This window comes from Garra rufa, chromosome 13, assembly GCF_049309525.1.
Source record: "Garra rufa chromosome 13, GarRuf1.0, whole genome shotgun sequence".
Classification (NCBI taxonomy): Eukaryota; Metazoa; Chordata; class Actinopteri; order Cypriniformes; family Cyprinidae; genus Garra; species Garra rufa.
In genome coordinates this window covers 25004046-25076134 of record NC_133373.1, presented here as the reverse complement: position 1 = coordinate 25076134, position 72089 = coordinate 25004046, and the positions used below count along the sequence as shown (strand labels likewise).

The following is a 72089-nucleotide window of genomic DNA, read 5'->3' as shown; positions in this document are numbered from 1 at the left end:
AAACGGTTAGTTGAAATCAGTTCTGAGCATAATGTCTGTAAACCCCTCCCATCCATACACCTACTCTGCTCTGATTGGTCAGCTGGCAAAGCCTGTTGTGACTGGCACAGAGAGGAGTACTTGAGCAAGTTAGCAAGCGCTACCAAGTCTGTGGTTGTTTTTGATGTCCGCGGGTTGAAGCAACCCGATAATGTCTTATTTAGCTCCTGGAATGCGAATTTCTCAGGGAAACCCTGACAAATGGGAATGCAAATGCGATTTTTTTATGGGGGACTCTCCTTGAAACACAATTGGGCTGCTTTTGAGTAGCAATTGGGTGGGTTTTGTTGTGAAAATGCATCTATTTTACACCCCAAAATCCGATTTTTGTTTTTACGTTGGACCCACGATTTGGCTAGTTGTGAAAACCTGACAACCCTGATGCACCTTTACATAAAAGCAATAATATAGTAGTGCTCCAATTCGTTCTTAAAATAATGACATAAAAACACTTTGTTTAACACTTATGCAAGTGAATCGTACCCACAGCTAAAGTTCAACTGCTAAACTGTAAACACATAACAAAACAATAATGGTGGATACGTTAGCCGAGTGCTAATGAAACAACACAGTTTGTAAACCAATATATGTCTAAGTTACATTCTTTATTATTAAACAAAGTAATTAGAACAATGACAGTCTACATTAATCAACATATTCTTAGGAAATAGTGGGTTCACAATGAATTATCAAAACTATTTTAGTAAAACAGTAACATTGTGGTTTACCTGGAAACCTAAAGCTGCACTAGGTATACATCAATAGCACAAAAAACTAGAAATTTTGAGCACTCACTTGAAAATGTACACATAACATATCAATTGTACTTACGGGTTGTGGTTCGGAGATACTTGTTAGTCCACATAAAGAAGATTAGAAGCCAAAGAAGATAAAAGCCAAGATTTGAGAAGTAGTTCTCTGTAAAGTGATGATCACACAACAAAAAGTTTGAATTGTATTGCTGTGGTATAGTGGAAAAAAATGTATTTTAACCTCTGATTCTTCACATCATCATCTTACGGCAATGAAAACAAAACAAACTTGCTTTCACAGCACAGAATACAGTGTCTTCTCGACATGAAAACACACTAACTAGCGGAAGTGTTTTTGGGCAGATCAGACTGTTCACATTTCGCGGGCAGGCGGGGATTATGCTAATGTGTTACCCAGTGATGTAGATCAGTAACAGACAGAAGATTTGAAAATATAACGACTCGTTAAAGCGATTCCTTGTCGACTTTTTCTTTTGAGAGACAATATCTTTATGTATAATGCACTTTTTTGATTAACAACTTTGCAGACTGTTTACATTGAAGGATAGCTATGTTACAAACTGCAAAAAAGCTTTTTTTTTGCTGCCCGGATCCAATATACTGTTACACAAATGTTTTCTTTCTCAGCTGTTTGCTTTCATTTAAAGGAATAGTTCACTTTCAGAACAAAAATTTACAGATAATGTACTCACCCCCTTGTCATCCAAGATGTTCATGTCTTTCTTTCTTCAGTCGTAGGGAAATTATGTTTTTGAGGAAAACATTTCAGGATTTCTCTCCATATAATGGATTTCTATGGTGCCTCCGAGTTTGAACTTCCAAAATGCAGCTTCAAAGGGTTCTAAAGGATCCCAGCCGAGGAAGAAGGGTCTTATCTAGCAAAACGATGGGTTATTTTCTAAAAACATTTACAACTTATATACTTTTTAGTCTCAAACGCTCGCCTTGCCGAGCTAGACAAAGACAAGCATTTGAGGTTAAAAAGTATATAAATTGTAACTTTTTTTTAGAAAATAACCCATCGTTTTGCTAGATAACACCCTTCTCTCCTTGGCTGTGATCGTTTAGAGCCCTTTGAAGCTGCATTTTGGAAGTTCAAACTCGGGGGCACAATAGAAGTCCATTGTATGGAGAGAAATCCTGAAATGTTTTACTCAAAAAAACATAATTTCCTGATGACTGAAGAAAGAAAGACATGAACATCTTGGATGACAAGGGGGTGAGTACATTATCTGTAAATTTTTGTTCTGAAAGTGAACTACTCCTTTAAGACCTAAATTACAGTAATTCTGAGGACAATTGCAAAGACAAGCATTTTGACACATACAAGCGTGTGTATTTAACCGTTCAAAGTCTACAATGTGGCAAAAAATAAATAAAAATCCTGCGCTCTGAGACAACGCTCAAAACTGTCTCTCAGACAGCATGCACATATAGCGAAATGAGTTCTCTTTTGCTGCTGATTTTTCATTTTCATTTCAACAGCTTAAAATCGCTTGTTTTTAAACAGTAATGCTTTAAAAACGCATGCGTTTTTGTGACACAGAATATGACTGCACTCGATAATGCATTATATTTTGTAAGTTGCATTAGATTGTGTAAATGAGAGAAAATAATGTAAAGCATGTCTGAGTCACCTCGCTTTGTACGCCAATGGAACGCTGGAGACGTAAAGTCCTTCACGATGGCCTTGACAAAGACTTTGGCAGTAACCCAATCTCAATGTCCTGACAACCACCGTGAGTGTATAAACTCCCAGATCATTGCTCCTGGCCTTGCTGTTTCTTGTTTCTCTTTGAAAAACATACAGACAGACTTATTCAGCATTCAGCAGCACCAGAACATCAGAGCTCAGCTACAAGAATATGATTAAGGTCAGTCCAATAACAATTGTAACAATTGACAGCACAGAAAAATAAAGTAAAAAAACAAACAAAAAAAAAAACGCATAGCCTACAATAATCCACAACTCTCTTCCTGCTAGTTTTGGTAAATTCTCAAATGTATTGATGAATTTAATATTTCTAAATATTCTACTATTGAAGTACTAGTTTGATTAAATGCACTGCTTTTGATGTCAACAACACAAGATGGGACTCTTTTTTCACCCTTCGCATTGATAATCTTGATTTGCCAGACAGAAATAAATAAAGCTGAACATGACTGCAGGTCTGAGCAGGTGAAACCCCATGACACCTAGAGTACATCTATCGCTGTCAAAGCTAAAATATTGATTTAGCCCTTTATTTGTAATACTGAACTTCTCTCCATCCACTCGATGTAATGTTACAAGCTGACATATTCTTTATTAGTAATCTTGCTTTGATTCAGTGGCTTGAAGGTCTGATCATCACAAAACGAAGACTGACGCAAAGATGGTAATGGACTTTTCAATATCTTAGTAAAGCTTACTTTTTAAATAGGTCGATAAAACCAAAGAGACTTCATTTGTGTTTTGGCTTGATAAAGCTCAGTGGGTGTGAATTGGCATTCAAGTCTAATTCCTTTCATGAGTGCTTAGAGTTAATGCGGCAGTCAAAGCATTAACTTTAAAAGAGACAGGCATTTAAAAGACCCATAATTATAACAAAACACTTTGTTCTACACATTGGCTCTTTGCATTATATGCTTTTTTGTTAAATCAAAATGTGGACTTTAAGTTCACAGACATGGAAAGCTGGATGAGTTCAGTTCCTTCTAACTTCGTGACAAACATGATGGTCTGTCCATTCCATTTTCCTTGTGCTTGTTGTCTGGCCAAATATACCTCAAATCCAATTGTTCTATTGTCACTGTAGATACAGGAGCAATTTAGACAAAACTGATAACAGTACTCTCTCTTGGCCATATGCACTTTGTAATAATCAAGTTTCTTTCATTTTAGATTGATCTTATGAATTATTAAAACAACCATTTCTACAGCTTATATATTTTTAATCGCGTCCAGATAAATTAATATTTTTTATTTTTATTTTACTTCAGTAGAAAGGTCTTAACCATCCACCCCTGTCCGTATGATAGAAAGAGTGTCATTTCTGCAATTGGAAAACTTAATTGCTCACTGATTAGCTTCACAGCTACATTTTTTCTTTAGGAACCTTGCTATTAGACTGACAGGATAATTAATTTAAAAAACCTTTTGATTATTAATAAAGAAAAGCAATGTTTTCTTGGTTATATTGTTAATATTCATCAATTATAATAACAGACATGTTGGGCAATTGGATATGCCTTGATGTGCCTAGATTATTAAGTACAATAATTAGCTGGTCTCCGATCAGAACAGGCTAATTTAACTATCCGTAAAATGCATAGAAGTCTATCATCATCATCATCAAGATTCTAGTCAGGTGATGTGAAATTAAGATATGAAATTAACTGTAGCATAAATTTTGAAGTGTTAGTGGCTTTAACCACCTTGACAAATGGTTTTCAATTTGGTTCAGCCAAAGAGAGGTTATTCCTATGGCAGATTAGCATAAAAACATTAAAAAATATATATGTTGCAAGGGACAGTTCACCCAAAATTGAATATTCTGTCTTTAATGCCACTGTAGACAAAAACACTTTTTTGATGCATCTGTCAAGTTTGAGATTTTGGGCTTTTTGGTTTTTCATAGAGTGTTTTTTCAGACTAGTGGAAAGAAAACATCCAAAAGATACTGTTAAGTACGGTGCCTGCCAGGGGACACCTTCGGTTCACTTATGTTTGTCGTGGCCACAAGATATTAATTATTATATAATAATATTATGTTGTGGGAACGTCATATTATGTCGTGGCCACGAGATCATCTTGTCGAGGTAACGACATCCTTATGTCGTGGCCACGACATAATATGACGTTCCCACGAGTTAATATGACGTTCCCACGAATTAATATCTCGTGGCCACGACATAACATCACGTTCCCACGAGTTTATATGTCGTGGCCACGACAAACATAAGTGAACCGAAGGTGTTTCTTTTATAGCACTTTATCTATTTGTGCCAACATATTTCAATTACAATAATTTTAAAGGCTGTTTTGTCAAAATTATTTTTTTTACTCCTACACTGAGCCATAAATGTCCACTTTAGTAGCACTTACACCAAACTTTATATTTTTATTTCTGTCTACATCCTAAAGGTTTTCACAAAGGGATGTGTTCATATGTAATTTGCTAGATTATATACAACATTTTATTCCCCCCAAAACTGATTAAAAATATATCGTGTCTGTGTTCTGTCTGTTCTAAGTATTTTCTGAATTATGGAGTGACAAAAACGATACCCACAATTCTCCCCCAAAAAATTTGACTGTAATATGTCAAAAAAATGAAACAAGAATTTTGAAACTGACTTTATTCAATGTTAGATTTTTTTAACTAGAAATGTATGTAAATTACTGTATATTTAATCAAATAATGCCTAATTTGCATATTTAAACCTAACGTTTTAGAAAACTAATACAAAAGTAATACAAATTTTTTTTTTGCAATTATCAATGTAACCAATCAACTGGGTAAGTAAGGCGTTAACTGTTAGTTAAAGGAGTAGTTCACTTTCAGAACAAAAATTTACAGATAATGTACTCACCCCCTTGTCATCCAAGATGTACATGTCTTTCTTTCTTCAGTCGTAAAGAAATTATGTTTTTTTGAAGAAAACTTTTCAGGATTTCTCTCCATATAATGGACTTCTATGGTGCCCCCGAGTTTGAACTTCCAAAATACAGTTTAAATGCAGCTTCAAAGGACACAAACGATCACAGCCGAGGAAGAAGGGTCTTATCTAGTGAAACGATCGGTTATTTTCTAAAAATATTTACAATTTATATACTTTTTAATCTCTACACAGAGTACACACAGAGCTAGACAAGATGAGCATTTGAGGTTAAAAAGTATATAAATTGTAATTTTTTTTTTTTTTTTTTTTTAGAAAATAACTGATCGTTTTGCTAGATGGGATCATTTAGACCCATTTGAAGCTGCATTTTGGAAGTTCAAACTCGGGGGCACCATAGGCGTCCATTATATGGAGAGAAATCCTGAAATGTTTTCCTCAAAAAACATAATTTCCTTACAACTAAAGAAAGAAAGACATGAACATCTTGGATGCAAAAATTTACAGAAAATGTACTCACCTCTTTGTCATCCAGGTTCATGTCTTTCTTTCTTCAGTCGTAAAGAAGTTATGTTTTTTGAGTAAAACATTTCAGGATTTCTCTCCATATAATGTACTTCTATGGTGCCCCAGAGTTTGAACTTCCAAAATGCAGTTTAAATACAGCTTCAAAGGACTCTAAACGATCACAGCCGAGGAAAGAAGGGTCTTATCTAGCAAAAAGATGTTTTTGTTTTCTAAAATAAATTACAATTTATATACTTTTTAACCTCAAATACTTGTCTTGTCTAGCTCGGCAAGGCGAGCGTTTGAGATTAAAAAGTATATAAGTTCTAAATGTTTTTAGAAAATAACCGATCGTTCGCTAGATAAGACCCTTCTTCCTCGGCTGGGGTTGTTTAGTGTCATTTGAAGCTGCATTTAAACTACATTTTGGAAGTTCAAACTCGGGGGCACCATAGAAGTACATTATATAGAGAGAAATCCTGAAATGTTTTCCTCAAATAACACCATTTCTTTATGACTGAAGAAAGAAAGACATGAACATTTTGGATGACAAGGGGGTGAGTACATTATCTGTAAATTTTTGTTCTGAAAATTAACTACTCCTTAAAGGTAGAAGCACTGATGTCACATGGACTATTTTAATGATTTCCTTACTACCTTTCTGAGCCTTGAACGTGTCAGTTGCTTTGCTGTCTACGCAGGGTCAGAAAGCTCTCAAATTTAATGAAAAATATCTTAATTTGTTTTCCGAAGATGAACAAAGGTCTTACAGGTTTGGAATGACATAAGGGTGAGTAATTAATGACACAATTTTTCACTATTGGGTGAACTATCCTTTTAAAATCTAAAATCTATTATTAAATGTATAATAGAATAAGTATATTGTATAATGGAATCAGTATATAATATATATATACAAAATTTAAGATCAAAACTGCTGAGAATTTCTGTACATTTAAAAGTTATCACAATTAACAGCATACAGAAAGAGGGAACTGCAAAAAGAAGTCTGTCGTTGTGTTACCAATAGCCTCCAGTATGAATGACTCTGTGCCAGTTGGTAGGGCATCATGGCATGAGCAACCAGCATAAAAGAAAAACGTTTGGAACTGCTGATGAAGAATATCTCCCTTCACCACGGGCTGTCCCTCAAAATGTGCTGGGTCTTTAAGTTTCATTTTTATTGCAAGAACAGTTTGTACATGTATTTATTTCAGCAGACATAATGAAAAATGAGTTCGAAAAGCCATTATTTAAGTGCACCTGAGGTCCTTTGACACTAGTTAAAGTGCATATTGCAGGTTAAAAAACAATTCGAGATAAACATATATTCGTGAATGAAAATACTATACGAACCGTTAATGCGCTATTTGAAAATATTTTACAAGACCTAAGGGCACAAATTTAGAAGACAAAGTGACGGTTTCCTTGACAGCTCTCAAAAACAGCTTTTTTTTCCACACCGCGTCATATGACGTCACGAGAGGGAGTCGTTCGCCTAGCTCTGATGCTATTCAGTAGGAGCAGTCTTGAGTTAGTGTGTTTTCGGTAGTTATTTTTAATTTTAATTGATCATCGTCATGGTAAATTATTGTATTTATGGAGGCTGCACAAACTCCAGCCTGTCAGGACATCGTGTCCACGGGTTACAATAAAAAGAACGGTGCTATCTTCTGTATATGGGTGCGTTTGTGCGGATGAAGTGACGGGCCTATACTAATGCATCTGCTTCGAAAAACGCGTTCACTTTACTCTGGAGGATTATCATCCCGGCGATATGATGCAGTTCAACATGAGATGCTGAAGCAAGAACCAAGTGAGGCTCAGAGCCGGTGCAGTTCCTTCGGTGCACAAAGCAGCTTCATCGGGTCCGCTGTCAGACTGTGGTTCGTCCGAAGCCGTCAGAGATGCAGCTCGACGAAAACGGGAACTGCACCGTAAGTTTTGTTTTTCTTCTCACAACTTCTCATAAATACCAAATCCGTGAACATACTGTATTTATTTAAATAATGAGACAACGAGATGTGTATACGTTTTTGTAAAGCACCGTAGCTAGCTTGTAAGCATTAGCAATATCATTTTAAGAACTGTGTAAAAACGGTACCATATAGGAGAAGGCATTACTGGTCAGTTATCCTCAGTTTGTTAATATTATAATCATCAAGTCTAGTTACAGCTTGTTCACATTGTTTGCACAGCTAATTTGTAATGTATTGTCATGTGTTGTGTTTATAGGGCTTTGGGAGACATTGCAAGACATGAGGCTGTGTGAAGATCTGAAGCAGTGGAGCCAGCTGTTATTAACCTTCACTAATGTCACACATTAGTGTGATACCCACACTGAAAATATTTTTCTTTCAGTAGTATATGTTTTGTACATCTACATGTATATATTAACAGTTGCAATGTTGTGTTTTAAGTTGGGTATTAACAGTACTATGAAATAATATTTATGATTTATTGCTGTATAAATTAAACTGAATTGAATTAGCCATAAATGCAGCTCTGCTTGATATATATGTTGTAAACTTCATAAAAAATGTATACAGTAAGACAATTTGTGATTGTGATTATTATTTATTGTTTGTCACCAAAATGGGGCCATTCAAAACCTTTATAAAGTAATCCTTCCTCTGTAAACTGTCTAATAGCTGACACAACACATGCAGGTAAGGGCTTCCTGATGAGCACACAACTTTATGCTGTCAATATTAAATGTCTTTTACCAATGGCATCAAAAAGTTTTACTTTACATGTATTTGTCACCTAAATATAGTCAAACTGTAATTGAGATAAAATGTTACTGTTTATTTGTACGTTTTTTATTTGTAAGTATTTAGCTCAGAGTAATAAATGATCTCTACCATAAGCTTACTCATGTCTGCTGGCCTGGAGATGCCCCTGCCTAAAATGCATTTAAGCTGTATGTAGAACCTATTTTGATTTCAGACAGCAAGCCTCAAAGCCTGGGTGCAGAGTCAGAGACAGCACATCAAGTTTGGGGGTATTTCCCATATAAGCATATAATAAAACAAAAAGGTGTTTATCTCTCTCGCGCGCGCGGTAATAAAAACCCGCTATATCACGTAACGTTTGCATCGGAAATTAATGAGTATGACACGCTTGATCGACAACGATCATTCGTTTGTGTTACTGGTAAGTAGAATCAATACTTTTAGATGACAAATGCTATGATTTTGCCCGATTAGATATCGTCAGCTAACACTGATCTCTCTCTCAGACACCTGCCCTGTTCTCCTCACACCACAACTTAATTTGTCTCCTCTGACCGCTGTTCTGTTTAATCCTGGCATGTCCCTGCTCTCTTGGCCACATAGCAGTCTCATATTTGTGTCTGTGGTTCGTCATACAAGTGTAAATAAACATTTTAAATGTTCTCTGCGTCCGAACAGTCATTGCGATCCATTGTTTTCCTATGGTTTACATTGACCGCTCTCCCTCTCGTTACGTCACTACCGGTTTGCCAGTTTTTCAGATGCGGAAGTAAAATTCTCTCACAAAAACGACTCTAGAAGCCTTAATAGCGTATTTTGAAGTATATTTTAAAGAAAATCTGGTTCCTACATTATTTTTCTATACATCAATTCACCGGAGTCTCTAACCTGCAATATGCACTTTAAAGGAGCAGGTTTGCATGCACACAGTGGAAGCACAAGGCTCATTCCCATGTGGCAGCACTCAAATGCATCCAGCAGAAACTTGCCTTTGAGCCGGCACTGTCCATCACCTCATCCACAGAAAGCAACCTTTAATCTGCCTCACCAACACATCTGTTTTTGAAGAAAAATTCTCGCTATGCCCGAAAGCACCTACCACTGCGGGTTCACCTGTAGGGTGACCCGTGTCAAATTCCACCTCATACCACCTCTTCTGCTGGGAGCCTCTGCTGAGCAGGGGGCAGGGTAAGTGGCAGAGATGCTATGTACTTGTATTTTTAGCCATGTCATGAATATGGATGATTTTTGGGAGCAAATGAGGAACAGAAGTTGGTAATAACACAGTAATCTGATGTGAGCTGTCACGTTATTTCAAACAGGATCTCTGAGAGGCCTAGTGTCTCTTCATTTCACAGAATCAAAGTTGTAATATAAGTAATTTATTCAGCTAAAGTTGTATATATAGCACATTCTCCCAAGTGCATGTGAATGAAGAGTGAATAATTTAACATTTTTCATTGAAGTAGGTATCAGGATCAAAATCTAAACACAGGAGCATGAGATAGGTTGCTGTTTATCAAAAGGGAAACAAATCATTTATGAATTTTACATCACAGGTTAAAACAAAGATCTTACAAAAATGCACTTTTTATAAATCAAATGCAAATTCATGTCCCAGTCACATTTTCTTGGTTAAATAAACATTACTTACACCACCTGAAAAAGAAGTAAATTTTTACATTAACAAATAATCCATATTCTGTTTATTAAAGCTAAGTATGAATCTCATCAAGTATTTTTAAGCATTTTACATAGCATTTATTCCAAAATAACTCAAGACAATGTATAGCTGTCAGGAATATGTCTGTGTTTTGTCCTGTTCTGTCATGTTTCCCCCCCATGTTTCTAATTCATTTGGTTTAGTCCTTGTTCTCCCCCTTTTGGTTTAGTCCTTTTGGTTTAGTCTTGCCCATATTTGTATTTCCCCCTCGTCATCTCGTTATCTTGTTTGTGACCACGCCCATGTTTCTGTGTATAAAGTCTGTGTCTGCTCACTCCCCAGTGTCCGTTGATGTATTGTTACATGCGTTCATTGCTTGCTCCCGGTTTTTGTTTGTTTGTATTGAGTTTCAGTGTTTTGTTTAAATAAACTGTTTATATTCATTTAATCCAGTTCTCCTGCTTCATCTCCACTCCTCCACTCAGCCAGATTGTGACAGATCGACAGACCAACAAGAAAATGAACTGGGCTGAGGACAAACTGTGGAACTTGCATCAAGGTGAGCGTTCGCTGGAGGAATATGTGGAGGAGTTTTTGAGCGTTTACCATCTGGTGGGATGGAGTGACAAGATGGTTAACGCATGTTTCCAGATGGGACTCAAAGATGATAGTTTGTTTAATTTGATTACTCCTAGTGATTGCTACCGTCCCGTAGCAGATTTTGTAAATTTTGTTCTTGATTTATGTGATTCCCCATTCCAAGTCATGGTGGAGGATGGTAATCCTCCTCCCATCTGGAAACATGCAGTCACCCCATCTCACCAAAAGCCAAACCCCTCCGCATATCACTCTAGCGACCTCACTCCCTTGTCCCCCACGTGTCCCCAAGTCCTCCTAAGCCCCACGATGGTCCTCAGCCCAGCACCTCAGGCTTCCTCTCCGCGCTCAAGCCCGTCAGCCGCTAAGCCAGCGTCAGCTCACAAGATGTCCGCCGTGTCAGCTCACAAAATGGCTGCCACGCCAGCCAGCAAGATGGCTGCAACACCAGAGTCTGCAAGCAAGTTGGCCGCCATGTTATTATCTGCTCTCAAGATGGCTACCACGCCAGAGTCTGCACGCAAGATGGCCTCCGTTCCTGAGTTCCCGGCCAAGATGGCCGCCGTTCCTGAGTTCCCGGCCACGATGGCCGTCGTTCCTGAGTTCCCGGCCAAGATGGCCGCCAAGCCTGAATCCCTGGCCAAGATGGCCACCAAGCCTGAGTCTCTGGCCAAGATGGCCGCCAAGCCTGAATCTGCACCCAAGATGGCTACCGTCAAGTCAGAATCTCCGCTGGTTCCGCCCAGTCTCCCAGAGTCTTCGCTGGTTCCGCCCAGCCCTCCAGTGACTGCGCCGCCAGAGCGCCCTCCAGTGACTGCTCGCCCAGAGCCTGCTCTTCCTGAGTCTCCGCTGGAGACGCCCAGCCCTCCAGAGTCTCCGCTGGGGTCGTCCAGTCCTCCAGAGCCCGCTCCTCAAGAGCGCCGTCCAGAGCCCGCTCAAGAGCCTGAGCGCCGTCCAGAGCCCGCTCCTCAAGAGCCTGAGCGCCGTCCAGAGCCCGCTCCTCAAGAGCCTGCGCGCCCTCCAGAGCCGGAGCTCTCTCCTGCGCGCCCCTCCGTGCTCTCCTGGGTGGACTATAGCCTAGGTTCCCCCAAGAGAATTCTTTGGGGGGGCTACTCCCCTGATCAGCCATGGCCACCTGGACTGTTGACCCGGCCTTGGCCACCTGGACTGTTGATCCGGCCATGGCCACCTGGACTGTTTACTCGGCCATGGCTTCCTGAGCCCCCAGATCCGCCATGGCCACCTGGACTGTTTACACGGCCATGGCCCCCTGAGCTCCCAGACCCACCATGGCCTCCGAGACGCACCTTCGGGGGAGGGGGGGGGGGGGTAATGTCAGGAATATGTCTGTGTTTTGTCCTGTTCTGTCATGGTTTTTTTTTTTTTTTCCCCCCATGTTTCTAGTTCATTTGGTTTAGTCCTTGTTCTCCCCCTTTTGGTTTAGTCTTGCCCATATTTGTATTTCCCCCTCGTTATCTTGTTTGTGACCACGCCCATGTTTCTGTGTATAAAGTCTGTGTCTGCTCACTCCCCAGTGTCCGTCGATGTATTGTTACATACGTCCATTGCTTGCTCCCGGTTTTTGTTTGTATTGAGTTTCAGTGTTTTGTTTAAATAAACTGTTTATATTCATTTAATCCAGTTCTCCTGCTTCATCTCCACTCAGCCAGAATGTGACAATAGCAATGTATTTTATTTGTGAACTTATGTTCAGCTATTGTTTTAATAGTTAACTTTTAAAAATTTTTGAAGTTTTGGATCATCAGTAATCAAAGCTTGGTAAATATTGGTCACAGAGACACAGACTGGGATTTACTTTCACCAATTTCATCAAGCCGATTACTCACTAAAAACTCCCACAGATCATGTTTTATGCATTTTAAAGGTGCCATAGAATGCATTGATACAATATTTTAAATTGTTCTCTGATATCTAAATAGAAGGTATATGGCTTAGATAAGGGCAAAAATTCTCCAGAAATCAGAATCAGAAAGAGCTTTATTGCCAAGTATGCTTGCGCATACAAGGAATTTGTTTCAGTGTTATTAGCTTCCAGTACACAGAGATGCACAGACAATAAAAATAAGAGAATAAGAAAAAATACACATATGTAAGCATAAATAGACCAAAAATAAAAATAGAAAATAATAATTTTTAAAAAATGGTTTTGCAAGTCCATTTACAACCCTAGGATTTGTCCCTAGAATGAAATGGTCTGTTATTACCTTATTTGGAAGGTTCATGAATAATAATGATGAGCTCTGCTTTGATTGGCTGTTTCACAGAGTGGCTCATTTAGCTCTCACAGCAGTAAGGAAACACATGGAGGAAAATATATATTTTAATTACAGAGCTCGAGCCGCTATTAATATGCAGGGCATTGAAACTGCCATTTTGGATACACGATAACTTTTTACTTTCACTTTTGAGATTTTCGAGATTTGCAATGCTCTGTATAACGTTAAACTACAGTGGCAGTATAGCACATTTGACAAGTTTAGATGCTGTCAGTGGTGATCAGGATCCACAAATCATTCACCATCGTCCACACAGTCATCTCTGCTTACTCTGTTTATGAGGTGAAATTATAGGTACTGCAATGTAACAGGCTAGTGCTAGCAAGAAGCTAACTGTGTCCCTTTAGTGGCCCGCCTTATTTTATCAGAACGCCTTATTTGTTTTCTGTACATTTCTGAGTATAGACACCAAATCATCCCTGCACTTAACATCTCCTGCACAACCTGGAACATAACATTTATTTCCGTGATCTGCCATTTTCGCTATTGTCCTAGTTTTTTTTTTTTTTTTTTTTTTTACAATAGCCTACCCGCAGAACTTCTGATGATTGGGCTATGCAAATGTTGGGGGCGTGACTATTAATGATCCAGATACTATAACGACATAGTCTTTTTCAGTATTCCTTTGCAAACACCAGATTTATATAAGAAGGAGCAAACGATGGTGTTTAAGACTCACGGTATGTCATGTCCATGTACAGAACTGTTATTATTCAACTATCCCAAGGTAAATACAGTTTTGCATTATATGGCACCTTTAAGTCTTATTTTGACATAACAAAGTGGTTATATCTAAGTGTGTGAGTTGTCTTCCCATTAACAGCATTATATTGTTAATTCAGACTGATTCGCAAATGCTGAAAGCACATGTCATGAAAACAACTTGTCAAATGGCAAAAGTGCATGTTTTTTTCTGCACCACAAGTCTACCAGTGGACCAAAACAGTTTGGTCACAGCTGGGAACTGGAGATATGCAGGAAAACACTTTCTGGTGTGACAGCCTCAAACCACTTTCACTTAAACCATGAGGTCTTTTATCCTTTAGCACATGCACGTGTTTGCCAGCTTCAAATAAGGATTCTGAGTTGGAAGTCTAAGGTGTTTTGTTGACTTTACATTCCTTGGTATGTTTCTTTTGATGAAATTCTTCGTGGCTTATCTTTCAAATGTTTCATTTAGGGACTAAAACAGAAAAACAAAATCGTCTGTGGGAATATGAAGTAAGGTTGTAATGTTTCTGCATATATAAACAGGAGTTAGAGATTGTAATACACATTTTTGTTTTTTAAAAGAACTTTTTCAATTATAATATCCCAGTCAAATGAGGAACAGTTTATGCTCAACCAACTATACTGCCATTCACATGTTTTTCTATAGTCATTGCATTGATTTTCCATTGCCCAAAACGGTCACAATGCACAGTAGCACATTTTATTTTGTGTGTATGAGGTCACTGCAAATCTTTCACTTTCTGCTATTCCCTCTTGAGTTTTTCCAAGCCCAAGGCTAACCATTTCATCCTGTCAGAAGGTTATACAATATGAATGTCAAGAGCAGTCTTGTTCAGGCCTAAGTTAGACGGGTCTTCAAGAGTCTGTCCAACTATAATGGCCTCTACAATGCGGAATCATTGCGTTTCCTTCTAACGTCTTCACAATAGTGTTTGTTGAGGCACAACTGACCATAGTTGCACATTTTTCTTAAAGATTCTCTATCTGTCTGATAGGCGTTTGCAGATGGACCCCATAGAATGTACCCCAAGGATATTCATTTGCAGCTCTAATGTTCTGTGGCAAAAGGACTGAAGTAATTTCAGCTGAAATAAATTGAATCTCGAGCTCATCCGAAGCTTAAGTCAAGCCCGCAGGTACAACCGCCTTCCTCTTTCCAAGCAAAATGGACACCAGGAGAAGGTCTGAAATCTCAAATAAATGATAACATAAACAGAAGGGAAAAGTGAAATGAGGCGCTGCCTCGCTCTGTGCAAGTTGAATGTGCTGTGGGAGACGTTGTGATTGATTTTAGTTTAAAGCATGTAGAGCAGCTGTTTGCTCTGAGCCTGTTTGTGAAGGGAAAAGCAAAGTGTGGACACATGCCACCACAAAAGGTAGCGGTCTATTAAATGCCATGCTTTTACCCAGGGCTTACTGGCTTCTAACCACTGAATCAGAACAGTCAGGTTTTATAACACACTGTGCCACAGACACATCCTCCTTTGCACTTTTAATTACGATCCCTCTGCAATCTATTCTGACCATGTTCTTACTCTCCCCAGAAATGATTCACTGAGCTGACATCGACTAGCCGTTCAGTCGGGTATCTTCATGTCACTGCTTTTTTTTGTCCTCCCCCCTGTTACAGGAATTTAAATTGTGATCCGGCGGAGCACATGAAAGGGGATTGTGAGGCACATCATTTCTGCACTCAGACACAGATACAACGGAGCATTTCCCTCCTGCTGTATCCCCATCTGAGTCATACTTTTTATAGAAATACAGCCTCCTTTATTTTTCTACTACATTATGTACATTATATAGACGGCTGAAAATAGCCAAAAGCTCTCTGTTTAGAATTCTCTGAATGAAATGATGTTTCAAAACCGTTCTGAATCGATTATTTCGGGTGAGATTACCTTTCAAGAGCACTGATCTTTATGTCTTCAGCCTTATCTTACACACAATTGGGTCATTCCAAGAAATGGGTGCCATATCTGTTTTGAAAATGTGATTTTAAAGCGAATTTCATTGTAATGATTAACACTAAATCAGATAAAGAAAACAAATAGAGTTCATTTAAATTTAAAACAATACTGTAGGAGATATGCCTTTAATAAAGTAACAGGGTTGACAGTTTTAAGGTTTATTTAGTCATTACTAGCTATGTGCTGAGATAATCAAACTAAAAGGTGTTTTTTAAAGAGAATTCAATTCTTGTTTTTTTACAAATATTTGACCCAGGAGCACAAACCAGTCATAAGGGTCTTTTTTAAAAATTTTATTAAGATTTATACATCATCTGAACAATGAATAAAAAGCTTTTCATTGATGTATGGTTTGTTAGGATTTGGCCGAGATACAAGTATTCGAAAATCTGGAAACTAAAGTTCTTAGCAATGCATATTACTAATCAAAAATTAAGTTTTGATATATTTACGGTAGGGAATGTCTTCATGGAACATGATCTTTACTTTATATCCTAACGATTTTTGGCATAAAAGAAAAATTGATAATTTTAACCTATACAATATATCGTTAGCTATTGCTACAAATATACCCGTGCTACTTAAGACTGGTTTTGTGGACCAGGGTCACATATCTGTTTTCAATTGCCGTCTTTTTTGCTGTACAAAATCATGGGTTAACCATTTAGAGGTTGACCCCTACTGACAATAAGAAGAAAAATATAATAAAAAGCAAAATTGCATCCTGACAGAATTTTGTCATCTTTAATAACATTTGTCAACTAGATTCTAAATGTTTATCTAATCTGTTTAAAGAAAGAATAATCTATAAATAAACAAACAAACAAAAAATACCTTTCATAGTCATTGTTTAGCCTATAGCCTACACATGAACACAAAAGACTCCCTTTTCATAAAACGACCCAATCATGTCTCTTCCTCTTAAAGGGTTGTCCCATTATACTGTGTCCATCTACACCCCTTTTCCTTGCATCTCTAACTACTGTAAAAAATAAATAAATACTTTGTTCTAATATTTATCGTCAACATCCCCGGCGGAGCTTTCCTCACAAGATGTGAAATCGATAGGCTGCGCTTTATAGCCCCAAGATCTTCTTCCCACGCAAACCTGCCGTATTGTCTTTTATATCAGCTAGAGGAGAGTCAACGGAAACACATCGACGCACGCAGGACACATGGTACATATTTCGCGTCCTGTTTGGAGGGACGCACACGGAAAGTCCGTTCAGTCCGTCACTGACAGCATCTTTACCTCGCTCGCTCTGAACGAAACATATTGACTTTTATGGAACGGGAATTTACAGCTTCACACAGCAATAATCTGACTAAGGCGACTTGATGAATTCGAACAATAAAATCAAGGAGACAGAAAAATATTTTTGTGTTTTTAAAGCGTCTGATAAGAAAGTTCGCGCGGTCCTGAACAGCTGAGCAGCTTCAAAGATGCGCGTCGACTCATTCTACTATGAGGTGCGGTGTACAGTACGAGTGTTTTAAAGCTTTACTGTGTTGCTGTCAGTAATTTTACCTGCTTTTTTAACCAGATATTGTCAAGGCGGATATCTGTTGCTCGAGAACCGCTTCAACCACTAACGTTTAGCAGGTTGTTCATTGTTTCAGCGCTCCTGTTCATCCTTAGAAATCCGAGTTGTTGTTTACCGAGTTTACCGGCGCCCCACAGGCTTCTGCAATGCGAGACTCGGATTCAAACTGTTTGACATTTCTTTGGAAAGCCAGTCGACTGTCAAATTGTCACTGAGTCAAATCGAATGAGCCGGACACCTGGATTGCTGAGTCGCAAGGTAAGACACTGACATTTCCAAATATGAGGATGAAATTTGTCATAAACATTGGCGCTTACATTCAAACTATCTCCTGGAATGAACGAATATTCTCAGTGTTTCGTAAATACCTAGATGAATTACTGCTAAGAGTTATTACTGTAGCTTACAAATGTATAAATTATAAGCAAGCCTTCGTCGAGAGTGTATTACAGTGTAAATACCTATAAAGTACATTTTGATGCTTTTTTATGCGCTCTTGAGTGAAAAGTTGTACATTGAACAGTTGTTTACAGATACATTATACGCTTTTACTTATTTTATGTTGGGTAATTATGGTAATTGTAGTCATTATTGATATGACAAAATCGGTTTATCGTTTTATTCACGATACTTCTGCCAGTTCAAGTGTACAGTACCTACTCTGTGTAGTACACTAATGTTACACTGTCCAGTACAGTTCAAGAGGTACATTCAGATGTATTATTAAAGCAAAGCTTGCATATATATATATATATATATATATATATATATATATATATATATATACACACACACACACACACACATTAATTTCTCTCATTCAGTTAAATGGTAATGGTGTATTGCTATAGATGCCCTGTAATTATTCACTGTCATCAAAGGGGAAAGGCACTGAAAAAGCAATTGTTCTCTCATCTTCCGGCTCTGATTTATCCTTCATCCACAGGGTGCATGAGTCACGAGTCAGGTTGTATGGCTATGAGTGAAACAACATCAACAGATAATTCTAAATATGCAAATTAAATGAATACTAGAGCACAAATAGCCTCTTAGCATTACAAGTCCACATTACTTTGTTCCTCCGGCCCTCTCTTGTACCAGTATTTTGCACGGGGAGATTAAAGTGCATACATGAGTAGCAAAAGTTTCCATTATCCATTTTACCCGACACATTAACACTGCTAAAGTGTTTTCAGCCTCTATCCTATTAGAATTCAGAAGGGCCGAGACTCATAAGGCTTAATTGACTAAGACACCGGCAAGGGGATTTGATTGCACCCAAGCACAAGGAGGAAGGTGCTATAATCAATGAGGAATGAAAGCATGTTGCACCTCTCTCTATTTTGGATGCCTTAAGATGGAGGAGAAATGCTGTTAAGGACTGAATGTTTATTTATTTAAAGCTGCTTTGAAACTATTTTTTCGGCTATGGACACCTATGAAGTGCTTGTTTGTTTGTTCTAAAGCACTGTCAGTCTGAGTCACTGCACCCATATGCATTAGTTTTATTTGTCTTGCATGAAAATGAAAATATTTGCATATTCATACTAATTACTGAGAAAACCTCCTGTGTTGTGATCCTCCTCATTAGTGACTTTTATAATCACGTTTAACCCTATTAGAGATAAAAATGGAAGAGCTGGGAAATCTGTGCATTGCCTATTAATTTATTCGCTGGTATTCATAGATAAAAGGTCTGTGTTTGTGTATATTGGTCACATTTTATCTGACTGCTGTGAGTCTGTGTGGGCTGACTGGACTCTAATAGGGTTATTTAACCACGGTCATTTCACTTTTACTTATTCTTGGAAGGTGAATACCTTTTTGTTTCTTTCTGTATGGATGCTATTCTGACTCTTATTCTCACCTGACCTTGACAAAGGATATGTGCACACTTAACAGGTGTTTTCAGAGATGCAAATGTATAACTGCAGACACACATCGTCACAGTCATAATGAATAGCTAAATAGTGGTTGCCATGATTACCATTTAAAAAAGATGTTTTAAATTTGAATGTTTCTGGGAAGGGCTTTAATATTTAATTTTTTTACTTCCCGTGATGAGATTCCATACAAAACACTTTCACAAAGCTAAAAAAGAAAGCAGAAGAAAAATGCACAGGTTTATTGTGAATCCTAACAGGTCTTTAAAATGATTTGAAGGACTCTCTGACTCAATTCTGTATGAGAGAGTTATTTGCCATTTAGAAGACTTTTTTTATCCTAAGCTGAATTGCTGTAGTCTAAATGATGAAATGAATCATGGCCAATTCTACTGTTTGAATGTTTCAACAGAGCAATTCTGACAAATTATAGCTGCCTACATACTTTTGCTCAATTGAAACTAGACATAACTACAACATCATCTACAATAATATTGTCATGTGAAATTATATAAAGATGCACAAAATTAAAATGCCAGCTGCCTTCGACAATACCATTGCTGGTTCTCTACAAAGTGTATTAGGTTTAATTTAGTGTAAAAATCAATAAAGAACAAATGGACACTTATTACCAGCTGCTTTCAGTTGAAGGAAATATGTTGTTTTAGATTCAAAGCAGAGTGTGGAAGTGTATTGCGTAGGAATGTAAAAAAAAATGTTGAAATTAAAATTCCACAGTTTTTTTTTTTTTTTTTTTTTACCAATGTACAACCAATTCTAAAACTGTAGCTGTAAATACAGTTTCTGGCCTCTCAACTCAAACAACAGCATATGCTTGCATGGTTCACAGGCCAAGGCATGTCTCCCTTTGACAAGAAATGCTTTAAGGCCATGTGGATTTTCATATTTCCTTCGTCCCAATGGCAGTTAGAACCTGGGGGATTTTTTTCTGTTTTCAATTGCCAGGGTGATGCAGAATACAAGCACAGAGTAGCAAAAAATGGAAATTAGGTCTGCTGTGACATGCTAATGCAGCTCATACTGGCATACATGCAGAGTTTGGGCAATTTTAGCATGGCCTGATTTTAATTATGAAAAACAACACTAAATAATGCCATTAAATGATTAATGACAAAAAGAACGGATTGTGTTTGAATTTAATTAGAGATCAAAGACACCATAAATTATAAAAAACATACTTTAATTAAAAAATAATAATATTTTATATACAGTTGAGTTCAAACCTTGCAGAATCTGCAAAATGTTTATTATTTTACAAAAATAGGAGGGATCATACAAAATGCATGTTATGAATAAGATATTTCACATAAGAGACGTTTACATATAGTCAACAAGAGAAAATAGCAGCTGAATTTATAAAAATGACCCCATTCAAAAGTTTACATACACCTGATTCTTAATACTGTGTTACCTGAATGATCCACAGCTGTTTTTTTTTTTTTTTTTTTTTTTTTATAGTGATAGTTGTTCATGAGTCCCTTGTTTGTCTTGAACACAGTTGATAACTGCCTGCTGTTCTTCAAAAAAATCCTTCAGGTCCCACAAATTCTTTGTTTTTTTAGCATTTTTGTGCATTTGAACCCTTTCCAACAATGACTGCATGATTTTGAGATCCATCTTTTCACACTGAGGACAACTGAGGGACTCATATGCAACTATTACAGAAGGTTCAAACGCTCACTGATGCTCCAGAAGGAAACGGGGGTGAAAACCTTTTGAAGATCAGGGTAAATTTAACTTACTTTTCTGGGAAACATGTAAGTATTTTCTGTACCCTCTGTAGGGCAGTACTAAATTAAAAAATATGATATTTAGGCAAAATAAGAAAAATGTATACATCTTCATTCTGTTCAAAAGTTTACACCCCTGGCATTTAATGCATCATTTTTTCTTCTGGAGCATCAGTGAGCGTTTGAACCTTCTGTAATACATGCATATGAGTCCCTCAGTGTGAAAAGATGGATCTCAAAATCAAACAGTCATTGTTGGAAAGGGTTCAAATGCACAAAAATGCTGAAAAACCAAAGAATTTGTGGGACCTGAAGGATTTTAATATCTTATTCAGGTCAGTACTAAAAAAATAGCATACATTGATAGCATATGATCCCTCCTATTTTGGTAAAATAATTACCATTTTGCAGAATTGTGCAAGGTGTATACAACTTTTGACCTCAACTGTAAATGAATAAAAGCAAAAGCTGCCATTTTATCCGTCTCATTTCTTTTTGACGTTATACTTGATGTTATAATTGCTTCAGTCTTACATAACATGCCATAGAGTCCATGCACACACTATTCATTCTCTACCACTTGTATCTTTCACCACAAATAGACCTTGTTTTATTTAGGCAGGACGAGAAATGATGACTAGCATGGGAGAGGAAGCCAATGGATGTGAGGAATAGATCTGCAGCAGCCACTTTGTTGAAGACGCAGGTCGAAACTGTCCAGGAATCAATGCAGCGAGAGAGAGAGCGAGTTAGAGAGAGATTGACATTCAAACTGGGACGGCTCCTAGAATAACTAATCATCAATCTATTCCCTAATTCATAATTTGATCTCTAGAGACTAGAGCCTCTTTTCATTAGTTAGCTCTGATGGTGTAGTATTATTGCACTGGGAGGCTGTGCTCCGTAGATGCTGACTGTGTTGAAATGTGTATTGAGAATTGGGGGAGCTCAAACAATCTGCGAAGCATGAAGTCAGCATTCCTTGACGCATGATCCAACATTTGACAATCCGCAGAGGCATTGGCACAATCAAATCAAAAGCTCTGAAATAATCTGCTTTCTATCTGATTGTGTTGCTATTTTAATCACAGATTAATGAGGAGAAGGTAAGAGAGGGCACACTGCAGCCACATGCTGTTTTCTCCAATCACAGGAGAGTTATGACAGGATTTAGATCTGGGTGCAATTGATGTGCTCAGTTAAAGAGCATCATAAACCTGCAAAACTATTTAACTTCACATCAATCACATATTAAAGATACTGATACGTTTTAGTCTCAGGTTCAGACAGTACACCTACAGCCCACCCACTGACCGACTGATACACACTGTGCGCAAAACTGGAAAGCAGTTTCTTTAGCTGGCAAGAGCTAATCTTATTGGCTGACTTTAGACTGCTTGCCGGAATAAGGGCACACAAGTTTTTTTCTAAACAGTCCACCAGGAAGGGAGATTGATGCAATGAGAAAAAAACAAATCAATGATTAGTGATATAAAATCTTTTAGACAATTACTGCAAGCATAAAGTTTTCTGTAAAAAGTGTTTATGATGACTAATTAATTGTAATTGCTAATAATTTATTGATTCATCAATCTATTTCAGCACAAATGCGTTTCATAATCATGTGAGCAGATGGTGGAAACACTGCCTCATCATGATTATAGTCATAGGAAGCTAGAATGCACCATAGCTCACACACTGCATGGCACAAACGTGCACGTAAAAGTAAAAACTAAAAAGAAAGAAAACCATCTGGTTTGTACATTGCTGTAGCTTAGACAGTATCGGTTTGATTCTCAGGGAGTGCATGGTAAATTTTATATATTCAATCAATGCAAATCATTTTGGAAAAAAGTGTCTTCCATATGCACAAATGTAAATGATTGATAATGGACTCTATGGACACCAACTGCCTACATATTTCCGCTAAAATCTTGGTGCTTTGTGAGCTGGTTTAGTATTCTCTCATAGCAAACTGTGATAGCACACTTTTTTGTCATATTTCTAATAACTGCCAGATCTGCCACAAATAATTACATTATGTATATTAATAAAGTATTACTTCACTTCCGTAATATACATTTCCTGATTATTTACTCACCCCCATGTCATTCAAGATGTTCATGTCTTTCTTTCTTCAGTCGTAAAGAAATGAAGGTTTTTGAGGAAAACATTCCAGGATTTTTCTCCATATAGTGGACTTCAGTGGTGGTCAATGGGATAAAGGTCCAAATTGCAGTTAAAAGAATGCAGAAGAATAAGGGTCTTATCTAGTGAAACGATCTGTCATTTTCTAAAAAAAAAAAAAATGTATACACTTTTAAACCACAAATTCTCATCTTGCACTAGCACTGCGATGCGCATACGCTTCTTCATGCATTATGTAATCACGTTGGAAAAGTCACGCACGGTTAGTCTTTCATCTGTGTACTTCAGTTCAAAAAGGTAGGGTAGGGCAAAAAACTCTAATTTCCTCCTCCAACTTCAAAATCGTCCACAATCATTGTTTTATCTTTTTTTGTAAAGGGCATGTTGCTTTCTTTGCATGTTCACTTTGTAAACCCTGCGTCTGTACTTCACGCACACGCCCACGTCGCACGCAGTGATGGGAATAACGGCGTTATAAATAAACTGTGTTACTGATGCCATTACTTTCTTCAAAAACGAGTAATCAAATGAATTACTGTTTCCTCCGTTACCATTACTGACAATTAAATGCGCTGTTACTATAATTTTTGCGTTGCATCCTTCTTCTGAGGTAAATTCTGGCTTATTCCTCTTAGCGCATCTTCTTTCAGAAATGAAAAGTAGCCGGGATGAAGTTGAATGTTCATGTTTATTTACGGAGGTAATGTGGGCGTTCACCTACATGTCCGCGCATCTCACGTTGATGGACGGCCTTGCAGAATTTGAAAAGCGGAGGCGCTGTTTGTGGGCGTTATTACATTAGAGATGAGTTTAGATGGGAAAAAACTGGAGCTTGCGTTTGAAACATTTGGATTACTCAAAGAATATTTGTTTTCAACGTGACTTACTCAGACATTTCAAGCTTTCTATATATTTCTCATGTCTGTGAGGCACGTATTTGGGGAGATTCAGGTTGTTTTATTTATGTGTCTATGAAGAGAGGTGACGGAGATCGAGACTGCAGAGAGCGCACCCTGTTTATTTTATTTATTTTATGAAAGCACATTGTTTTCTTGCTATTATGACTATACACAAATAAAAGTACACCTTTCCAGTTTTAGTTCTTTTTGCGGTCATCAAGAATAAATGAGACAGAGTGGGATGTTGCTGTGGGTTGTTTTTCATGTCCACGGGTTGAAGTGACCCCAATAATGTGATATTTAGTCCCTGGAAGGTGTCTCTCCCATTGTCCTACAGCAACATTAAGATGTAAATTAGTGCACAATGTTTTATTCATTTACCATTTTTAATATTGTGGGCATCCAAGTTATTTCACATATTTAAACTTTTTTTTATGTAGTAGTTACTTTGCCTGGTAATTAATTACTTCTACAATGATAACTCAGTTAATATTTGTGAGAAGTAACTAGTAACTATGAATAATTACTTTTCACGCATACATGATTTCGCAATGCTTGAGGTCGAGCTAGTGCAAGACGAGCATTTGTGGTTAAAAAGTATATCAATTAGATTTTTTTTTCTTTTTCTTTTTAGAAAATGACTGATTATTTCACTAAATGAGACCCTTATTCCTCGTGTGGGATCATCTGGAGCCAGTTGAAGCTGCATTGAAACTGCAATTTGGACCTTCAATCCGTTGATCCCCACTGAAGTCCACTATATAGAGAAAAATCCTGGCATGTTTTCCTCAAAAACCTTAATTTATTTTCAACTGAAGAAAGAAAGAAATCTTGGGTGACTACTGACTATTGACAGTCAGATATAAAGCATTATAAAAATTGACAATGCTAGTTTTCTGACATATATATGTGAAATAATTTATTACTTTTAGAAAGAGAGAAATAACAAATTGTGCACTGTTGCCTTAGTGTTTTTTGTACACTCATTCAAAAGATTGACGTCCCATTATTACTTTTTCATGCCAGTCTATTGTTGTAAAATAAATAATGTCAGACAGACACAAAATATTATAAAATAAAATTGACGTAAAAGATGTCAGACATGCCGTTTAGCCAAAGGTCTGTCTATGCAAGACTAACTACAAATTTCCCTTTCAGTTCAATTCTGGATAGCCAGTTAGGCATTTAAGATGGGTCATTGGCCATGTTTGGGTTTGCCTTTGTAACAAAGATGTCTACTTTACTTTCATGGCATATGAACTCTCGGGCACCATCTAGCAGCGTTATCAGTGAGTGTCATGGGGCAGAAGAATGAAGTTAATTGAAATCTGCCCGATAACCATGTTTTATCCGCTGAGTGGATAGGAATGGGACATTGAATTTGTATAAAACAGCAGAAAAACGGAGAGAAAAACACTCTTTCTGACTGACATGTACAGTCACTCACTACTCTGTTGCAAAGCCCTTCAATCTGCATTATTTATGTCACAGTGCCTAATAAGAGTCTTCACAGATCAACTGTAGCTTAAGCCACTCTTTGTGCCACAGACATCATTGTGTTAACTGCATGACTGCTTTCCTACTGCCCAGCACCTGTCTATCCTGCCAGTTCGGTCTTATTAAACTTTCCTCTGCATGTGCTCAATAGTCCATGTCTTTGGCTCGCGCTCCCTCACTTCTCTTTCCTCTCACTCCTCCTACAGCTCACGGCCTATTGAACACATTAGCACCTGTCACATCAGTCCAGCCAAGGTCATCGCTCCTTCCCTTCATTCTCCATCCGGCTGTTAAACACCAAGTCCGGGCGCTCTACTCTTCTACAATGGAGAGCCTAAGTGAGCTTCAGAACCCTCTTCTGGATAAGAATAGCAAGCATATGGTGATGGCCGACTACGGCTATGGGGGCGACTTCCACAGCAACCAATATCAGGAGAACATTATAAACTACTTTGTTACTGGTGGAGGTGGAGGAGGTGGTGGTGGCGGTGGAGGTGGGGTTGCGGTCACGGGAGGAAACGGCAAGGCTAAAGCCCAGCTACTGGACGCCACCTCGCTTCACTTGGCGGTGGAGGCCTTTTACAAGCCTAACTTCATCCTTTACAAGGACGACGTGAGCGGCAAGGGCAAGGATTACAAAAACGAGTGCTGCGAGACCACCTTCATGGAGAAGAAAGACAAGGACGTAGCGGTGGAGACCCCCAGTACGGAAGACCCGCAGGCTAAACTGCTGGACGAAAACGAGGTGAAAATCCAGACGGTGTCTTACGAGGTGGAGGAAGAGGAATACGTAGAATACGAGGTAAGGTTTCTTTCAAGATGCTGAGCCTGAACTTGTTTTGTTTTGTAAGGCTGGATTAATCCATCAGGTCCTTGACAGGTGGCCTTAAAGCATCGCAGCTCAATTCTCCCAGGGAACACCAGCTTCTAGTTATAGCCTGCTCTACAATATAAGAGTCTATTTGGAAAGGCTTCACATTTCAGAAGCCTGTCCTCCAAAGGTTTAATTTTCTATTTGGGGTTTGAAATTGCTGTAAAACATCACTTTATGCTCTTGGAACATCTGCTGGCTCTATTGGATCATCTGTGACAACTAGCACTTCAATTTCTCACAGATAGGCAAGAGCTAATGAGAGGGGCTGGGCAATGTTCAGTGCTGCTGATGGGATGGTAATGGTGCTGGATGGGGGTCCGTCACCCTTGAAGCTCAGTGAGAGGAATATGTATTCAGGTCATGTCCAGGATTCTGGGCCTCACAATGGATGTAGCTCCATGCTGAGCGGTACCGGTGCTCGCTGCGGTTGTCTGATGATATTAAAGACATTCTCTGCATGTGGGGATCACGACCTCTGCAGCTCATACGGTGTGGTATATCTTGATGATATGTGCTGTGGGTTACAGTACGTTACAAAAAATACAAATTAATGTACCCCCTTAATATTTAAGCAATGAAAAATGTAGGCATATCATGTTAAAAGTACAGTTCACCCAAAAATGAAATTTTTGATATTAATTACTCACCCTCATGTCATTCCAAACCTGTAAGACCTTTGTTTATCTTCAGAACACAAATACAGGATATTTTTGATGAAATCCGAGAGCTTTCAGACCCTCCATAGGGGTCATTCCAGCTGGAATCATCAAATGGTCCCCACCTGACCCCCTCAGATTTGTCTGAAAAAAATCTATGTGATGGGTAATATGCCCAATAGATCATATACAAAATTTCAGATCTCTACTGTGCATACTTTTTTCACAAAAAAAAAATCTGTAAAAAAAAGTTTGTTTTTTACCCCGTTTTGGCATCACAGTCTGAGTGACCATGTTCAGACTGAAATATCTCCAGAACTAGTTGTGTCAGGTCCATGAAATTTTCTGGGCTAAGAGTCCTAGTCCAGAACTGCATGAATTACAACTCACAGCATTGTTACTGAATTTACACCTGAATGCTGGCCCTCTACTTTTCTTCGAAACTATTACATTAAGGGTTTTCAGATGTCCATAGGAACCTCAATTTTCAATGTATAAGCATCAAACTTGGTAAATGTGTCTGATATGTACCATGTCTTTCACATCCTTTGACATCAGACAATAGAGTCGTATGGATGTTGAGATATTAAGGTCCAAAAATTGAAAAACCGCATTTACACCAATGTTCAGGGCAATATTGAATGACACCAGGTGTGAACGTGAAACTTTTTTTTTTTTTTTGAAAGAGCATGTTCTTATTGATAAAATATAAAAAAAAAAATTGGGAAGGGGTTTTGCCCCATTTTTCTGTAATGATTTTCTTTAAAAATTATTACAGAAAAATAATGTTCACACCTGGTGTCATTCATCGGAAATATTGCTCTGAACATTGGTGTAAATGAGGTTTTTCAATTTTTGGACCTTAATATCTCAACATCCATACGACTCTATACATTGAAAATTGAGGTTTCTATGGACATCTGAAAACCCTTAAAGTAATAGTTTCGAAGAAAAGTAGAGGGCCAGTATTCAGGTGTAAATTCAGTAACAATGCTGTGAGTTGTAATCCATGCAGTTCTGGACTAGGACTCTTAGCCCAGAAAATGTCATGGATCTGGCACAACTAGTTCTGGAGTTACTTCAGTCTGAACATGGTCACTCAGACTGTGATGCCAAAACGGGGTAAAAAACAAACTTTTTTTTACAGATTTTTTGTGAAAAAAGTACGCACAGTAGAGATCTGAAATTTTATACATGATCTATTGGGCATATTATCCATCACATGGATTTTTTTCAGACAAATCTGAGGTCAGGTGGGGAACTTTTCCAAAATTTGATGATTCCAGCTGGAATGACCCATAGACAGCAACGCAACTACCATGTTCAAGGCCCAGAAAGGTAATAAGGAATATGTGTCAAAGACTGGAATGGAAGAGAAAAAATTGTTGGACTATTTTAACAATGTAATTACTACCTATCTGGGCCTTGGATGTATTAGTTGCGTTGCTGTCTATGCAGGGTCAGAAAGCTCTTTGTTCTGAAGATGAACAAACGTCTTATGGGTTTGAAACGACATGAGGATGAGTGTGTAATGGCAGAATTTTAATTTTTGGGTGAACTAACCCTTATCACAGAACCAAACTGTGCAACTTAAAACAGGGCTTGACAATAAGGAGTGCCCGATGGCCTGGGGTCAGCGTCAAAGATGCTCGGGACAGTTGACAAATTTACCACTGGCCCGATTGGGCCACTGCTGCGTTGTCACCAAAGTTTATCATTTGCACATGCTTTTGAACCTTGCTAATTTAAAATTTCAAGCGATCGCAGAGGGACGCGTCTCTGACAGACAAATAGCCTACAAAAGAATGTCAAAATACCCGTCTTGACGAGTAACTTTGTAGCTTTAACAATAAATAATACTACGGCTGCACGATTAATCAAAGGCGATTGTCATGCACATTTTGTCAGTAAAGCCAGTTGTGTAATCAGTAGTAAATCTACAGCAGGTGCTTTCAGATGGAGCAGCATTTTGTACACAGAGCCGTAGTTCCACTGAAAAGCTACGCTATATCACATTCATTATCGCAGACAATTTAATCATGCGATTATGAAATCGAAATAAATTGTTCGCGATAATGACAGCTGTTTGCGTAGCTTCTCAGTGAACTAGAAATGCTGCTACATCTAAAAGCACATGAAAATACCACATTTAATAACATGTTTTTACTACAAACTTACTTTATAACGTCAGTCGAGTGTTTGAAATAAATCCTTCTGTGAGATGGTGTGGCTTTTTACACAGCCATAACTTTTTCGCGGCCATAATGAGCGTTGCATTTTTCTCCATTCAAACCTATGCGAGTGACATGTCTTGGGTATTCTAATAAAAGACAACATGGGTCAAAAACAATGATCACAGCAACTGTTTTATTTAATTTTTTATTTAATTTTATTTTTTGGAACAGTGAAAATTTGGCCCAGGCAAGTAAAAACCCAACCGGACCAGTAGAAAAAATCCTTAGCATTGAGCCCTGAAAAACGAGTAAACAAAATACTAAGAACTAAAATGGTTTTGTTACAAGTCAATTTAGGCATCCCTAATTCTTTTCCAGCAATTAAACTGTTAATTTTTCGTGTATTTTATCAGTTTTCATCAATAAAAATTAAAATGAATATTGGCCAGTATCAGGCAGAATTTTAATATCGGTGTATCTGTATTTCTATTATATGGTGAGTGACATTTCTCATCACAGCTTTCCATTGATCAAAGCATGTGGCGTAGTAGACAATTTAAAGATAACTAGTGATGCACCAATATTAAAATTCTATAATATAAATGTATAAATAGAAGATGAGCATGTGAAATTACACCTTCAGTATTGAACACTAGTCAATTTTTCAGTGTTTTCTGCAAAATTATACAGATTTTCCTGATAATTAGCACTTATAAATAAACAGTTCTTCAAATTCCATCTGGGGTTTATGTGAAATAAAAAGTCATTACAGTGAGCAAGTGTGAGATCAGAACGATTCATCTGAATGGCTAATGATTCATCAGGTTCACAAGGTGTCTTTACATCTCATAATAGGATATATTCATGAGCATCCTTTGAGAGATAATTCTACAGTGCATTAGTAGCATCCCTGTGACATTGAGGCTTGTGTTTCTTCATTTGTATTCTATAGCTTTAAGAACCCTCTGTTCTTCCTCTGTGGCAATGATAAAGTGAACTCGGGAGTTTGCCTCTAGAGACACCTCTGTTGTTCCCATTCTTGTTCTTTATTCTGAGTGTTGTGAAATATATCTAGTGTGTAACAGAAAAGTGTGAACTGTGCCTCCATACACTTGGAAAGTACACACACACACACACACACACACACACACATGTTGGGTTTACATGTTTTATGGGGACATTCTATAGGCGTAATGGTTTTCATACTGTACAAACCGTACTTTCTATGGCCCTACACCTACCCTACACCTAAACCTAGTCCTCACAGGAGACTGTGCACACTTTTACTTCCTCAGAAAAACTCATTGTGCATGATTTATAAGCCTGTTTCCTCATGGGGACCTAAGAAATGTCCCCACAAGGTCAAAATCTACTGGTATTCCTATCCTTGTGGGGACATTTGGTCCCCACAACGTGATGAATACCAGGTACACACACACACACACACACACACACACACACACACACACACACACACACACATCTGTCAGAGCTTCTTGTTTGAGGGGGAATTGACAGCAGAACTCGTTTGGAAGATCTCCTCTAGTGGAAAAGAGCCACTAATGGTCCTAGTTTTTTTGTTTGGAAGTAACAAAAGTTATGAAATCAGTATTTTATCTTCTTAAACCACAATTTTATGCTTTTAAAGCCAATTAATTCCTTCTCTTCATATTTAATCACCTCTTAGAAAAAAATTCACTGAGGACAAATTATCCAGTAAGTGTTAAATAAGAAATTGTCACATTGCCTTGAATAGCAAAGTGTTGAAATGGCTAAATTGCAATTTTTAAAAGATTCTCATCAGGGCATATTAACCTAAGAATGCTTAGTGAGCCTCATTTAAATGAAAAAGATGATGACTTGGATAGATGGTTTATGCTCATTATCCAAGTTGTTTTTGATAAGATGAACGTAATTGGTATAGGAATCTTTATTTATATGCAATCTTTTGCAAATCTCAAAACTGATATTCATTTTTCCTACGGTACATTATGTTAGGATGCCAAAATTTACTTGTATGTAAAGAATTGTAGAATTGTATGTAGAATTTTAATATCCATCATTTACAGATTATTGGCTTATCAGTGTCGGGTCAATGTAGCTGTATGTGAATGTAGCTTGCATCAGGGTTCGTACAGATACTGTAAAATGAAATAGCAGGACTTTCAAGAACTTTTCAAGACTTCAGTCAGAGGTCTCACTTATCAAACAATGTCTTCTCTTTCAAATTCTAAAAAATACAAAGATCAATTAAAATACACTAATAAAAAATGACTAAAAATAAAGTGAAGCACATGCAAAGTATCACTACTAGAGTATTACAATGTAAACTACACTTTTATGACAGTAAAGGAATTTGTATTTGTGTATACTTTCTTTCTTTTTCCTTTGTTTTGTTATTATAACTGTACTGCCTTAATGGTTTGATGTTTTCTAATGTAAACAGAAAAAAATAAATCAGAAAAAAGCTAAATTGTTCTGAAGTCTGAAACAAATGACTCACCATATATGCTCTGAAGTCCCAAACTAAATCAAATGATTTGCAGTCCATGCTCTGAAGTCCTGATCTGAATAATGTTTTGCGAACCATAATTTCAGATCAGGGCTCAGAGCGTGGATTGTGAATAATTTTCTCTCATTATGAATCTTTAGATCTTAAAAATGTGTATCACGAATCAGTGGATTTGAGTCAACTGCATAATGACAAACCTGTTACAATCTAAATCAAATGATTAGCAATACGCAAAGTTCCAACCTAAGTGAAATGATTTGCAAACCTGATCTAGTCCCAATCTAAATCAAATGATTCGCAATATGCGATATAAAGTCCCTATCTGAAACAAATGATTCAAAATACATGATCCGATTGTAGCGCTTCAAATCAGTGAATCATTTTGCAACACAATGGTTTAACTGATTCAGAGTTTTGAAAAGCTCAGTTTCAATCTACACTACATGCTTTTTCGAATCATTACAAACAATGTCAATTCGAAAACGAATGGCTCTTTTAATTTGATCTGGTTTTTACTAGTGAATCGCTTGAAATAAATGAATTAAAATCACGAGTTTGAATCAATCACAGTGGTTCCAGCGTAAATGGTTCATCTGATCCTCTTTTTGGTCCTCAGCCACGTTTACTACTGGCTTTGCTCGCTAGTATTATGACATTAACTAAAATACTGTAAGCAAAATTTTGCATAAAAAGAAATGCTTTTTTTTTTTTTTTTTAACACTTCAAGCACTTTTCAAGTACCTCTTCAGGAATATTGCTATTTTCAAGGGTTTTCCAGGCCTTACATTTCAAAAGGTCAAATTCAAGTACTTCAAGCACTTTACACACCTAGTACGAATCCTGTTGCATGCATGTAAACCTATTTTAGAGACTCACAAAACAATATTAGGAACCTTAAAAATGGCATAATAGGGGAACTTAATAAAAAAAAAAAAAAAAAAAAAAACTTCAATATTCCTTCCATAACCGATATAGTATAAGCTTAGTAACCTATTATAACCTATCACAAAGTATATGTTTTCAGTATGATCAATTGTAGATGCCCTGAAGCTGTTTCGCTAATGAACAGCTGGAGTGCCTTTGATGGCAATCTGTAGCACTGAACTTTTCAATCAGTAATATCATTAGTTTCTTTTGCAATCCATTTGATGACATCTGCCTTTGAACACCATCTGTGTTACTGTGCTGTCAAATGAATAATTGTCAGTTGTTAGTGTAGTCATTATATTTGGGCAAAGTTTTCAGAGAATCTACATGTGTCCAATTGGTCCAATTTACCTCTCAAATTCAATCCCCTGTAGAAAACAGAACTGAAACATTTCTCTTCCGAGAGCAGTTTACAACCAAAAACCAAAGGGCCACATTTCTGTCACAGTTGTGGAGATGCTCAAATTTAATTTACTAAGCATAGAAAACTTTTGCTTTGTAAAAAAAGCAAAAAAAAAGGCTGCTTTGGGTTTTCTGTGTACTGTTGTACAGTGGTGTGAAAAAGTGTTTTTTTTTTTTTGCGTTTTTGTTACAATTTCAGATCATCAAACTAATTGAAATATTAATCAAAGATAACACAAGTAAACACAACATGCAGTTTTTACATGAAGGGTTTTTTTATGAAGGGAAAACAAAATCCACCCCCCCCCCATGTTAAAACACTGCAGTTTATCACACCTGAGTTCAGTTTCCCAGGCCTGATTACTGCCACACCTGTTCACAATCAAGAAATCACTTAAATAGGACCTGCCTGACAAAGTGAAGTAGACCAAAAGATCCTCAAAAGCTACACATCATGTTGAGATCCAAAGAAATTCAGAAACAAATGAGAAAGAAAGTAATTGAGATCTATCAGTCTGGAAAAGGTTATAAAGCCATTTTTAAAGCTTTGGGACTCCAGCAAACCACAGTGAGAGCCATTATCCACAAATGGCGAAAACATGGAACAGTGGTGAACCTTCCCAAGAGTGGCCGGCCGACCAAAATTACCCTAAGAATGCAGCAACGACTCGTCCAAGAGGTCACAAAAGACCCCACAACAACATCTAAAGAACTGCAGGCCTCTCTTGCCTCAGTTAAGGTCAGTGTTCATGACTCCACCATAAGAAAGAGACTGGGCAAAAATGGCCTGCAGAGTTCCAAGATGAAAACTGCTGCTGAGCAAAAAGAACATAAAGGCTCTTCTCAGTTTTGCCAGAAAACATCTTGATGATCCCCAAGACTTTTGAGAAAATACTCTGTGGACTGACGAGACAAAAGTTTAACTTTTTGGAAGGTGTGTTTCCCATTACATCTGGCGTAAAAGTAACAGTATTTTAGAAAAAAGAAAATCTTACCAACAGTAAAACATGGTGGTGGTGGTAGTGTGATGGTCTGGGGCTGTTTTGCTGCTTCTGGACCTGGAAGACTTGCTGTGATAAATGGAACCATGAATTCTGCTGTCTACCAAAAAATCCTGAAGGACAATATCCGGCCATCTGTTTGCGACCTCAAGCTGAAGCGAACTTGGGTTCTGCAGCAGGACAATGATCCAAAACACACCAGCAAATCCACCTCTGAATGGCTGAAGAAAAACAAAATGAAGACTTTGGAGTGGCCTAGACTCATTGCAAGTTATCGCAAAAACGCTTGATTGCAGTTGTCGCTGCTAAGGGTGGCCCCACCAGTTATTAGGTTTAGGGGGCAAACACTTTTTCACACAGGGCCATGTGGGTTTGGATTTTGTTTTCCCTTCATAATAAAAGACTTTATTCAAAACTGCATGTTCTGTTTACTTGTGTTATATTTGATTAATATTTAAATTTGTTTGATGATCTGAAACATTAAGTGTGACAAACATGCAAAAAAAAATAAAAAATCAGGAAGGGGGCCAACCCTTTTTCACACCACTGTATACTGTCTTAATTTCTCTTTTTCCGCCTTGCAAACAAACTCTGACAGTCGAAATGTGGCCTCACAAATATGTCCTTTATGACAGGAAGACAAATAAGTTCTTTAACCTCTAATCATATTCCACTGAAGCTTTGACGCACCTGAAATTTCCAATATGCCGGATGCCAGGCTTGAGATGAATGTTAGGGCCATGTCAAAACATCAGCTGCTTATGTGGCTTTATATAAAGCTCCTAAAAGACATGCGATAAAGCAGCCTTCAGGGAGCAAGCTAAAATCAAAAGCCAAAAATATCTTTACAAATATAATTTTTAGACTTAACTGGTTAAAATCTGGTTGTACTCAGAATCAGCATCAGAATCAAGCGCAACCGTTACATTGAACGACTAATGGTGTTTCTCTTACGCCCCTCTGTAATCTAAATGAAAAGCTCTGGCACCAGGCAATTAATTAGTCTTTAAATTATTAAGACCCACAGAACTCTGTCAACACTAACCTATTCTTAATCTCATTACTGCTACATTGTGGGCGAGAGGGTACGCCGAGTTCCCAGGTGATCAAAGGCTATTTACACAGACTGAAGATAAATGAGCTTGCTGTGTATCCCACAGAAGATTAATTTATCATAACTGTTGATGGATAGGTTAGCAAGAGTAAACATCGCAAAATATATTACTGTACTAATGTATATCACTTAGGAGGTTGCAAATATCAATTACAAGAGTTTATCCCAGGCTTCTGTATCAAATCGAGCACAAGTACTCATAAATTACCACTTCAGCCTTGAGCTTTTTAAAATATTATTTCTTAAGCCTCTATCAACAAGCGTTAACCATCAAACATCAGGTAAAATGGTGGAACCTGGAACAGAAAAAAAATATGGCACATAATTATTATTCTTTTCACCGTTTTCATGCCCTCATGTCGGCCTGATTATTTGCGCAGTGATTGAGAATCCCACCGTGGTCCTTGAATGCAGGTCATGCCATACGTAAGTGTCTATAAATCAGCCTGGCTTATTAACCGCTCACTAAGTCAGTATTTTTTATTTGTCTGCCGTGCGTTAGATGTTAATCAAACCCCCCCCCCTGATGAATTATATCCTCATGACCTGCTCCTGAAATGCTGCCAGCACCTGGCATGACACAACTTAACTACTCTCCGCCACGAGCCAACTGCTTATAATCTCTGAAGAGTCCCATTAAAAATGTATGCGGCTGTTTTCAGCGACGGTATGACACCTGCCGGGACAATGACCTCCGGACCACATCGCTGATGCAGTTACTTGCCCCTTTGTTGGGATATAATTGCCTCGGAGAGCTTTTCACCTGACAGCTCTTTTATTCCACGACCCACCTCATCCCGCTCCCCTCCCATGCACCTTTCCATCAGTTTACCGGTTGCTGTTTAGATCTCCTCATTCACTTTCCATCCTCAACATCAATTTCCATTTGTGCGGCTCTCCCTACAGACTGCTCCAAGTCAGACAGATGTGAAGGGAGACTGCGGCAAAGGAAGAATTCATAAATTCGATATTTGTGCAATTCGGAATAAAACTGCACAAGTTGCGTTTTGCTTTATGAAAGGGCAAGGACCAAGCCAGGACTAATTTCAGTTTAGTTTCACAGTGAAAAGTCTGGTCTCATTCTGGACAGGAGGAGAACAAAATATAAAGTTCTCTTTATGAATATCCAGTTACTTTGAAACCTCAGACAAAAATCTGCCTTAGCCTTGCAAAATTTGGCAAATACAAGAGTTCTTAATCAGAAGTGCTTGTTATAAACCCACTACTTTCTGAACACAACTTTGTTTTCAAGCGTACTTATTAAAAAAAAATAATTGGGCAGCTCTAAAAAAGTAACTAAATTGCCAAATGTGAAAGAACAGATGTTGCTGATACTGTCTGAATTTACAGTTTTGTTCATGGATATTCAGTTAATTTGAAACTTCAGACAAAAATCTGGTGCCTTAGCCTTGCAAACTTCAAATACAAGAGTTCTTTATCAAAAGTGCCCCTTCTGAACACAACTTTCCAACCGGACTTATTAAAAACAATAATTGGGCAGCTCTACAACATAACAGCCGCAAACAACAATTATCTATCTATTTTACATTTTAAATGGAGATAAGAAACTAAATTGCCAAATTTGAAAGAACAGATGTTGCTGATACTGCCTGTATTCAGAAAACAAAACAACATTAACAGTTTTGTTCATGGATATCCAGTTAATTTTAAACCTCAGACATAAATCTGGTGCCTTAGCCTTGCACACTTTGGCGAATACAAGAGTTCTTTATCAGAAGTGCTTGTTATATAAACCCACTACCTTCTGAACACAACTTTGTTTTCAAGCGGACTTAAAAAATAATTGGGCAGCTCTAAAAAAAAAAAGTAACTAAATTGCCAGATTTCAAAGAACAGATGTTGCTGATACTGTCTGAATTTACAGTTTTGTTCATGGATATCCAGTTAATTCGAAACCTCAGACAAAAATCTAGTGCCTTGCAAACGCTGGGAAATACAAGAGTTCTTTATCAAAAGTGCTCCTTCTGAACACAACTTTCCAAGCGGACTTATTAAAAAAAATAATTGGGCAGCTCTACGACATAACAGCCGCAAACAGCAATTATCTATGTCCAAATGCTTTAGATTTTAGATTTTAAATGGAGATAAGAAACTAAATTGGCAAATTTAAAAGAACAGATGTTGCTGATGCTAAAAATAATGGTAATGGTATCACACATTTAGACGTTTTCTTTAGTTATAGTGCCCCATGGCAATGTAATAAAAATAAATTTAATAAAATGTAATAAAAATAAACAGACTACCGTTCAAATGTTTGTGGGCAGTAAGATTTTATTTTGAAAGAAATAATACTTTCCATCAAGGATGCTTAAAATTGATCAAATGTGACAGTAAAGATATTTCACATAAATGCTGTTGTGTTGAACTGAAAACTGGAGTAATGGCTGCAGGAAAATGTAGCTTTGCCATCACAAAATTACATTTTAAATACATTAGAATAGAAACAGTTATTTTTAAATGTAATAATATTTCAAAATATTACTGTTTTTACTTGTTTTATTTTATATTAATGCAACCTCAATGAGCACAAAAACTTTCAAAAACATTTGTAAAGGAATAGTCTCAAAAATTTTAAAATTTTGTTAACATTTTCTCACCCTCATGTCGTTCCAAACCTGTATGAGTTTCTTTTTTTATGTTGAACATAAAAGATGATATTTTGAAGAATGCTGCTAATCAAACAGTTGAAGTTCCCCATTGACTTCCAACAACCAACAACTGTTTGGCTGTTCAAAATTCTTTAAAATAGGGCTGGATGATAAATCAAAAAGTAATCAAAACAGAAATTCGGAACCTCTAATCGACGTAATTTTCCCATGTCAGTTATTTCATTTTTTTCAATCCTGTTAATACTTTCCCGCCAAATGAAGATGCAGAAACGAGCGATCTCATATATAAGCATATACATATGAAAAATAATACGATCATCAACACTAAACCGCATATACATGAACAAAAAAATGTCTTACCTACATTCAAGTGTTGATAAAAAAAGGAATTCTTGAAGCTAGAATAAAACAGATTTCTTTTTTGTTTAAAAATAGAGGGTCTTTTCTTTATTTTAGTGTATTGCACGTTCAGATAGTCATGCAAAAAATATTCTGGGGGCCATGAAATTTTAATGAAAATGATCATACATGCTGGTGGTGGTTAGCAAATTTTTTCAAAAATGCTGACAGGGAAAGAGTTAAAAACATACTACTGCGTGTGTACTGTAGTCGGCATTACACAAACGTTTATGACCATTGTGCTCATGTCTTTTGCAGCATCTCGCATGTCAGTGGTGCGTTTAAGACGCTGTGCGAAGAAATGTAAACTTTTACATGCAGTGCTGCTCATCAATATCCAAAACAGTTGACCAATTAAAAGACCATGAAGGCAGGATGAGCGTTGTGAGCTTTTGTTTACAGTAGCAGGTTGGCATGGCAACTTTTGTATTTGACAGCAACATAGCAGAGTAGGTATTTTGCACTACGCTTTTTTTCAAAACCATTTCTGAGCAATGCATCTCGCGTTTAGGACACAAAGACGTGTTCTGTGTGAATGGCCAGTTAGAACCTAGAGGAAATACTTGTACATGCATATAGAGTGACAAGACATGATTACAGAGGAAGATCACATGCAACTACAATCGTGAGACAGATTTACATCTACAACTATGAGGGCAAAACAATATAGAATAATAATTAAATAAATAAATGTATGAATCGTAACTGAGGCAAAATGTTCAATTAATCAAGGTTTTGATTTTAGACCATATCGTTCAGCCCTACTTCGAAATTTTCTAAATGATAACAAATTTTTCATTTTTGGGTGTATTAATCCTTTAAAACAATCTTTTGAACGATAGTGTACAGTTGAGGTCAAAAGTTTACATCCCCCTTTCAGAATCTGTAAAATGTAAGATATTTTACATAAAAGATGTTTACATATAGACCACAGGAGAAAATAATAGTTGAATTTATAAAAATGACCCTGTTTAAAAGTTTACATACGCTCAATACTGTGTTGTTACTGAAATTATCCACAGCTGTGATTTTTTGTTTAGTGATAGTTGTTCATAAGTCCTTTGTTTGTCCTGAAAAATTAAACTGCCCACTGTTCTTCAGAAAAAAATCCTTCAAGGACTCATATGCAACTATCACAGAAGGTTCAAATGCTCACTGATGCTCTAGAAGGAAAAAACATGCATTAAGAGCTGGGGGTTGAAAACTTTTGAACAGGATGGAGATGTGCACATTTTTCTTATTTTGCCTAAATATCATATATATTTTTTTTTCAATTAGTACTGCCCTTCAGAGGCTACAGAAGATAGTTACATGTTTCCTAGAAGACAAAATAAGTTAAATTTACCCTGATCTTCAAATTCAAAGTTTCCACCCCCCAGCTTAATGCATGGTTTTTCCTTCTGGAGCATCAGTGAGCATTTTAACCTTTTGTAATAGTTGCATATGAGTCCCCCAGTTGCCCTTAGTGTGAAAAGATGGATCTCAAAATCATACAGTCATTGTTAGAAAGGGTTAAAATACACAGAAATACTGAATTTGTGGGACCTGAAGGATTTTTCAGAAGAACAGCAGACAGTTTAACTGTTCAGGACAAACAAGGGACTCATGAACAACTATAACTAAACAAAAAAGAGCTAAGAATTAAGTATTAAGAATCAAGGGGATGTAAACTTTTGAACTGAGTCATTTTTATTAATTCAACTATTATTTTCTCTTGTGGACTAAATGTAAACATCTTTTATGTGAAATATCTTATTCAGGTCAGTACTAAATAAACAATACCATGCATTTTGCATGATCCCTCCTAATTTGGTAAAATAATTAACATTTTGCAGACTCTGAAAGGAGGGTGTAAACCTTTGACCTCAACTGTATAAATATAAAATGAAAGAATAATCCGTACAAATACGTTTAGACCTCAACAAACACCCAGCCAGTCAGACCAAAAGTGTGAATTTCAGTCAGCGCTTGCCGTTTTTGTGAGCAATATGCATCAGATGGCCAATGAGCAGGCTATGGGAGGTCTGTGGGCACGCCATCTGAGGATAATTTCAGTTTGACATGAAACAATTTTACTCCTATTACATTGCGATGAAAACGTGTCGGACAGAGTAACTGGAATTTGGATAGATTTGATTAAGCAGCTAATTACAAATGTATATGGATTCAATTTCCTCTGCGCCAAAGGAGGGCACTCATCCAGAGTCCTCACACATGACACGTACATAATAAGTTTGAAAGTGTTGACATCGATCACCTTGAAAACGAGATGAAGTTCTATTAGCTGAGCGACGGATCGCAAAGGAACAGAAAGAAAGGGGGAGACGGACAGGGCTCATCGTGCTCATGCTGGGGGAGGCAGTTTGGTAACATAAATTACACGCTTTCCTTCCTGTGCCTCCTGCCACCCTGAAAGGATAAAACCATCCATTAATCTGTCATTACCTGTTAGGAAACTGGCAGGCAGTGACAGCATCTGCCGTCACACCCCGCCCACCTGCTTTCAGGAGAGGCACCTGAGAGGTAGAAGGTGGGCTTATCGGGGGCCAAGCTGTGGGACTCTGGCTCTGGGGCTTAACCATTTGACACCGTTGCCAGATTACTCACATTCAGCTTAAATCAGTAATAACATAATGCACAAATTTCATGCCTTTCAGTTGAACGCAGAGATGATGAGATTGTTTTTGGCTTATCTGTTTTGATTCCATTTTTTGGACAGTTCAATCCATTAGGCATTTGAATCCATGCAGGGTACTGGCAGAAAGACATTTGTACATTCTCTGTCATTTCCAAACATGTTGAAAAAAAATTGGGCACTGTTGATTTGAATTTAGGTGTATACAGATGAACAAGCTAAAAAAAACTGTGTTTAAAATGTGAAGATATATATATATTTTGTACACTAACACTAAGTATAAGATTTAGTGACTGTACACACTGAAACACATTTAGATTATTATTCAGCAAGAATGCATTAAAATGACCAAAAGTAAAGACGTTTACAACAAACAAATAAATAAATAAATAAATAAATAATAAAAAAAAATCTCTTTCAAATGGGACAAAACATGTCCATCAACTGCTATTAGGTTAAAAAATGAAAATATTTTCAATTGTATGTTCAATTTCCTTCAAATTAATTGTATCATTATATGAAACATATGACACTTATTATCTTCTCCCTACATCAAAAACAGTGTCCACAGAGAAGGATTCATTCGTTCATATGCCATAAAATGGATAAAGATGATTTTTAATGAAAAAAAAAAAAGCTTGTTTCATCAAAAGCAACACTTAATAATATATCATATCAAAGCAGGGTTGTTTTTCAATGACACGTGCCTTTTTTATAAGGTTTCAAAGTTTTGTCCTCACTTTTTGTCATTCAAATGACAATAAAATCAGGGATTCCATTTTTTTTGGATAGTTCAATCCATTAGGCATTTGAAAAAATGTTGAAAAAAGTTTGGGCACTGTTGATTTGAATTTAGGCGTATACAGGTGAACAAGCTAAATAAAGTGTGTAAATTCATACAATTGTATGACTTCTAATCTGTCCATGGGTTATCAGAATGCACACCAATTTTTTTATTTTTATACTTTGTCACCAATTGTAAGATAGCAAATACCCCAATTCGAAATCACACCTATTTACACACCTTTTTTTTTTTTTTTTTTTTTTACAGATTTTACACAAAATCTTACAGACCATCAGGGGTGGGCTATATGACCATCATGATAAAAGTAATTTTATTTCACATTACCAATATAGTACATAAATATAGTTATTTTTGCTATTGCTATTGTTATTGTATAGTTATTTACCCTATTGTTAAATAGGGTCATTATGATATCAACATTTTTGATATCAGAAATTTCATAATTCTTGTCACCAGTGTCAATATCTCAAAAGACTAATATGAGCCCAAATTAAATAAATAAACTCTAGCTTACTGAAGACAAGTAAACAGTCTGAGATTAAAAACGAATAAGAAACATTTGAAGTAGAACAAATAAGAACTGCTAAAAACATTGTATAAAGTAATCAAATGTATAAAAACACTACATATTCTATATATTAAAATATATATTTTTCTTATTATTAGACTTACAAAAGTGATTTAGTCAAGAGCAGAGAGAGAGAGATTTTCTCTCTTTTTTGTTTGATTAACTTGAATGACAGACAGCAGGAATATTAGACTGCTGTCACTCTAAGAGCTGCCCGGATCCAATATACTGTACTGTTGCACATGTGTTTTTTTTTCTCAGCTTTTTGCTTTCACTTAAGACATAAATTACTGTGTTTGTGAGGATACTTGCAAGAATGGACATTTTAACACATACTAGTGTGTGTATTTAACAGTTAACAGCACTCCCACACTCTATGAGCACCGTCTTTGCGTGCGCGCAGCTCTCTGACAGCATAAGGAAACAGTCTCTCAGACGGCACGCACATATTTTTTTTGCTGCTGATTCCATTTCATCAGCTTAAAATCAGTTTTAAAACATGTGCAAATGATAACTTTTGAGCGTTGTAACCGTTAATCATGTCTACCAGTATATTGCCCACCCCTACCAACCATAAACTTACAGTATAAACTGTAGTGAATGCACTATACAGCCAGTATATAAACAATATCAATAAAAAAAATAAAAAATAAATAAAAATAAAAACATAACATTGCCTGATAATCAATAGTTGTGGTACCAATATACTGTTTCCATAGTCACTATTATTTGTTTATTTTCTGCAGAGATTATCTACAGTTTCAGAAAAGTATGCCACTTCTGGTGCATCACTCAAAAGCAACCCACAACATAAAGAGTTGCAATGTGCAAATTACTTTCAGCACTGATTTTTTGGGCGCCACATTGCCACAAGCCTTGCAAAGTGAATCGGGTGCTAAAACTATGCATATAAACGATGCTATCAACTGGCGCATTTCAGTTCCCCCGCATTGTTTCACCTTAGAGAACTAAACTCTCATCCACAGGACACAGCAAACCAAATAACAAATGGCTGATTAAATATTTATACATTCTTATGTAACATCAAGGTGTTCGTCTATAAGCTATGAGTGACGATTTGTTATATGGACTGATGTTTGTCAGATTTCTTGAGCGTGAATGACAAGGAAATATCAGTTTTCTCAGTTTCTCAAACAAAAAACAGTATCTTTGCTTTTGCCAAGAGATGTACTAGACCATATAGCAGAAAACATGACAATATCCATGTGCACAAGCCACTTCACCCCCTCCTTACAGAGAAATCCAATCTAACATTGCATGTTATTTTATAGAGAGGTAGGCCTATTATTTTCACAGATAAAACCCTAGTGACAGAGCTATCCTTCACCACTGATGATTGCATCTTATTGCTGTGAATCAGTACAGAAATATTTTCCTAACAGCTTTCCTCTTGGCACACTCTTCACGAGGCTGCGTTATTTTTAGTTACTCAAGTGAATCACTAGAATCAAAGGAGAGAACTGACAAACAATGAAAAATTCACAAAATGTTGTGGAAATGCTGCACAGACTCAATGCAAGCTCTGTAAACAACATGCATAGCTTAACATTGATTATCACAGAAAATAATTTCGACTTGTCCTCAATTTAAAAAAAAAAAATGAAATTGGGCCAGTGAACCACTACTTTTCATGAGCAATAGCACTAAGGTTTAGTGTCAGTAAGATATTTTAAAAAGAAATTTAGGTTATTATTCAGCAAGGATGCATTAAAATGACCAAAAGTAATGACACTTACATTTTACAAAAAAAAAAAAAAAAAAAAAATCTATTTCAAATCAATGATGTTCTTTTAAACAATCACTGTTTCTCGAAAAAAGTAATTTAGACGCATAACTGCTTTCAACATTGATAATAAATGTTTTCTGAGCACCAAATCAGCATTTGCCATCACAGGAATAAACACATTAAACAGAAAACAGTTATTTAATTGTAATAATATTTCACAGTATTACTGTTTTTATTTTTGATCAACTAAACAGCTTTGGTGAACTTCTTTTTTTTTCCCCACAATAAAACATCTTACAGACTTCACATTTTTTAACATATTACTTTAGGAGACAATATTGTTTTTTTGTTTGTTTGTTTGTTTGTTTGTTTGTTTGTTTTTTATAGTTTTTTGCTTTTCAACAATAACTTATAGGTCTGGGTTTTGACACATATTTCACAATTGAGTTTGATTCAGATTTACAAGCTTGTGATTCGAGTTGATTCAATATCGATTATTATGGATATCAAAGTGCAGTACATGACAAAATTTCTCAAGTTTAAAAAAAAAAGTTTCTTATTCAGATGTGTTTAAAATGTGAAGATAAATAAATTATTAGTGGTGGGCATAGATTCATTTTTTTAATCTAGATTAATCTAGATTAAAATGGCTAATTTGAATTCCGCTGAAGGCATGAGTCAATTCAGTTGTTGCATATAGTTTAATGTCTTTATTTTTGTATTATCAAAGTACATTATAACTCAAATTTGAGATTTTCACTGGGGCACGTGCCTAGCAACGCCCCTGCCCTGAAGCAAACCCGGCGGCTTCATAGCTGCATCCATGTTAGCACGTCTCGTATTATGTGGTAATTTCACAGTAGGCATACACACAGGTTCCAAGACTCGTTCTCGCCCCCTACAGTGCATTGCGGCTAGGTATACATATGCGCTAAAATATCAAGGTGAAAGTCATCATAGCTTGTGTAGTATAGACCAGTGTTTCTCAACTGGTGGGTCGCGACCCAAAAGTGGGTCGCGGGAACATTTTCAGTGGGTCGCGGACCCAGTTTAAATTTTAACTTATTTTGCTTATACCGGACTTTTATTTTGAAATGCGCGCGACAATACCGGACTTTTATTTTGAAATGCGCCCGCGACAACCGTAACGTTTGACATGAGAAAGTCGAAGCGCAAGCAAATCTTATGTTAAATGACAGCAATAAAATATTGTTTATTTGTAAGTCTTGGTGATTTTCTTATGATTTATCTGTCACTACGTGTGTATGTTAACAAATAAATACTAATTAATTATAATTCCAAAAATTATATTATAGTTCCTAAAAATTTGGGTCGCGGCTTGATGACCATGGAAAAACGTGGGTCCCATCACCAAACCAGTTGAGAACCACTGGTATAGACCCAACTCCCAACCCAACTTTGAGAATAGATTAACAGCGATATTTTTTTTATCGCCCGATAAGAGTCTCACGTTAAAGCAGCACGTTAACGCCGATAACGGCCCACCACTAATATATATATATATATATATATATATATTTTTTTTTTTTTTATGTACACTAGCACTCAAAGGTTTAGTGTCAGTAACATTTTTTTAAGAAATTTTGATTATTATTATGCATTAAAATGACCAAATTTTAATAAGTTATATAAGTTTAATAATAACATGATTTAACAATAACTAGGGCTGGGTTTTGACACATTTCACAATTCAGTTTGATTCTGATTCACAAGCTTGCGATTCGATTTGATTCAATATCGATTATAAAAAAAAGTAAATACAATGAAGTAAAAAAAAAAAAAAAAAAATCTCTAAACCAGTGCGGTAAAATATACATGAGAGTCAGTTTATAGAAGAATACTATAATTTTAGGGTTAAAATGAACTAGTTTTTATACAAATGCTTTAATTACACTCAATGAAGTTTTTATAATAATAAAATTACAATTATATAATTATATGTTTCTACTCCAATTAGTTTTTTGCAACATTTAAATGGTGGCTGTTTAATTAAACGGAAATGAAACATCAAAGAGTAGTAAAAAATTATAATGAATATGTTGTATGGTGCATATAATTAGCAAACTGCCCCTCTCTAGAGTTTATGGTCACCGAATTTTTTTTTTTTTTTCTTTTTCTGAGGTAGATGTTACACGTGACATTGTTTAACCTGTTATATTGACGTCTTTCCACCAGTTAAAACACTAATTGAGCGATTACATGAGACAAGATATGGATTTTAGCAAGTGGTACTTTCTTTTACCACACCTTTGAATGTTTATTCATGTTTATTTTGTGCTGAAACTGAATTAAAGTGGAGTAGACATTAGTTCTGCCGCTTTTGAGGTCTGAGACTTTGTTTAATATCAAAAGTAACAAAGTACAAAGCTTATTGCGATTTATTGGATGGGTGGCACGCTGCAATGTTCCGTTCATTAACTGCAAACAGACTAGACTTATTGATTCTTGGGATTTAAGAATCAATATCATTTAAAAAAAAAAAAGAATCGATTAAAGAGAAATATTTTTTTGCCCACCCCTAATAACTTATATTAAACCCAAAACAATTCTGTAATCCAGACTATAAATACATTTGTGAACAAACTGAAGTAATTTTATTGAATCTTCTCTCTCGTTATAGACAGATTGTTCCAGCGACAGTGAGAGCGAGGACAACTTCATCGTCATCCCTCCACGTGATCACCTGGGCCTCGCTATCTTCTCCATGCTCTGTTGCTTCTGGCCTCTGGGCATTGCTGCTTTCTACTTTTCTCAGGGGGTAAGTGCAGAGCCCACAGACCAAATCCACAGCCTAACTATTAAGCCTGCTAAGAATCTGCTATAACACAAGAGACAGCTAAGATGAATTCTTCAACACTTTTTCATCTGTGCCCTGCAAACAAGCCTGTAGTCTCATGAGAGAAAATAGTTTGTGATCTCTTTCAGCTCCCTCTAATAATACAGAACAGGTGCTTCATTATAATACCCATCATATGAACAAACTGCAAAATTGTCAGGCACTTCTCTAATACAAATAGTGTAAACATGAATGCACTGATCAGATGGGTTTGACTAGTCTTCTGATGCATTGTGTTTTCAGCTCCATTTTCACATTCAGAACAGAAGACATCTATTTTTCTACTTCAGAATGAGCCTTTTTATTCTTATCTGTAGTTTAGTCCGTGGCAGACACGGCCAGAGTGAATTATTTTGTCAGGAGCTAAGTGAATTCTCCCAGAGTAATTATGATGATGGTGCTGTTGTTCACTGACGGTTCTCCAGAATGCAGCTTCAGTTTGTGCGTGTGTGTGAGGAGGATGGAAATGAGATCTGGTGAAAATGTGAATGTTTTTGTCCTGTCTCCTGGCTGGGAATATTCCTCCGAGAACATCCTGAACGGATTTTCTCACCTTCCCCGCGGCATAGGGTTGAATGTTCATGAGGAATGTCGCCAACCATTTGCCTCCAACTCCTCCTTCCTCTCAGCATCCACCTCTGTTTCACTCCTACAGACTGAGAAAATGACTTTGTCTTCATTTTATAACTAGTCAAGCACTTTGAATTGTAAATGACTTTGAGGATGTTGATATAAATATCAATATTAGTCCTACAGAGGCAATGACACATACATTAGCTGTTCATCATTACATTCACAAGAAGCCCTCGGATACTTAATTTTTCTCTATATTTTTCTGTTTTGGGGGGATATTTGATCACAAATTTGATGCATTCAGTACTAAATGGCTGAAAGTGGTGGTTACATGCTCATGTGACATTGCTGGTCACAAAAACGTATCGTTTGCATGCATTTTTAAGCATTTTGGTTTAAAAACAATTACTTTAAGCCGTGGAAATGCAATCAGCAGCAAAAGAGAACTTATTTCGCTATATGCACACACTGTCAGAGAGGCGCGCACATGAAGACGGTATTCATAAAGCATTGGAGTATTGAACAGAGTTATTTTTGTTGTTAAATACACACACTTCAGTCAAAATGCCTGTCTTCGCAAGTATCCTTGTAAACACAGTAATTTAGGTCTTAAGTGAAAGCAAACAGCTGAGAAAGAAAACGTGTAAGAGTATATTACATCCGGGCAGCTGTTAAAGTGACAGCGGTCTAATTAAATCATTTTTGTAACTTCATTAGGAAGAAATATATTTAATTTACACAGTGAAGAATATGCAGTGTTTTTATATCGTTGAGGTCAAAAGTTTACATACACTTGCAGAATCTGCAAAATGTTAATTATTTTAACAAAATAAGAAGGGATCATACAAAATGCATGTTAGGTTTTATTAAGTATATACCTAAATAAGATATTTCACATAAAAGAGGTTTACATGAAAGAGATAATAACTGAATTGAATTTATAAAAATATCCCTGTTCAAAAATTTACATACACTTGATTCTTAACACTGTGTTGTCACCTGAATGATCCATTTTTTGTGTTTTGTTGTTTTTTTTAGTGATAGTTGTTCATGAGTCCCTTGTTTGTCCTGAACAGTTAAACTGCCCGCTGTTCTTCAGAAAAATCCTTCAGGACCCACAATTTTTGAGGTTTTTTAGCATTTTTGTGTATGTGAACCCTTTCCAACGATGATTGTATGATTTTGAGATTCATCTTTTCACACTGAGGACAACTGAGGGACTCATATGCAACTGTTACAGAAGGTTCAAACGCTCCAGAAGGAAAAACGATGCATTTAAGAGCCAGGGATTTAAACTTTTGAACAGAATGAAGGTGTTTACATTTTTCTTATTTTTTTCCATTTAGTACTGCCCTTCAGAAGCTACAGAAGATACTTGCATGTTTCCCAGAAGACAAAATAAATTAAATTTACCTTGATATTCAAAATGTTGTGATATAAGATTTTGGTCAATAAAAATAATATTAAAAATTAGTAGGAAAGACGATGAAACTATAATGACACACACTTGCAATATCCCATCATTACTGGAAATGTTTGTATAAGTAGATAAATAGTAGTCTTCAATTTTAAAAATTAAAACAAATGTGCAACGCCATATTAACATGGCAACTCAGCTGGTGTACCAGCAGTGGTGTGTCCAAACAACCCATTATTGACTGTCACAAAGCGTAGGAGTGAAAATCAATATTGTTTTCCCTGGACTACAGGGTCAGATGCAGTGACAAAGAGAGCAAGACGCCTCCCACAGCGGCAGACATGTGTGACTGGCAACTCTTTCCACTTTCTAAAATAGACAGCAGATTCCAAAGGGTCATGACACAATCACACAAAGCGACTGTTCAAAGCATGTTTGCTTGCTTACAAGTAGCGAACAGCATGCTGTGGGGAAATAATACAACGTTGTGCATAATAGAGTCGGTTTAGTTATCCGCACGTTCTACAAAAATTCACCCCGTTAAATTCATGCAGCCCTTGAGCCATGTTCTTGGTAAATGAGCATCATAGTAGAACTTAATTATTAATTTGAAAGTGGAAATGGATTGATTAAACTATTACATGGGGCTCCGTAGGCCTCACTATTAAAGAAATTAAGGCAGTGCGATGTTCCCTTTTTGGAGCTTAATAGCTTTAAGCACAGCATATTTACAGCATGGGGTTAAATGGAAACAGCAAACATTAGATAAGACCATTCACTGGCGTCTCAAGTCACATGTCATTTCTTTAAAAAGCTCAGGGGGTAATAGTACAAGATTGAGTAGTTTATTCTACAAAGCAATGGTGTTGCTTTTTATCGAGAGAATTGCAACAGCTGCACCATGAGCAAAATTGTAGTTTCTTCTAATCTCTGTATTACATTTGGCTCATCCCTCCTGACACTTATGTTTATAACAAAAAAGAAAAAAATGTGAGAAGCTAGTTGTAGACGAACAGAACGCCTGTGCAATGCCAGCTACCGCTTTCCCTCGCGTCTGTGTTGCATCACTGATCGTGACTGAAACCTCAAAAGTGCTTTTTAGCTAAGTTTACAAGGTGAAAGCAAGAGGGACAAAGTAAATAACAATTATAAAAATATATATATATATCAAGTGTTCCCAATGGAAAAATCAAATATCTTTAAAGAAATAAGTACATCAACAGTACTGCTGCTGTGTGAATAGAGTATATTTACTGAATCTTTTTAATATGTTCAATTTACAAAAGTACAAAGGCAGCGCTCTGATATACAGCATTAAATTGACATAAAATATAACGTGATGAGATTGCTCTGGAACAAATAATAGATTCATGAGACCAAAGATTGCCCGTCAGATTTACCCAAAACGAATTATATCTCATGTTTAACCACTATAGAGACATTAGAGCCAGCAGTAAAACTCCAAAAACACTGAAGCAAATTTTCAAATTGACGTTATCGACTTCATTAACAAACCGCATGTTTGAAGTCTAAACAAGTATGTTCTCTCCAAAAACTTTTAAAACTACGTTCTGTGACACAAAAACAGTATTATTTGTAAAATTAGTGGATTTGGGCATCTGGCATGACACTCTCTGTGAGAAATACCGCAAGCGGAGTGATAGAAAAGAATATCAAACTCCTCTCAGCCAGTCAGATTCAAGGACCAGAAAGAACTGTGTATAAAAAGATATTGCATCATTAAAGGTATATAAAAGGCTTTTTATTCTTCAGTGATATTCCAAGACATGTTAAAAGGGTGATATTCTTAATTAATGTAATGTAGTCTAAATCCCTATTTTTTTGTTTTTTAAACCAAAAAGGCAAATCTGAATCAGTGCATGTGCAGCAAAATGGTATATTTACATGGACATTAACCACTGAGAGCCTAGCTGACAGATTAAAGGTGTAGGTGGGTCAATGACGTGACGCCTAAATTTTCTGATTGCATTTTTTTTAGTTAAAAAATTATTTAAATGCAAAAAAAGATGCCATATTTACATACTTTTCACATAGATTATTATCTGTAATTTTTCTGTTATTCAAAGTTTCAAAATGTCATGTGGTGCGACCGTCCGGCCATAACTGTTGTTTTGGAACCCATCTTTGAAATTACCCTAAATTTATTCAGATTCATTTTCTACACTCTTTGGCATGACCAAAACATCTAAAGGCCTCTCTTGCCTCAGTTAAGGTCAGTATTCATGACTCCACCATAAGAAAGAGACTGGGCAAAAATGGCCTGCATGGCAGAGTTCCAAGACGAAAACCGCTGCTGAGCAAAAAGAACATAAAGGCTCATCTCAGTTTTGCCAGAAAACATCTTGATGATCCCCAAGACTTTTGGGAAAATACTCTGTGGACTGACGAGACAAAAGTTGAACTTTTTGGAAGGTGTGTGTCCCATTACATCTGGCGTAAAAGTAACACAGCATTTCAGAAAAAGAACATCATACCAACAGTAAAATATGGTGGTGGTAGTGTAATGGTCTGGGGCTGTTCTGCTGCTTCTAGACCTGGAAGACTTGCTGTGATAAATGTAACCATGAATTCTGCTGTCCACCAAAAAATCTTGAAGGACAATGTCCCACCATCTGTTTGTGACCTCAAGCTGAAGCGAACTTGGGTTCTGCAGCAGGACAATGATCCAAAACACACCAGCAAATCCACCTCTGAATGGCTGAAGAAAAACAAAATGAAGACTTTGGAGTGGCCTAGTCAAAGTCCTGACCTGAATCCTATTGAGATGCTGTGGCATGACCTTAAAAAGGCGGTTCATGCTCGAAAACCCTCCAATGTGGCTGAATTACAACAATTCTGCCAAGATGAGTGGGCCAAAATTCCTGCACAGCGCTGTAACAGACTCATTGCAAGTTATCGCAAACGCTTGATTGCAGTTGTTGCTGCTAAGGGTGGCCCAACCAGTTATTAAGTTTAGGGGGCAAACACTTTTTCACACAGGGCCATGTGGGTTTGGATTTTGTTTTCCCTTCATAATAAAAAACTTCATTCAAAAACTGCATGTTGTGTTATTGTGTTATCTTTGATTAATATTTACATTTGTTTGATGATCTGAAACATTAAAGTGTGACAAACATGCAAAAAAATGTAAAAATCAGGAAGGGTGCCAACACTTTTTCACACGACTGTAAGGCCTTTGTGTCATTTGGAGTGACCGCTAATGTGGTGCGACCAATAATAGCAATAACTGTATAAAATATCTAATTTCTGTGGTTGAAATATGAATCACTACTACAGCATGCTTAAATTAATGGTATTTTTAAAACATTTTTATTAGTTTTATGCAATTTACAGGAAAAAATAAGTCTGCTAACTACATTTAAGAAGTCAACTCTGAAATTATAAAACAAAAACATGAGAGCATTTACAAAAACTCAAAATAAATGCAAATACTTTGCTTCTAAACACTTTAATTATTGAGAATATCTAAAAAAAAATGTTAAGCATGTTAAGGAAATGAATTAATTTTAATATAAATCATGGTCGCACCACGTGACATTTTTTAAGACTATGGCCAATTCATCGAGATGAAAAAATCACTAAAATCACTTAATTTTAAATGTTTATATGAATTTGTGCTCTGTAATCCTGTATAAAATTGCTACACATTTGTATTTATATTTATCTTTACATCATAACAAACAAACTTTGTCCAATGATTTCCATTTTATGAAATGTCATGTGGTGCGACCATCAAATAACGACCATTTTGGGACTTTTATATTGAAATCCATTCAAAGATAGGATATCTTTATACCAGTTTGCCAATGACCAATGGAAGCGTCAAGCAGGTTGGTATCTCTCTTTAAAATTTGGAAAAAATAACCTTTTTAATGGCTGGCATGTAGTTACCACATTTGGATATCATGTGGTATGACCTCAAAAAAATTAAATAAATAAATAAATAAATAAATAAATATATATATATATTATTTTAGTATCATTTGGAATAGATTTTTATGCAATTTGGGCCATTTACACAACATTCTTAATGTTTGAACAATTACAACAGATATCATTATTTATTGCAATTTAAAATTGGCCTGTCGAAAACCCTTATAAGTCATTGACCCAGGTGCCAATTCTTTCTTTCATCAACAAAAGTGCAACCAAAGGCAAACAAAGATGTGCAAGTTTTTTCATGCCATACAAGCAAGCCTTTTTATGCCTATACATTTTTGAAAAGTAAATTGAAAACCTTTTTATGCTTTTGAAGGGTGCACGGACAACCTGCTTACCTAATGTGTCCAGAATTTAGTTATTTTCTGTTCTAGATGCATTCAGCCCATCAGAAATGTGGCCATTTGCATTGCTTCCTAAAAGGCTGCCTTAATTTTTTATACATTCAAAAAGGGACTTTTCTTTGTGACCCTGCCCTTCAAAGTGGGTCGAATGGATTTTTAAAATGTCGTAAAAGCGTATGATGTTTGTCTCGGCGCTGTGCATAAGAACACGTCTGATATTCCATTCCGCTCTCAGCATCATCAACGAAGCACTATATAGTTCAATGCAATTTACCCTTGAATGGAAAACAGGTCAATGTATCCTTTGATCTTGCTTCTTTCTCACCACTCCCTTTCTTTGTTCCAGACCAGCAAAGCCGTGACCAAGGGAGACTTCCCATTGGCTAGCATCGCATCGAGACGAGCCTTGTTCCTAGCCGCTCTCTCCATCACCATTGGGACGGGGGTCTACGTGGGTGTGGTGGTGGCCCTCATCGCGTATCTCTCCAAACCAGGCCACATTTAGCACAGCCAAGAGAGGACTACAGAACTCCACGAAACTACACGACCGCCTCTGAACGTCTTTTTCTAAATGTCTCATTCGCATCCCTCCCCGTGGACTGCCTGTCCGCCCAAATCAGAGAAAGGGATGAGCCAGAAGAGGATGAACCTGAAGAACTGGGGACTTTATCACCTCAGTCATAATATATAAGTGTAAGCTTCACCTTGTGTCACACCACACTGGATAAAACTTAACTAAGTCTGAGAGCAGTTCAGGTGAAGAATATAAACTACCGACAAATAAGCAATCCAATTAACCAAACCCAAAGGGAAGCTATTCCAAAGGACACATGTGAGGATCAAAAGGAACTAAGTGCCCTTGGATTTGTTTTTCCCTTTCCAACTGTGCTTCGTTCCGAACCTGAAAGAGAAGTCAAGCCGTTCTCCGTTTCTCTCTCTCATTACTTACTTACTCCGTTAAACCCTGTATATGCGTGTGGCCCAATTAAACCAGCACTGCTGAATATACCAACTGCAGTTTGTGAGTGCTATTAAAAAGGACAGAATGTTGTCCAAAATCACACAGCTTTGTATGTTATAAAAATTGAATGTGGAGTTCATACACAAACTTAAATGCTTATGATCAGAACTACAGAACAAGAACTAACTATCAAAGACAATGCGGTCCACCACTACGAAATTCAGCACCAGTCGTTCCCACTTGTTTAGGGCTCTATGCTTTGTGTTGTAAATTCTTTGTCTTTTGTTTTGTCTGAAGTCCACATTGACCCAACATAGGCTGCAGGAGTTATGTGACGGTATAAAATAAAAGATAACAAGTAAACATGGATGAAAACCAGGAAAACAGGATTTGCTTGACTTGAACAGATTCTCTTATACTCCCTAATGTCTGAACTGAATATAAATGAAAGGACTATACATGTGGATGGTATAGCGATGTGTCTTTTCACTTCTCAAATGCATTACTCGATGTCTCCTATGATTTAAAAAAGCTTGGCAAAGCTCAAAACAGATGGCCAAAAAAATGTACAATATACTTTCCTCGAATCCTAAGATGGATGTTTGAACAAAAAGGCAGGTTTTGTTTTTCAGGTGAAAGGGACTCAGATTGAATCGATTAATAATGTATTGGATGTCTCTAAGCTTGCAGGCATGAGAACGAACACACAGGGGATGTTGAGTTAAAGGTCGACTAGTCTATTTCAACAGCAATGGAGACTGATTCTGGTGTAGTCATCCGCATAAGAACTTCAAAACATGAAAACTACGGGTTCTCCGGTGGCTAGGTAGTGATTCTGGGCTTGACTTGAATTCCTATTTTAAGTTGGAAGCTGGTGGAAAATAAATTGGCCACATTTTGAAGTAAGTTAGCCAATTGTATGTTGTATGGAACCTCTAGGGTTGCTAGGTTTTCACAACTAAACCCACCCAGTTGCTACTCGAAAATAGCCCAATTGCGTTCCGGGGGGTAAAATACATGTTTTCGGTGGTGTTTCCCTGGTAAAATTTGCATTCCAGAGGCTAAATATCACATTTTTGAGGTTAATTCAACTTGTGGCAACAGTGTTAAAGTAGCCCAATTCTGCAGAAAAAAAAACGCCGAGTTGGCAACAAGTCAAGTCATCTTTATTTATATAGCGCTTTTAACGATACAGACTGGCAAAACAGCTTTACAGTTTTAGGAAAAATAAGAAAATAGATTATCAACACTGGTAACCTCCTAATTGCTTCTCATGGTGATTCGAAATTCTAAATCTACACAGGTTTTTATCCTTTTTTACTGACTCTTCTAAGTAAACTCTTAAAGTTAGGCTAAACTCCAACCTCAAAGTCAAAGACAAATCTTATAGTGCATTTTAATAAACTTCTTAATAACCTTCTTTACTTTTTTCTTAAGTAGATTTTCCTGCACAAAAACATAATAGCTGATATCACTGTACTTACAGGTTGCAGATGCTTTTTGAATTGTGGAGGAACTAATTCTCAGCGACTTAAATGTGTGTGGAGAACCATTCATTGTGAAAAGAGCAAACTGGTAAAGGTCATGTTTTACAGTCTTCATGTAAAAGTTTGAGTACAACAGGGACACACTGAGTTGTACTTGCACTTCTGTTACGAGAGTTAAGTATCTTCTGCCCAGAGTTAAGTATCGTTATTGCTATTATTATACTGCTGAATGATATGAATGTCTAAAAAGTGCGACCTGGACACTGTAAAATAAATTGTAGACATACAACTGATTAAAAATACATTCTCTCAAAAAGTCAAAAGGTAAAAATTTCTACAAGAGGACAGATTTCTTTTAGTGTGGTGACAGGTTTCTTTTGTCAAGGTTAACAGATTTACTCATTGCCAGTGCTGTGATCTGAAAGACATTGGTGAGAATGAATTCACAGAATCGCCAAGCTTTTATTAGACAAGAATGAGCAGAAATGAAAAACGAGGCTACGGTTGAGGATTTTACAGCTAATTCACTGTTCATATCTGTGCCGTAAGAACTAATTACCCTTAATGCCTAATATATGGCACCAAAATGAAGCTCCGAATATTTCACAATGAAGCACCTGAGAATAAAATTAATTCTCACACACATATCAGAACTTTCTAGGGGTTTATTCATACACATCATTCTACATTCACATCCTTGAAATAGTATGTACACTCTGTGCCGTAGAAGAATCATTTTTGGTTCCTTTCAGTGATCAGTTCTTAAAAGAACCATTTCGCTATAGAGAAGCTTTTCTGCATTTGAAAGGTTCTAAGGATGTTCAAGGTTCTTCATGGAACCATCAATGCCAATAAAGAACCTTTCAGTGATTAGATCTTAAAAGAACCATTTTGAAGAACATTTTAAATATCTAAAGAACCTTTTTCCACTATAAAGAACCTTTTCTGCATTTGAAAGGTTCCAAGGATGTTCAAGGTTCTTTATAGAACTATCAATGCCAAAGAACCTTTATTTTTAAGAGTGTAGTAGGGTTGGGCTGAGCACCACTGACAAACATCTAATCTTGTAAAATGTGTGAGAAGTAGCCTACTGCCGCTTTGTAGTATACACAGAGTGGGCCTCATTTATCAATCTAACATAAAAACGAGCGCAGATCTGAGCGCACAAATTGACTTGCAACAGAGTTCACGTGTGATTCATGAAACATTCGTATACCACCAATTTCTTTGTACGAATAATTGTACGCTGATAAAAAACTATCGTCATTTAAATATCACGCCCCTGAAAAAACCCCGGTTTAGAAGCCTTGCCCCTAGAGTTTACGACATGGAGAAACGAAACCTGGCCAAAAAGAGGAAGCAAACTCAAGAAAGAAAATGTATCTTACTCTAAAAACACCCTTTAACCTTATATACTGCTATACAGTATATATATATTAAATACCAATAAATATAACAAAACATTTATAAACATTATAGCCTATTTAGTTCTCCGTAACCCACAACAAACCCTTTAAATTGAACTATATTACAGAACAAGAATGAAAAATTAGTAGCTATAAAATCCAAACAATGACTTGACAGACTTGACTAAGCATGGAACAGACTTGAACAGACAGCAGGTTACAACATTAATACACAACAAGAAACAATGGCAACATGAAGGCTACTTATACCTAACAATAAGGGTCACTTGACACAAACCAACCAATGAGAAACAAGACACATGTCTAGAACAACCAATTAGAACATGACACATTGAACTAAGGAACCAATGACAGGAAAACAAGAGGGCAAGGGAAACAAGACTAGACAAGGACCATGGCTAAACTTCAAAATCAAAGACATGAAAACAAGAACATGAAACAAAACCCAAAACTCAATGTATTTATTTTATTCCTTTTATAATTTCCATTCACTTAAGTGTGGCAGGTGGGTGATGCGACGATGTGTGAATCCTCATGGTCTGTTGTTTATGTTGCTATTTGTGCATATAAATCTAACGCCCTAAATGAATAAAAAAGCTTTGTTTGTCGGCCAGGAAAATAATCTAAATGAACAAAATGCTGTCATTATACAATTCTCCGAAATTCTTTATTCTAACTCAAAAACTTGCGTACACAAGCTGAGACCTGACGTGAGATTAGATCGTAGCCACTGCTCACGTCATATTGACAAATTTCAAGTTTTGCATAGAAATGACTGTACGCCCAATTTTCGTACATTCGTTCTATAAATGAGGCCCATTATGTGTGATCACAAACCTCGAAAGTTAAAGCAAAAACCGAGCACGCATTGAAAAACTACACTGCCCTCCAAAAGTTTGGAAACACCCCTGGCAAAGTGTGGTTTTGGACGATATCAGCATAGTGTGAATCATCTTTGGGCAATCCTTCAGGAGGGTTGGAGTAATACATCAAGTCAATGTTTGAATAAACTGACAGTCCAGATTATGCAGAGCTGTAATAGCTGCTAATAGTGGATATTTTTGATGAATCGAAAATTTAAGTTTTATTTTTTTTCTATGTATAACTGTTTATGCAATAAATGTTTTTGTAGTTTGTGTTGTACTTTATCAGTGCAAAATGATCACAAATTAAAAAGGATTCATGCCAATATTGTCCAAAAGCCCAATTTTCTAGGGCGAAAATTGGTTTCCAATTTTGGTTGGTTTCCAAACTTTTGGAAAGCAGTGTATTTCAATGTAGTCTTTTCACGACGCGTCAGCCATATTGGCGGCACTGAGCGTAAACAATACCACTGAACTGAACGGAACTTGGAAATTTACCTGATTATTACTGCTGAAATGGCAAATTATTGTCATGTTTTGGAAAAACATATGGAGTCTTGCCAAAAGTTATAACAAATCAAAGAGAAGAGTGCAAAAAAAACTGTCTGAGGAACAAATGGTGTTTGTGGTTGGCCAAACTGAACCAGGATTTCCAGGGCAAGCATCTTGTCAACACTCGTGTTTGTTCTTATCATTTCCAGTCAGGAAAGGTGAAATATTAGACAAATATAACTTTAGTTTGTCAAAATATTGCACCCTTTCCAGCTTACTTAGTCCTTCTCTATATGATTTAGCAGCTTCCACACGTTTTCTCCATGGTTTAGACAGCATAAATTAGCAGAACAATGTTTTCAGTAGTACATTAACTGCACAATCCATGCTGTTGTTTACATTCGAATATCTCCAATGTGGCCGCACATTTATATACAGTATAATTAACCAACAATATAACTGCGAGAGAAAGTATTGATATATTTTCCTCCAACCTCATATTTATTCAGTTTAGGGGTTCCGCAGAACACCACATTTCCTTTCTGAACACGGTATTCAGATTCGCCGTGGGTTCCAGGAGGGGAGGAATCATGTCCGTCGATCCCATCACCCATCGGCTCAACCCTAGCATGTACTAGAATGCACAACAGGGCAGAATAAAGCCTGGCCGGCTAAATGCAAACCTCTACTGCTTCCTCAGAGGCTGTGATACATAGCACACACTTAAAACCTGCTGGTTTGGTTGCGGTCTTTAGCAAATGCATTTCCACTGCAACCACCGGAGCGTTGAAAGCCAACATGGGACACTTGCAGTCTCTCAGCGCAGGTCATGCATTAGTCATACCTGACATTTACGGTTCACAATTAGCTTCCCATAATGGCTTTTTCCGAGGTAGTGTCTAGTCTCCAGAGCATAGCTGGAAATAGCAAAAACAGAATGTTTTTTTTTTTTTTTTTTTTACAAATAACACTATGCTACTTTGCAGCTGGCTAAGCTTGACCAAGCAAAAATTTCATTTTGAAAGGCACCGAAAATAACATTAACACGAATTTAGAGTATCACAATCTCAAATTGGCCAGAATGAAAACCGTTTTCACTTTCCGTCAAGGTCTCAACTAATACTAACATGCTATCAAGCCGTTTTTTTCCTCGTGTTTGCGTCATTAATTTCTAAATGAACAGTGTCAGTGTCTGCCCTTCCTTGATTGTGTATCAGCCTGGTCGGTTTTCCCCCATTTTACGTTTCCATAGTGACTAGCCATTTTCAGGCATTCATTTCATGCCACTTGCAATGACCTACACTGTAAGAATACTGAGATTAAATGTGCGTTTTACCTTTGAAATTTTTAATTGCAGTCTTATCTGCTTTGTGCTTTACGATAGTGTTTTAAGGTTATTTTGGTATCCCTCATCAACTGAGCAAACTGAGAAATGTCTGTTTCAATTAAAACAAAATGAGAGAGAGAGAGAGAAAGAGCAAAGTGTTTATAAAGAATGTCAGTGTTTTCTTGGTATTGTGATACTTTGAGTTCTCATTCATGATCAGAATGTGCTTGTGAGACAGTGACTATGTAAATACTGCAAACGAAAGATGAGATGCAGCGTATAAAATAAATAATTTGAGACAAAAATGACCTTGTGTTTGTTAATGCAAAGGATGGATGTGTTTTTGCCTTTTGGGAAAATATGATACAGTGTGGTCCTCATGTGTGAATCTCTCTTGTCAGGAACAAAACGCTAGTCAGACTAAACAGACGGATGAGTCATTTTCGAGCATAGCAGAGGTGTGTGTACGGAGGTGTGAGGATGAAGCTTTCGTGCTTTTCCCCCTCTTTTTTCCATATATCAACACCTACAAAATCCGTCAAAGGTAATGATTGTATACAGAGAGCTGAAAGCTAGTCTGACACGAATGCAAAAGGTTTGTTTTCTGAAGCGCTCGTGGTTTTGTAGGCAATACAACAACGTTCATTTACAGCGTTGGATGAATTGATTATTAAATAAATCACTGGCCTCAAGGGCCGTATCTTCTACAGACCACATGCAGGGATGCATTTGAGTGTTTGATTACAAATGCAATCAGCCAAACAGGAAGTGTAATGACAAATGGGATTTCTTTAAAGCATTCCTAATAAGATGTTGCTAGAGCAAAACATTGTTTGAAGAAAGGGTCACTGATCTACATCATTAGTTCTCAAATCTGGTACTGCAGCCTTAACAAAACTGTCTTTTGCATTCTATTCACACTTGTTATTAATATCTATCTGCAACAGAGCCTGGCACAACTCACATGCACTCTCCGCTGTCCGTGATGTCAAATGCATCTTCTGAAGAGGAACCGCCGGAAATTAATTGCGTTGTTCTTGTTGTAGAGTTTTGGCACATATTACTTCAGCAATACAAGATTCTGAAAAACAAAGTAAATATATGCATGATTAGTTTGTGTATGTCTAATGTGGGCATGTGTACTGTTGAGGCAATATGTGGAAATATACTTTTTTACTTTTTATGATTTATATTGTTTTGTAGGTGGTAGGTGTGCTTTCATTGCCTGAGGTGAAAACCGCAGCAGTTATAAGATGCAGCTCTCTTTCTCTCTCTCTCTTTCTCTCTCTCTCTCTCTCTCAGAGATGCCGTTTGGAAAGTATGAGCACCTGCAGAGGTACTCTGACTTTACAGACACTTTATTTTTTTATTTATGTAGTTTGAAGTTAAAAGTAGCGCTGTTAGCTAGAAGTACTTACAGTAAATGACTGCAATGTCTGGATTACACAGTTCTAAGAAAATAAATTAATAAATAAATACATCCTCCACTGAACAGCAATTACAACTCGGGTCATTTATTTCCAAAAAGTATAATGTGTGAAATTAATTGGTACCTGACATTCAAATTAAAATCCTCGCTTGCTTTTCTGTAAGAGGATTTAATGAAATGCGTAGTCTGTAATAAAAATGTGATTTGTCCATCCTGACCAGCGCTGGCATTCTTTTGATCACAATTCTTTTGAATGCACAACTGCCTCTTTCAAAAAATAAACTGTAATTTTTGGTTCAACGTTTTTTAGTTATTTCAGACTGTGGTTTCTGCAGATTTCTCTGCAGTGAGTGCATATGTCTCCGGTTAGATCTTTCTTTCTATCAGCTGATCCTTAAAACGATACTACCATTCTGACATCTCATCCAGTGACATAGATCATTATTATATTATTTTCAGGTATTAAAGGGATAGTTCACCCTAAAATGAAAATTCTGTGATTAATTACTCACCTTCATGTCATTCCAAACCCATAAGACCTTCATTTATCTTTGGGACACGAATTAAGATATTTTTATGAAATCTGAGAGATTTCTGATCCTGCATAGACAGCAACACAACTGACATGTAAGGCCCAAAAAGGTAGTAAAGACATCAGTAAAATAGTCAGTAATGTTATGAATACTTTTTGTGCACACAGAAAACAAAAACAACAACTTTATTCAACAATTTCATCGCTGTTTATGTAGGGTAAGAAAGCTCTCAGATTTACTTAAAAAATATCTTTATTTGTGTTCTGAAGATGAACAAATGTATCACGGGTTTGGAACGACATGAGGGTGAGTAATTCTGATGATATTTCATTTTTGACAGATATTTTTTATGAAATCTGAGAGATATCTGATCCTGCATAGACAGCAACACAACTGACATGTTTAAAGGAACACTCTACTTTTTTTGGAAATAGGCTCATTCTCCAACTCCCCCCAAGTTAATAAGTTGAGTTTTACCGTTTTGAAATCCATTCAGCCGTTCTCCTGTTCTGGCGATATCACTTTTAGCATAGCTTAGCATAGATCATAGAATCCTATTAGACCAATATAGCATCGCCAATGAGTTTCAATATTTGTCCTATTAAAAACTTGACTCTTCTGTAGTTATATTGTGTACTAAGACCGGCGGAAAATGTAAAGCTGCGATTTCCTAGGCCGATAAGATTAGGAACTACACTCCCATTCCGGTGTAATAGTCAAGGAAGTTTGCTGCCGTAATATGGACGCAGCAGGCGCAGTAATATCACGCAGCGCCTGAAATTAGTTCCCAGCTCGGTAACTTCCAATGTGACCGGCGTGATATTACTGCGCCTGCTTTGGCCATGTTACGGCAGCAAACTTTCTTGACTATAACACCGGAATGGGAGTGTAGTTTTTAATCTTATCGGCCTAGGAAATCGCATCTTTACATTTCCCGCCGGTCTTAGTACACAATATAACTACAGAAGAGTCAAGGTTTAAAACGAAACTCGTTGGTCATTTTTGAACGCAATGCTATATTGGTCTCATAGGATTCAATGATCTATGCTAAGCTATGCTAAAAGTGATATCGCCAGAACAGGAGAACGGCTGAATGGATTTCAAAACGATAAAACTCAACTTACTAACTCGGGGGGGTTGAGCCTATTTCCAAAAAAAAGTGGAGTGTTCCTTTAAGGCCCAAAGAAGGTAGTAAAGACATTGGTAAAATAGTCTGTTGTAAGATTATGAAGCTACGAGAATACTTTTTGTGCACACAGAAAACAAAAACAACAACTTTATTCAACAATTTCTTTGCTGTCTATGCAGGGTTAGAAAGCTCTCAGATTTACTTAAAAATATCTTTATTTGTGTTCTGAAGATAAACAAAGGTCTTACGGGTTTGGAATGACATGAGGGTGAGTAATTAATGACAGAATTTTCATTTTTGGGTGAACTGTTCCTTTTAAAGGAGCTTGATTAAAATAAGCATTTAAGAAAAGAACAAAAATCTTGTTTGTGTGAAGAATAAAATGCAGCCACACAACCACAAACGAATTAATGAAATTCATTAAAAAGTGGGCAAAGTTGTTAGCACCAGGTGTAAATGGGGCCTAACAGTTGATTCAACATAGTAGAATAAATGTATGAACTGGGCATGTTTAAGTGCCATTATCAAACAGAATTGCAAAAACAATGGTTTTAAGGTTTCCTGAACAACTCCCTATAAGCCAATGGTGAGACAAATGATGTTTCATTAACAAAGTTCGGGAGAAGCGCATCCGATACTTAGCGTAAACATCACAAGAGGAGCCCACTCAAGTCAATCAGCGTCATAGGTTTAAATACAGCTGACTCACCTCCATTCACTTGAAGGTTTATCAGTAACCCTCCACCACCCCATCTCCCACTCCGAGTTCTCACTACTCCTATTGGGGGTTACTCTGGGTTCGGGCCATCCCCGAGCTCGGAGCCCTTCACCGGGCAGCACGCCAAACATGCATTACTATTCTCCGGCTAATTATATGTAAGCGTGAATTCGTGAAACAGATCCAGGTCCAAACCAGGGCTTCAGACTATGACTAAAATGGTTGTGACCAAATATGTTAATTTGCGAGTAATACTTTTGCTGAGATCGCTAGTGGCAACTATATCAATTTACATTATATGACCTAAAATTTAGCATGCAAAGCTTTTTTTCCTGCTTGTTTTGTGATTACATATTTTATGTTGATGTAATAAACTGTGATGTTGTGCAAGTTTTAACGGAAAAAAGACTTTCAAACAGTCATCATCTCTGCCAGCACTGATGGAACACCTGCTAAAAGCATGATAAAGATGTGCGAAGTAAAAGTGCAGAAAAGCAGTGTCTACTACATGCACAATTTCAACAAACTACAACAGGTAAAGGTGTCAGCTGTGTGGATATTAATAATATAGTTAACAATTCTCATTTATAATTGATACTATAATAGCTTCTTATCAATATATTTAGCCTAAATGCTGTGTTTTATTAATGCATAAACTTATTATTTGCAGCGCACTTGCCATGTAATCGCAATAAGCTTTGTGCTCTGTTTTTTTTTTTTTAATAGCAGCTTTTAAATGTTTGCCAAATTCATAAACAAACTTTAAGCAAAACCATTTGTGCTTATAAATGTAGCATGATCGATTGCTTTAGTGCCTCAGTTCAAGCGGCATGTAAACCCATCATATCTTTCTCATATACAGTTTGTAAGAAATAAACATGAATGGACATCAAAAGGTATATTACACGATAGAGTACAACTTACTGAAATACAGGGCTCCAGACAAAAAAAAAAAGAAAAAAGAAAAAAAAAGTAGCCGCCACTGGCTTCTATAAGAAACAAAATTAGGTGCCAAATTATTTTTAGGTGCTACAGAATAAACAAGTTGCATTTACTGTTTTTTTTTTTTTTTACTTTTCAGATTTCAGTCATACAGTCATGTGTTTGCCTCATCTTTTCTTATCTTTATCAGCATTTTAATCCATCTTGTAGATGCCCTGGGATCTAAGGTTCACTTAAAGTGGAAACTAAACATCTTTTCCAGCTTGATTAATTATATAGTCACAAATATTTGTTTATTACACAGAATCTCTGCCAATATCATGAACCATAACTATGTCAGCATCACTTGGCCATTGAGTGTACTTTTGGGCTCCTCCTTAATGCATCCCATAAATGTTGTCAAATGTCATGCCTTGCACACATTCAGTCTTTATTAGTTTTATAGGTGTTAAATTGTATCTTTAGCTCCTTGCATTCTCTATTATCGTGTAGACAACAGGTTAAGTACAAATATGAATATGCAATATAGCACATATTTTTAGCAACATGCTCCTCTTTATAGGTTTTTTTTTTCTAACTGACCAATAAGCTTATGGACGCAAAATGGTTATTCTAAGGTAAAAGTATTGTTACGTGGCATTGTTTACAAGCTTAACTCATTTTTTGCAGTTTGAAAAACTGAATGAGCGATTACATGAGACGTTTCATTTAGTTGTACTGTAGGCTATCTTATAAAATAGCCTACCTTTTGATGTTCATTCATGTTCATTTTGTACTATAGATAAGTATGAGAAAGATGGGTTCACTTGCCACTTGAACTGAGGCACTAAAGTGATCACTCATGCTACATTAAAGAGTGCCAAAACCATATTTATTGTTTGAATTTCATTATGATTTTTGCAGAATTTCAAAGCTGATACTTTGTTTATAAAAGTTTTTTTTTTATTATTATTGGACGGCAAGTGCACAACAAATAATATGAAGTTCACGCACTAACAGAACCAAGCATATAGACTAAAGATCTTGATAACAAGAAGTCATAGTATTGATTATAAACGAGAATTGTTAGTGATATTGCCTATATCCACACAGCTGACAGCTTTACCGCTAAAACGTTAATGCGCTATGTCTCAGTTTATTACATCAACATAACAAAAGATGTGATCGCAAAGCAATCAGGAAATCTACATTTTTAAACCATAACATGTAAATTTATATAGTCACCAGTGGCAACCTCAGCAAAAATATCACTCGCAAATTAATATTGAAGAGTTCAGATGCAAAAGCCTCTAAGTCCATATGACATTTTTCTTTAAAATAAGCATTTTATTAGGCTCCTATGCAGTGTTGGGGAAAGTCACTTTTAAAGTAATGCATTACAATATTGCGTGACTCCCTTTAAAAGTAACTAATTATGTTACTTAGTTACTTTTTATTTAAAGTAATGCGTTACATTACTTTTGCATTGCTTTTGCATTGCTTTCGCGTTACTTTTGTGTTACTTTCGCGTTACTTTCGTGTTATTTTTAAATCTGGGCAGGGCTTGCTTATTTGTTTTTTAATAATAAAAAGTTCTGTTTTTAGCAAATGTAAAAGCCAAATGTGAAATGAATAAGCCTCACACTTAAACAAAAAACAAATTCATGTCTTGTACAGTAGAACGCATGAGAAGAAGATTCAACAGTCTTCAGCAATAAAAAAAAACAATGAAGCACAAATGTTAGTTTATCTAAAGTAATTTTTGCTTATTGGTATTATTCAACTGGATCATCAAAGGTCAGCAGCAAAGACACTGGTTAATGAAATGGGATTAATTACATAAAGGATACAGTGGCCTCCACTAATATTGGCACCCTTGGTAAATATGAGCAAAGGTGGCTGTGAAAATAAATCTGCACCTTTTATCCTTTAGATCTTTCATTCAAAATATTCACAAAATTCTAACATTTCATTGAAGTAAAATGATGGAAACTGGAAGAAAATCTCATTATAAAATAAATGTTTTTCTCTAGTTCACGTTGGCCACAATTATTGGCACCCCTAGAAATTAGTCTAAGTAAAATATCTCTGAAGTATATTCCCATTATTACAATTTTTTTAACACACCAGGGTGGCTAGGAGTATGAAATTGTCCAGCCATGACTTTCTGTTCCACAGGATTATAAATATGAGGAACACAAAGCATATTCAGTTGTCAGACATAACTGAAAAAAAAAAAAAAAGAGCTTTTTGGCAACAAACCCACTAGATGGGTTTGGTGCAAACAGGGATAAAAAGTACCCCATACCCATGGTTAAAAATACTGCTAGGTCTTTAATGTTGTGGGCCTATTTTTCTGCTGGAGGTCCTGGACATCTTGTCCAGATACATGGCATTGTGGATTCTGTCAAATACCAATGGATAAAAAAATCTAAACCTGACTGCCTCTGTTAGAAACCTTATGTGGGCTGTGGTTGGATCTTCTATCAGGACAATGATCTAAAACAAACATCAAAATCAACACAAAAATGTGTCACTGAGCACAGAATGAAGCTTGCGCCATGGCCATCCTAGTTCCCTGACATGAACCCTGTAGAAACTGAAGAGAAGAAGCACCAACATGAAGCTGGGAATCTGAAGGATCTGGAGACATTCTATATGAAGGAATGGTCTCTGATCTCTTGTCAGGTGTTCTCCAAACTCAGAGCTGTTATTTTGGGAAAATGATGTTGAAATAATTGGGTGCCAATAATTGTGGCCAACCTGAAATAGAGAAAAACATTTATTTCACAATGAGATTTTCCCAGTTTCCATTATTTTACTACAATGAAAAGCTAGATTTTTTTTTTTTTTTTTTTTTTAAATAAAAAAATCTAAAGGATAAACGATGCTCATATTTACAAGGGTGCCAATATTAGTGGAGGGCACTGAATTTGTGTTATTTAACATATTTAATTATTGCAGTTTTGCATCATATTCTGAGTTTGCATTTTGCATTTTTAATTAATTTTGATGAATACTAATCTGTTTATATTAGGGATGCACGATATTTATCGGACAGATAAATTATCGACCGATTTGGGTAAAAATGACGTCATTTTTATTGCTCCGATAAATAAATGAAACCCGATCCGATAAAGTACTCTTGCTGGTAAATCAATCAATCAGTCTGGTTTATCAGAGATTCATCTGCTTTCAGAGTGCAAGTGACTGCAGCTGTAAACTGCAGTGACTCTCGGCCTTTGTCGCGTTTAATACTGTGTCATCATCTGTGTCGACATCATCGCCTTCGCAGGTCTGGAAGTTTTTCACGGTGACAGAGGAGGACAATACTGCTATTTGCAACACATGTTTAGCAAGGATTCCGAGAGGAGGTAAAAAGCCGTTAAGTTTTAACAATCTTATATCTCACTTCAGCGGTCGGCATCGCGGTGAATCTGTTTTAGGGGCCGTTCACATGTCGCGCCTAAAAAACGCGTGGAAAACGCTGAAGCGCTGCCTTCTCTTTCTTTCCAAACCCAAAGTCTTTGCCAAACCGCTCTGTAGCCTGCTCTGCTGTGGCGTCTGCCGTTGCTAAGCAGCCATGACATGCGCTCTCCATAAAGACGCAGTAGTTTCAGCAAAGAATAAATAGATTTATTTAAAATGTTTATTCCTGTACAGCTTTGATAAGCTGTTTCTCCACCTTGACAGTGCTTTCAGTGTTATTAAGGGAAAGGATGAAGCTGAGTGGTTGGTTCATGTCACATGACCTGCGTTGCGCTTGCAGCATTCTGAAGAGTTGAGACGTTTTTATCTCGATTCTGATGTTTTATTCCCTGCGTTGTACGATTTGGCTGCTGCACACATTCATAATATGATCAATAAGAATGGACTATATGTAAGCTTTACCACAGATATTTGGACATCTGACTTTACTCCATGATGCACTTTTCATTTTTTCCAGGTTGACAAAATGTCAAAGCACTTTATTTTATTTAGAATTGTGGTGCCTTACACAAAAAAATAAAAACATTTTTGAAGAGTCAGGACTGTTTGCTATGATTGTTAGACCCAGATATATAATATAAATTTCATTAGTTTATCTTAGATTTTGTATTCTCCTGTGTGCACAAAATTATCATATAAAAATATGAATGTATTGGTTATCGGTATCGGAATCGGCCAAAAGAAGGACTTAATTATCGGTTATCGGTATCGGTTAGAATTTTTCATATCGTGCATCCCTAGTTTATATGCAAGTGAGATGAATGTTCACATTTAGTCTAGAACTACAGTAACATCATGTTTACACAGCGCACACTTCCAATTTCTCTCGACATGGTAACTGGCAATTTAAAAAAAACTCAGATATTTCCCTGTAAATTAAAATAGTAATGTGTTACTTTACTAGTTAGGACTACTTGAAAAAAAAAATGATTAATCTGATTACGTACTGTAACTCAAGTTACTTGTAATACGTTACCCCCAACACTGCTCCTATGTATAGGTTTCTACCTTAGTACAGGTACATCTGATTGGGCTGAGGCTGAGATTTTAGTAAGTTTGAAGTAAAACTATTTGATGGACGTATACTATGTGTCAAAAGCATTCACTCAGTAACATTGACTCATTTTTGACCGAGGTGGCTTTTAGAGGATTTTGCATCTGAACTCTTCAATTGTTTTCAGGTTTCCTGAACAATTCCTCATTAGCCAATGGTCAAACAAACATATTCCAGATCCAAACATTATTTACACTTCTAAGATTGTACATTATGTATGTGTCTCTGTTTTTTCAGTGTTTTAAGGCCTCCAGGATCAAGACTGAGATGCTGGTCTATAAATGATGAACGCGATGCCTTCGGACTTCTGGAAACAATTTCGTTTTCTGCCTTTGTACCACCAGACTGTTACTTTTCTGCAGAGATTAGCATGCCGTCTAACATCTGTCTAATTATGTTCATATCTAAGTATCAATTTGCCTTTTCCCATTTTGCCAATTCGAGCTCGCTACAACAGGAGGCTGCATGACAGGAATAGCTAATTGTGCCAAGAGAATATTGGGCAGAGGTAAAAGGCAGATGGGTTTCAAAGCAGATCCGCCTCTCGAACGGCATTTTCAGAGACACCTACAGGGCTCCTCCCAGCAATCTCACAGAGCGGCTGAAGTTGATGAGAAAATCTGAAACATGAGGAGTGTGGGTGCAGAAGAGCGTCTCTTCCACTCCTACTCAGGTCAATCTACTGCACAGTAGTTCATATCTGCTCAATATAAAACTATGCAAATGGCTGTGCATATTTCCCTAAAGCACCCGTTTCAATGTAATACCTCCTCTGATTATGTGCATATATTGGGATTGTTTCATTTCTCTGCACCAACATTTGTTTTTCAACTTCTATTGTGGGATAATAACTGCAAGTTTGGTTTAGCGCTTAAAGCGGGAAGCGGCACTGCACTCAAGCTATTCGGCCTGCCTTAGTGAATTGCAAGTCCTCATGAAATTATAATCGGAGATGTAGTATGGAAATCAGTGAGTACCATTTTCATGGATGAAACATTAACCGGTCAGGTAAAACAATGCCGGTCCTATGGGAATGTGAAGAGACCCTGAGTCACGTAGGTGAGTGAATCCTCTGGGAGTGAGATGTCTGCCGTTGACAGCTCTCCCTGGATAGCTGTTCTAGGTGTCTGTACTTCCATAGACTGCCCCTGTAACCCCAACCCATTAGAGTTCCCATAGTGCTCTAATGATGAGAGTGGTCCCTCAGGCACTCCGAACAACGTTAACCCCCTTGAGGCGACGGAACCAGTCAGCTGACATGCACTGCTCTTCAAGAGTTTGGAAACACCCCTAAGTTTTAGACGATGTCAGCATAAAACTTATAATTTCTTGGTAAAAAATTCATTCAAATAATAGGGCTCTATGATTTTCACAAAGAGGAAAACGCAGACGGAATCACAAAATCCAGTCATAAAATTGGAATTTACTGTACAACACGAAATGTTAAGAAATTTGCAAAATTTTGGATGAATAAATTAAAAAAAAGGTCAGTACACTTAAATCAGTCCGTGATATGGACTAGTGTCTGTGAATATTAAGCCACAAAAATACTATTTAAATACGAATCCTGCATGCTCTGCGTGTCTCTGAGTGAAAAATGGTGCAGTTTCAATCACTACAATATCACTACAAGATGGCGACGGCCGAATCCTGCCCACTATGAGCTTACGGGTGAAACCTACGGGTGACGTCACGAACACTACGTCCATAATTTTTACAATTTTTTCAAAAACATTTTTATGAAAACATCATTTTTTAAAGGAATATTTACCAGAAGAAAATACAACCTGATCTCATGAAGAAAATGTACCTGTGAGTGGATTTTTTTTTCTTCCGCAACAAGTACCACCATGTACGTTTCATGACATATTTGTACATAGAGTACATTTTATGTGATGTTGGTTTTGTACGTGTCACTGCAATTCTGACTATAACTCTTTTTTAAAGTGCCCCTATTATGCCTTTTCAAATATGATATTTCATGTAGTGTGTCATGTAGCTGTATGTGAACATAAACTATCTGCAAAGTTGTGACGCCGACAGTGCACGATAAATTAAGTTTTTGTCTATCAAAAAAAAGAGTCGGCTCAGATTCGCCTAAACGAGTCGTCAGCAATTTGAATCTTTTTCTGTTACGGCCACACGTCACGAGCTAACACATTTGCATAATGTCCGCTCACGTTCTATGTCGCGAACAACTTGCCCGCCCACAAACAGTACAATTTTCACGTGGATTACATCATGTCAAGAAGACGCTGTATCCTGCGCTGTGAGAGTAAATTTGTTTTATATGCCCTTCCGAAAGAGTAATCTACAAAGAATGAGTGGTTAACATTCATTTTTTCAACAACACCTCAGCAGTACAATTCCAATCTTGTGTTGTGCTCGCGTCATTTTACTGATGACTGCTTTTCCAATCTTGGGGAGTAACGTTACAACGCGGGATTCACCAAACGCTTGGTTTTAAAAAGTGGATCAGTGCCCAGTTTATTTTGACCGGCTTGCTCCTCTGAACTTCTACCTGTAAGTATGATTAATAATTGATGATTGCATTTTCTAGCGATCATTCAAAATACGTTTTTGTGTACGTTATGTTGTGTAACAACCCCGCACATGTCTTGGTAACTGGCTAACTTGCGTTTCTGTAGTTCTGTTGTTCAGCTGTGAGTGCAATGTAGTCTAAAAATTGTGATTGATGCAGCTTGACTGTCTGTCTGCCTTATTAGTTTAAGTAATGATAATGATAAACGATGGCTTAACGCAGTGTTATGCATTATACAATGTTGAAGTTCACAACGTAGAGGTGTGCCCGGTTCGCTTACAAAAGCAAATTGCAAGCACTTTCCACAGTTAACATATGACACTTACCACTGAGAAACGTCCTGCTCCAGTCGTGCTTGCAAAACAGTTTCTTGTCGATGTGCCACTTCAACCGTTTCATCGTCAGACTCCGGCTCGAATTGATAGGGTAAAATCGAGGCCATCTTTTCTATGTATTGACAGGTCTCCACAGCTGTCATTCAGTTA

General features: G+C 36.9%; 1 protein-coding gene across 1 annotated transcript; it reads left to right on the top strand.

Annotated features, from left to right (window-relative positions):
* Positions 1-17173: 17173 nt before the first annotated feature.
* On the top strand, positions 17174-56398 carry syndig1l (synapse differentiation inducing 1-like). The gene is made up of 4 exons (XM_073852972.1): positions 17174-17717; positions 25844-26439; positions 46723-46860; positions 53579-56398. Exons 2-4 carry the CDS (start codon positions 25963-25965, stop codon positions 53735-53737), a joined length of 774 nt encoding a protein of 257 aa, XP_073709073.1. The 5' UTR covers positions 17174-17717; positions 25844-25962; the 3' UTR covers positions 53738-56398.
* The last annotated feature ends 15691 nt before the right edge of the window (positions 56399-72089 follow it).

Excerpts from the sequence above, each read along its gene's own strand:
- syndig1l (XM_073852972.1), top strand. The coding sequence starts at position 25,963 with ATGGAGAGCCTAAGTGAGCTTCAGAACCCTCTTCTGGATAAGAATAGC. Across the intron at positions 26,440-46,722 it reads AGGAATACGTAGAATACGAG|ACAGATTGTTCCAGCGACAG; the intron begins GTAAGGTTTCTT and ends CTCTCGTTATAG. Across the intron at positions 46,861-53,578 it reads CTTTCTACTTTTCTCAGGGG|ACCAGCAAAGCCGTGACCAA; the intron begins GTAAGTGCAGAG and ends TCTTTGTTCCAG.